The sequence below is a fragment of the Corticium candelabrum genome, chromosome 1 (assembly GCF_963422355.1).
Source record: "Corticium candelabrum chromosome 1, ooCorCand1.1, whole genome shotgun sequence".
Lineage (NCBI taxonomy): Eukaryota > Metazoa > Porifera > Homoscleromorpha > Homosclerophorida > Plakinidae > Corticium > Corticium candelabrum.
This window is the reverse complement of record NC_085085.1, coordinates 12,943,306-13,004,253: the sequence shown is the minus strand read 5'-3', so window position 1 is coordinate 13,004,253 and position 60,948 is coordinate 12,943,306. Positions and strand designations below refer to the sequence as shown.

Here is a 60,948-nt window from a genome sequence, read left to right as displayed (position 1 = left end):
TATCTTGACAAATGATGACTGAGATATTTGTAGAGGCTCAATACTGTTGCAATGATTCAGCGAACCAAGGTCACGAGAATGGATGCTGTCAAAAACAAGTTGGTTAGGGTTGAATCAAATGTGGATGGAATTCAAAATGATTTGAATACTATTACTGTTGTTGGAAATAATGTCAAAACCAAACTAGATAATTTTACTCCAACAATCAATCTAGCAATTCAAAGTACGAATAACAACACTCAATCACTTCTAGTTCTTGGTAACCAGCTAAAAGATATTCGAAAAGACTTGGATGAGTTGCAAAAAGTCGTAAATATCTAACCCTAGTATATAGAGATGATTCCAGCTATCAATTTTAATCACATCGACGACGATCTGTCAGAGAATGACGTCCGTACTATGCTCACCCAGCTGTACTTCACCTACAACCACCTATGTTGGTGTTATAGGAAATTGTTTAGATTCTTCAAACACAAAGACTTGGTGCTCCATATGATCGCGTCTGGGCTGGGGTTGTGGGTGCCGTGGTAGGTGTCTGTGTAAATCCCATTGCACTCGCTGTAAGCGAATTCGGTGTAAGTCTACAAGCACTGACCACGAAGAAACATTATCCCAAGAAAGTAGAGGCCTGTCGATTTGCCTACACAATCTATATGAAAGAGTTGAACACATTGAGGGAATGTCTTCGAGGTAAAGAGTTTAATGAGGATATTCTGCTCTTCGAACTGAATCGATTCGACGACCTTGTCATCGATATATGTCTTCCCATTCCAGATAAACTAAGTAGAAAATATTATAAAAGATTCAAAATCAACTTTCCAGGGCCTTGCTCGGATATGAGGCAAGCTGTCCCACAGTCCTATCACAGTGTTGCCGAAGTCTTGCGTGGACCTCAATATAATACATAGTATACCATGGCCAGTCATGGCTGAGGCATCGGTTTCCATATATGAGGATCTGCACCCGTTGGTTTGGAGACCGGCCCTGTGGGTGATGAAGGGCTATCATCGATCGTCGCAGATGGATATTCCAGATGGTAGTAACGATTTAGAGATGTTTCTAGAGTCGATGTATTTAAAGATACACGATAAACTCGCCAAAGAATTGCTAGAATTGGGGTGATATCATTTCCACTCACCGTCAGACTACAGCTCCGAATGGTTGATGATATGTTGATCCATTTGTCGCTATCTCATAGGCGGATGGTCGTCATGGACGTTTCTGAATTCGAGGAGGTATTAAATACTGCCTTACCTCAACTCCAACACCATCTTATGAAATGGGTGCGTAGAGGCTGGCTCTTCGGGGATATCAAATATCTTTGGCTTGATATTGGTTGACTGGTTAATATATGGGTTCTGTGTGAATGCCATCGGGCAAGACTCGGCGTTTGCCGTAGTAGGCGCTGAGACCAAGTTTGTCTTGCAGGTAAGTCTTTATGCAGCCGTCCACCATTCGGAAGCCTCTGTTTTGAGCACGGTCGGTTCGACCTCGAAGAGTCGAGACATAGCGCCACCAGGTGATGTCGCTGTGCTTCTTGATCATTCCTTGGCGGACGCTTTACTTCTCTGCCCGGCTCCATCGTCTACATAATAGCATTGCTACATAGGGCAATGGCTCGCGATCCTTCGAAGTCGAGTTTGAAGACACTGGGTGTGCGGTGGCTCTATGTGTTCCAGAAAATCCATTCTTGACGATGGGTCTAGAAGTCCTCCATAATCTCTGGACGTACCGCTTCGTCTACGGTCTTTGCGGCCAGAGGCCTGTACATACTGTCGGTGTCCATCTAAAACAACTCGAAGTCCCGACGGTCCACGTTCTTGTCGAGGAAGTCACGATAGGACTCAAGAATTTGTAGTTTAGCCAATTGATAGACTGCCATGCCGACGTAAAAGGCTCTCCTGATGGTGATCCGTGGCTTGCGGAAATGCAACTCATGAGCGTCACCGATCTCATCATATCCATTGGCATCGAAACACGCACTTCGCATGGCTCGGTCGACAAAATTTTTGTCTTTGGTGTAGGTGGCGTTGGTTTGACTCTCCAACGCTTCGATGAGCTTCCCCATAGGTGCTGTTGCCTAGCAGTTTGAATACATTTGCCAATACGGCATTGGCTTTGTCCTTAATCGCATGTGTGTCTTGCGGCTGTCACTTGCTCAACGAACCACTCTAAGATCTTTCGGTCTCGTAGTCAATCGTGCGGTATAAGGCTGTGACCTCCAAACCGTGGTCGATATACCATTGAAGTAGGGGAGCATATAAGAGAATCGTGGTAGCAGATAGGGTACCAAGCACCTTCCTGGTGTTGACGCGTTTTCTGCCGGTGCTTTGTAAGTAGTCCAGCATTCCTTGGGGGACTTTGACCTCGTCCACCTCTCGATTGCTGAATAGTGGGCACATCTCCGCGAACTTATCGCGAAGATTGGGAGGGACACGGATGTTGACCTCTGCATACTCGAACCACCTACCATTGGTTTGACCATTGGTTCGGACAAGGTTTTGGACTAGGGTTTCCGCATTGGCTTGGAGATTGTCGTAGTGCCGAGCAACTCCTGGTCCGCAGGGCATGTGCTTGGCCAATGTCGAAAGATATTGACCGTTGGCGTCGTAGCCCACAACCTTTTGGCAGAGGTGTGCATTGTAGTATTGGTGTGATCGAATGCGTGTAACTCCAGCTTCGTGATACCTTGTGAAGACTAGACTTGGCCCGCGTACGACTGCACCTTTCAACATGTCGTAGGCTTCCTTTTTGGGAGCCACGAGGTTGCGTTCTTTGTGATGTTGGTGGGTGCTTTGAAGTAGGAACTGGAGCGACACATCAGGGAATGAGACTGCGTCTTTCGAAATGTCGACTCCATACCCATGATAGAAGTTTCTCATTTTGTTAAGTGCTTCTAGGAATGGTTCGACGTCGAGGTCGTTGTCGTACAGCAGCCAATAGGCAAAGATGGCCATGCCTCGCTCTCGTAATGTGCGTTTGCATGATTGCCACTCTTTTAAGAAGAGTAAGTATTCACCTTTTACTTGGAATACCAAGCGGAGTAGTCAGGTAGACCAGGGTGTTGTAGTTTGTCGGAATTGTCGAACCACTCGTAGGGAAACCAGCTCTTCTGCAATTTACATCCATAGGCTTTGACCCATTTATCGTAGCTGGTGCCTAGGTCCAGATAGTTCATGACATCCAGAAATCGTAGGTGGGGTGTTAGTAGGAACATGGTCTGAATTGGTTGGCCTTCTTGGCTACCTTGATCTTCTTGGCAGTGTCGGTGATCTTGTTTACAAAGTGCTCTTTGATGAAGTTCAAGTCGTACTTACCCGAATTGAATACCAGCACGGGCACTTGGTCGCACCACTCTTGGATCCGGCTCTTTGCTTCGTGGGGAGAAACTCGAGATCATCCGGAATATATCGTTGACGAACGACTTCTTGTATCTGATCTCCTCGTCTGCGCAGCTCGTCGACAAAGTCTTCAACGAGTTGCTTGGGATTGGCGTTGCATAGATGTGTGGAGGGTTTCAGTGTGTCACCAATGAAGACCGAGATGGGGTGTGCTCGGTCTCAAAAGTGAGGGAGGTTGTGAGAGAGCAGGTCTTCTCTTTTCGAGATAGGCTTCGAAGTCGTACACAATAGTGTGTGGATAGGCTTCGTTTTTGGGTTCTGGGGCGGGGCTTGCCAATATGAGTCGCACTCCCACATGAACACGTGATCGAATCCGGCGTCTCGGATAGTTTGATCTCGCTCTAGGGTTGCTTCGTACAGGCTGTTTGCGTTGGGTTCATGCTTTGGAAACCCTTGCCAGTGACAGCCGTGAAACTGAAATACAGTTTGGCCCGCCATACCGTCGACGGGAGCGCCTTGATCCAACGTTTACCACCGTGTCCGCATTTGGCGTGGTGGATGTGAACGCTACGCTGCTGACTTTCGTATTCTAGCCAGCGAATGGCGACGTTGCTCGCGTTGCGGCTTGGGTAAAATTCCTTCTCGTAGAATGACTGGGGTGCTTCTACGGTGTCTCCCGGACACTTGACTTGGATGACGCCTTGGGTGCACAGGATGGCATGTCGCTGAAGGTGACATGCGTGGGTGAAGGATTGGGAACAATGACCACAGAGGTAGAGGTTGGAGACCTTCTTGATATCTTTGATATAGAAGACGTGCTCCTCAAACATACCAATGGTCATGATATTGGGATACTGGGCGGGTTGTCAAATCAAAGACAGACAGGTCCATTTCTGGCATTGACTCCCTTGACGTATTGCGCCGGCTTTTATACACGGATATCCAGTTTGAATCGTTTCTCGATTTCAGCGAGCTTGTCTAGATTTGACTTGGGTAAGTCCCGAAAGTGGATATCGTAGAATGCCGTGGCTAGCCCTTTTGCTTTCTGGGTGGTACGATCTGCTCGTGTGCCTTGGTGTATGGCAATATGTACCAACGCATACATCTGACTTGCAGGTGTTGAATTTCTGTAGGAATAAACACCGCTACCGGCGCATCATCTGTCGCTACGGGTATAGTCTATTCCTCAATTCTAGCCAGCTACCATGTAAAGATAGTGCAGCACTTCTCATGACTTATTGCACGGTCCGAGTTTCAGGTGCCATCAAGTGATGCTCTGTGCTCCGCTCATCTCTGGGTCACGTGCAAACGATCGAGAAAGCTCTTTGTCGTTCAACAGCAAGCAATTTCAAGATGGTAAATGGTAAATGTACTTGTCGTTAGCTTTCCCTAAATGTGCGAAACTGCCGTGCGATTCGCCTCTCTTTATACTAGGAATAACTGTAAAGACTGTCTAGCATAGAACGTGGTGCCCTAAGATGTTTCCTTGTTCTACTTCGTTATGACACAACTTGAAATCGTGGCACGTTTTCAAGTTTGTTTGGGTGTGCCTGTACTTGCGCGGTGAATCGTGGGCTCCTTTGATACCGCAACAGAAGGCCTGCTATATCATTGGTCACATAACAGGTTTGCAGGAGTACTATGGCACTGTATTTGAGATGTTGACGTCTGTTGGGTAGCACAAGCGCAAGATTCTGTGCATTTAGAAAACGGGTCAACTATATATTTCGCAAGGAACATGCATCAATGTGGTCGCAATTATCTTGCATGCTTCTCAGATTTGTTCCAATCGTTCAAAAAAGAGTCTACGCCGAACGTACTCTATTTGAAAACAGGGAAAGCACGACTACCCAAACAGAGCGAGTTGCATCTTCATATATGGATTTGTATAGCCAGGTCTAAAGTCTCCCAGTGTCAAACCTTTGTTGTGGAAAGGGCATTGGCATTGCTGCGGCGGTTTGATGACGATGTAACGTATCAAACATGCAGGTTAGGCTCTAGATGGGACGCAGTGGAGTTTTTATTATTTTCTGTCTGGAGAAGCTGCAAAATTGCATGACGCCTGAGACGTCATAAAACTGACTAGATGTTTGCGTCTTTTGTGCTTACAGTTTTGTCTTGCCGACGTACATGTTCAACGAGGACAAAACTATACTATTCTATCGTGCATAATTTACTAGACAAATCTCTTGTTCTAAAAATAGAAGTGCAAAATGGCTCGAAAGCCAAAAAGCAGCTCTCTGAAATGATTTGTAGAAAAAACTGCATGAAACGACTCTAGACAGTCTTTGCAAATCAAGGAGTCTATTAATTAAATTGTTTTGAGAAATGGAACAGAGCCAGCGTCTTTGGCACAAAAATTGCAAAACATAAGTTACAAGCAGAAATGGAATTATGCATCTTGTTAGATAGTGCATGCATTGTGCTATTTTGGGTGATATTTAACTTGACATATTATACATATTTTTAGTATGATATCGACCGGTTTTTCAAAGCCACTATTTTGCATGCAAGGTAGCGTTAATTTAATAAACTTTTCTTAATTAGTTAATAATTGTTTTGCTCTTTTGTTTACTTTATTGTAGCGTTTAGCCATTAACTGGTTTGCGGCACGTTTCCAATACGTACATAATTAAACTAAACTAGAGTTGAAGAAGAATACATCTAGAAGCTTTAGAGCTATATCGTTGTTATAATGTCTTTAGAGCTGGAACACACGGATTGTTGTATTGTTGAAAGTCAATACGACTATAACAAAAAATTTAAATTTATTTCTTATCTAGCCGTTGTCTAATTTTGCAGCTGCAGCAATTATAACAAGTCATATCCCTACGGTTATGGTTTTGGAACCAGGAAGAAATGTTACCCTACAATGTATTGGTGTTGGTCCTCCTGCTCCAGATGTATATTGGACAAAGGGATCCGTTCGAATTGAAAGTGAACAGAAAGGGCAGTTACGTCTTCTAAACGTATCTCAGCAAGATACTGGAGTGTACCGCTGCCACGCTGTCAACTACTTGGGACAAGACGTAAGACAAACACGAATAAGTAAGACAGAAGTCTACTTACGTTGTACAGATGTCCGTATAGTTATCATAACTATAATTGTCAATGTTTGATTTATAGTTCTTACAGAGATAAAATTTGTTATTCGTCCTCCTCCTACTGTTGTCGCGTCTGCTTTTGCCACAATAGTAATGAACTGCACTGCTGAGATAGCACCTGGAATACCAATATCTACACGATGGGAATTGATACAAGGACGGTGCAGATCGGGTTCGGTCAAGAGAACCAGTTTATCCAATGGAACGCTAATTATACGAAATGTGACCGAATGGGATAGTGATACTTATGTATGCTACGCCGGTAACGATTGGATTTCAGCGAAAGTACATGTGAGGGTGGCAGGTATTTATGGCTAGAGTTATTCTATATAGCTGCCATACAAATTGCATTCATTGCGTGCTTTTACAGTGGATATGAGTTGGATGCTGACAAGTGACAACTGTCAAGGATTTCGTCAGTCTGCTTACAACAGATCTGTTTATTATGCGGTGTCTTCGTCTACAATATGGAATAGATCTAAATACTATCATTGCCCTGCGGGTTATTATTGGCCATGCACTGAAGAGGGACACAAGATATTCAATAACAACAACTGGTCAGGACCAAAGTCGTACTACAGTCGATGTGGATGGAGTGGTTATAACTACCGCGGAGGATACAGACAGTACTTTAGGTTTCGTGACTCGTCGTCAACATACGCGTACAAAAATGCTGGAGGTGATGATGCAGACGGGATATCTAGCACTAGTTCTACCTCCAACTTTGCTGGCATCATTTGCGTAAAGGAATGATGTTGTATAAGTTGACACAAACTTGCTGCATATAAGCAAGCTATCTGTAGTGTCTTTCAGCGCTTGCAGGCTTGAATAGGACAAGAGTCTAGCTTTTGCATAGCTTTTGTGGGTATTTGTGTGCAGTCTGACTTATCTTAAAAGCTAAGTTTTGTTGCTTGTGTGTCTACTGTGCATTCTTTCTTATATTCGTGCAGTTTGGATTTTCACAAGTCAAGACCTAACTACGCGGCGTATTAAAACTGCATGCATACTTAATTGCAGTAAGCACGTTCGTATCAAATGGTTTAGTTGTAATTAATTAATAGTCTGTTGCCAGTTCATTCGATAAATAGACTTGACGTGAGTCTTAAAACAACATCTAATGTGCTTGCGCACATCTAAACATGGATACCGTGCAAACAAACAAGAATAAAGGTCAACACAATGGTGGTGTGAAAAATTCAAGAGTTACCATTGTTATGCCGTAGATAATTTTACCTAGACGTGGAAGACGACAACGTCACCTCGTTGCAGGGCATACCTTACCCTTTACTTGGATCGGATATTATCAGTGGACATCACAGTCAGACATGCTATATACATTTTATATATATTATATATTATATATATATTATATATATGTATATAATTTTTATTTATTACAAGTCCCAGGAGAGACTAGCCATACCATACTAGAGTTCGTCCCAGTCCTAGAAAAATGGCAACAAGTCCCGCTATGAAAGTCGCAGCAATGTGCTACTAACATCATTTTGAAGCTCTCTTCAGCACCGTTCGCGTCAGATAGAATGGTGGAAACTTCCTGTATACCATTATTTATTGCATCTAGGAACTGACCAATGGACAGTCCGTATATGATTAGAGGTAATAACACCTTGAAAGGTTTAGCTATCTGAGGTGGTAACAACTGTAAAAGTAGCTGGCAATGTTAATGTTATCGATAATAGTCTAATCGGGTCAAGAGCTTTGGGAAACCTTCTTCTACAAAGTAAGAACGCCCATTCTTTGACTTCAGACCATCAGTGTGTTATGTAGTCAATGCTGGTGGTGGTTTCTACTTCCATGTAGTCTGTACAAATGCAGTCATGCTATTGGCACTGTTGGCTGTTACAAAATGTTCTCCCACAAGTTGCTTCCGGGTTGAGTTAGCTGGGACTGATTTTAGTATCAGTCTAGGATTGCTACACCACAGTCTGATAAAAATGACTAACAGATTGGCTAATTGAAACGTTATGTTTAAAAAGAAGCTCTACGTGCTATAATCTTGTACAGTATAGAAATTTAAAACTATACAAAATACAATATAGAATTTTAAAATACTTAAACCTGTTTTGTAACACGCCTACTTTTTATTAAATCTATGAAACCCCTTTTCAAAATCCTGTATCTGCTACTGCTACTTTATGCACGCAAACGACATACTGACATGTTACTGCACATATATGAAAGCAGTTTGTTTGAAGAATCCGTGTCGGATGTGATCTCGATAATGTAGACTTTTGGTTTCTGTTCCCGTACTCAGACACCCGTGATTATCATAGCAACTGCTAACTCCGATTCCTAGAGCATAGTCATCAAGCCTACACATTGACTTGCCAGAGTTGTCTCCAATGCATCCAACACGACAAATAGTGTGACGAGCATCCACGTTGGGATTAGTAGCGTGGTTACATCCGTCTGCTACATTTAGTCCGCACCACTGATGGTTAGCTCTAATGGTGAGAGAGGAAGAAACGTGAAACGCAGATCTAAGCTTTTGAAAATTTTAGTTCTCAGTAACGGTAACGCCAAACTTGCTGGCAAATAGTCGAGAGAGCGGAATTCCAAGATTATGAGTGAACACAGCACAGCTAGTGTGAGGTCCTTTAAAGCACACCTTTACTTTCCGTCCAGGGATGCTAATCCAGCCCTTGTTTTTCATCGAACGTAGTTCTCTAATGTTTTCAGCGGTGTCCGGATTAATGAGGGCGTTGCTATACCAGTTTGTACTTGTAGGAGACCACTCGGTAGTCTCTCCACAAGCTCGACCAACGAGTGTCCAACCTCCGCCACCTGAGCTCATATCACAGTAAGTCTGCGTGAAAAATACCAAGAATTATTGCACAACTTGCCCATTGTTTCTTATTATTCATGACAATTAAGCAAACCTAACAATACTAGAAGGTATACAGATATACGGGTATACAGGCATGCAGGTATACGGGTATACAGGTATGCAGGTATACGGGTATACAGGTATACAGGTATACAGGTATACGGGTACACAGGTATACGTGTATACAGGTATACAATACGGGTATACAGGTATACACGTATACAGGTATACAGGTATACAGTCATACAGGTATACAGGTATACAGGTATACAGGTATATAGGTATACAGGTGTATGAGGCATACAGGTATACAGGTGTACGGGTATACAGGTGTACGGGTATACAGGCAACAGGCAGATGCAACTAAAAATTAGTCAATCACTTTATACTGTGTTCCATTGCTACCTTCTAATGTGTAAGATGTAGAGAACTGACTTCCTTGAAGACCGCCGTCATACAGCTCTTTACAGCTGCCAGGTGCCTTTTTGCTACCGTGCAAGCCTTGTAATACAGTAACTGTTAGAATAGATAAAGTGTTGTTTGAATAGTCAATCTGATTTAATTACTTGATAAATTTCCAGTCTAGTCCATTGCAGACAACGAGATGGCTGTTGCATGTGTTTAGGTATATTTGTCCGCGGTTGTTAGCAGTACAGCTTCTGTCTCCGGAATTTGTCGCTACCTTCGAGATTGTGTATTCCTTTAATTAACAGAAATGCTTCTAAATCAAAATTGTTACAAGAAATCCTCTCTCTCTCTCTCTCTCACACACACACACACACACACACACACACACACACGACACACGCAAACAAATTCCGTGCCAATATATGCATTCTCTTGGAGTTAATCAATTGCTGATATTTCACCTGATTTGCTGATTCTCCTTTCTTCCTTAAATTCATTACTATGCATACAAAAAGCCCGCAGAAAAATAGTGGCACGGCTGCTTGCCTTTCTGGTCCTGTATCCCCATTCTTCCAGTATCTCCCTTTTCACCTTTATCGCCTATAATTTACAAAGCACAACAAATTCTTTGAAATTAATTTCTAGTAGCGGGGAGGAGGGCGTGAATGCATGTGCCCTCACAAATGCTCGTTGCTACAAGTAGTGATACATGCATATATGTTGGCCTATAGTAACTGTTGTTTCTGTGTTACTTGAAGCAGCTCTCAGAAATAGTCTAAGTGCTTGAATAGTCACGTGCTCCTCCCTCAGCTTTCTGTGCCAATAAACTTTGTAACGGTATTAGTAGCAATACATACCTGCTACACCAGGGTTTCTACTTCCTGGAGGTCCAGGTGGTTCAAATGCACCTACATCAACAGATATTATACTTACACACATTGTCAATTGCTTAGATACTAAAGTTAGAGGATGTACCGTCACGCCCATTAAGACCCGGTTGTCCTGTGCGCAAAATGTCAAATCTTATCTACTCTACCACGGCAACAAAAGTACGATTTGTCACTTTCTTACCATCTCGTCCTAGCAGATAGCATACCAGAAATATTTATGATCATGTGACATATTATAGTTTATTGTAGCTCGCATACTTACCTTCCCGTCCTGGCCGCCCAAAACAGACTTCAATAGAAAAGTGGTAACGATCAACATAGAAGGAAATGCACTAAACTCTAAACTATACCTCCATTACAGGAGAACTTCTTGGTAATACCGTTACTTCCTTCCTCAAGCTCAGGAACTATGTTTAAACATGAATTTATTCACGGTATTTCAATTATTGTTTTACTCTGTCAGTTTGCTGTTCTATTTTACTTAGAGTTACAGTGTTTACCAAGTACAACATTTGATTCTGCAGACAGCTGCCAAATTGACGCAGAGACTAGACCGTAGATGAGAAGAAAGCCTAAATAAACAAACAGATCGTCAGTCGGTAAATCTCGTCGCAATAAAAGATAATTTAAACATTTGGTCTGTCTACACGTTGGCTGCCTGCCAGACTTACAGACTGTCAAAATTTAGAACTAATAAAATGAGTGACGTTATAAACATTAATACTATGCCAACATGCTTACTAAACATTCATGCGAAGAACAGAGACTCTTCAGAGCTGCATGATACGCCCATGCACCCATGTGTCAACAGCTTTACCACTTTCTCGCACAATTGACAGACCAATTGTAGAACCCATAACGTAAAGCACATTAATTGAGTGCATTCCACGGTCTTACCAACAGTGGTTGGAGTTGATTTCACAGAAGTAGTGAATTCCATCAGCAGCATTTTTTTATCTAGGTGACGTTACAAAGTTGCTTGTTCAGCTCAGCTAGACGGTGTAGTCAAACGATAAGTCCGCACAGAAGAGACCTACCGACAAAATGAAATAACTTCGAGCTGAGGTGCCGTTTAAATAGTACAGTACACGCGTGTGTCTGGAAACTGATGTTGACTGTCGTGATCTATTATTACACAACATACGTCCTGCTCAAGGGTAACTACAAAGGAAAAATAGAAAATTTCTTTTAAGTAATTAAGTTGCCAACTGATGGTTCTAGATGCATAGTCTAGAGTTTGCGTCTTCGCTGTAAATATTAGCAACTTCCGGTAAAGGGCTTGACAATCAGTACACGTCATACAAGGAATACCTACTTTTCAGCATGCATGCAACATGCAGCATCTTGCCAAAAGGACAGTCCGGGTGATAATATAGAAGGAAGATTATGTGGGAAAAGAATGGTATACGTATTCTTGCAGCAAGTGCTCTCACTAAGCTCAACCCTAGCTGAGCTTCAATGGCTTCGGTTGTTGCAAAAAAGTTATCCATGCAGTTGATGACAAGATCGCCGTCACTACAATCGAAGTTTACCATTCGTACAGTGCGGGACAGCATAAATCCCCCCAATGCGCATGTCATTCGTAAACGCGCACAGTTTAAATTTGGTTTGGTCTACCTATTTCAAATTTGGTCCAGTGGTGTACAAGTTTATTTGCTACAACGAGCCAGCTTAATTTGATAAACGAAAGAGTTTCGTTCTCTCACAGCGAGAATAATGGAGACGCCTCCTCAAGTTCCCGTATTGTCCTACGAAAAATAGGAATATTGCCGTAGATGATTGAGAACTCGATGAAAGATTGTCACCATGATGTGCAACAAAACTGCAGAAATGGATTTTCGAGATTGTTTATTAATTCTGAGTTTAACCGCAAGAGGGGCCCCACTAAGGGTCTCACTTCGCGCCCTATCGTTTTTCATGCACGCGCTATTCGAATTCAGAAGTGTACCAAACGCTATTAGACAAACAGGGTTAAATATCCACAGAAGCACATTTTTTAATTTTTCTCTAGATGCAGTGTGAATGACACTCAAAGATAGGCATGATAATAAAAATATACAATTGGTCACGTGATCTAGTTTACATAATACAAGACGCGACTGAAACATTATTTTAACATGTCTAAAGTTGTTCCGCCAATCTCTGATGGTGCCCTCATTTTTGTGTACTATCTGCGACACAACATCTGCGGCCCTTTTGACGGTCTGCGATGTTTCCCTACGGTGAAACTCGAAAAGCAACAACGACAGCATCTTTAGATCTACGATTCCCAAAGCTCTTACCCATTCATCCAGACAACTCCAAACATCATCATCGCTAAAAGACTGCACCGAATCGCTGTCCCCGTCTAGTGTTTCAGCGTCTGCCTCTGCCGTACATGCTGGTTCCGAAGGGGCCCCCTCCTCTTCAGATGGTCTAAGCTTCAGCCTTTTCTCATTCATAGCTTCAACCCTTTCTAGTTGTTTCTTTCTTTTACTCCAACGCATGGCGTCCATGATGATGGCAGTGAGGGGACTAAGAGAATACGGTATCCATGGCAATAATGTGCCATCAACCAATCGCAATGCAGCCACAGCTGTTAGACAGCCAATCAACACTCGTTAATCTAAATTCGTTATCTTGCAAACTACGTGGTCAAAACCGACGTCATTCTGTAGGGCTTCTCACGGCGATCACGTGCATATGTAAGAACGTCTATAAATACGCAGGGCGAATTTTCTAACGTGCGCTACGTTTGGGGGGATTTATGCTGTCCCGCACTGTACCGTCCACTTTTAGTGATTACTGTAGACATACGGCATGTACATAAACATGCTAATATTACGACATTTAGCGTGAACTCGGTGTCACGCCCCTTACAGGAAGTTAGAGTTGACTTGCTGTTTTGCAGCAAAGACGCCACTGGAAACTCAGAAAATTTTTTTTGATATCAAATTTTAAGCGGCAATGACTAGGAGCAAGTATCTACTCACACAACTAGGTAGCGGGCAAAAGTTTGTTTGCAACTAATCTATTTTTGGAAGCTCCGCACAATGACGACGTCTAATTAGTCTCTAGTGTACAACAGAGACTGCAATATGGAAATGTAAATCGACACTCGACCTATACGTAATTGGCTATTGCAAAATTTTCCGACATTGGTCGTATTTTAGTCAGTCAGAACAATTTGATTACCAAAGTTTGCGCTCTATTATTAGCGTTTGCTTACAAGCAAGATATCAGAAAGCCGGAGTGTCTTATAAAACGGTATTTGAAAGACGGTAATCACAATACATTAACTACTAAAGTGATGTTGCAATATAGTGAAAATTGCGAAAAATTTGCATAACCAATTGATAAGGTGTGTGTGTGTGTATGTGTGTGTGTGTGTGTGTGTGTGTGTGTGTGTGTGTGTGTGTGTGTGTGTGTGTGTGTGTGCATGTGTGTGTGTGTGTGTGTGTGTGTGTGTGTGTGTGTGTGTGTGTGTGTGTGTGTGTGTGTGTGAGTGTTTGGTCAAGGGGTTGATGTGACACCAGTGCAAGTGAAGAGTGGCAACCTGGGTATTGTAGAGCACTTTTCGTATCTTGGTTCTGACATCCCCAGTGATGGAGAAGTCATGTTAGAAATAGATAGTAGGATTGCTAAGGCATATCGAGCCTTTGGATGTTTGCGGACACCCATATTTCAGGATAAGAACCTTACTGTGGCAACAAAACAACAAGTCTATCGAGCAGTGGTATTGTCAGTCCTGCTATATGGGGCAGAGACCTGGACACTGAAGGCCTCACAAGTGAGACGCTTGAACTCCTTCCGTAATCGTTGTGTGAGAACTATTTTAGGCGTGACAAGATGCCAGCAGTGGAAAGAGAGAATATCAACCAGGTGTTTGGCATCTGCTTTTGGCATGCAGAAAACCATATCTCACCTCATTATGGAACAGCCACTCAGGTGGCTTGGACATGTGGGTTGTATGGATGAAGGGAGACTGCCGAAGAGAGTGCTATTTGGAGAGTTGAGAAAAAAGAGGCCATGCCATGGAGCGAAGAAAAGGTGGAAAGATGTTGCTAAATCAAATGTGGAAACTATCGGTGTGGGAGATAAGTGGTATGAACTGTGCCAAGACAGGAAAGACTGGTTCAAGCTGTGTCGTGAAGGTGTGGAAAGAGCGTCAGAGACTAGACAGAAGAATGGATGTCCGGCCAACAAGTCCCAATCAGGTCATTTACATTGTACTTGTGGGAGAAAATTTCACAGACAATGAGACCTTACTAGACATAAACGTTTTAGTGGTCATTCTCCTCAGTGAAGTTGAATCTGAGGAGTTTTTGTCATTGATCCTGGGTGTATACCCAGGTCACCGCTATCATGTTGCTTAGCAACATACGCGGTTTCAAGGTTTCAAGGTGTGTGTGTGTATACATGAGAGAGAGAGAGAGAGAGAGAGAGAGAGAGAGAGAGAGAGAGAGAGAGAGAGAGAGAGAGAGAGAGAGAGAGAGAGAGAGAGAGAGAGAGAGAGAGAGAGAGAGAGAGAGAGAGAGAGAGAGAGAGAGAGAGAGAGAGAGAGAGAGAGAGAGAGAGAGAGAGAGAGAGAGAGAGAGAGAGAGAGAGAGAGAGAGAGAGAGAGAGAGAGAGAGAGAGAGAGAGAGAGAGAGAGAGAGAGAGAGAGAGAGAGAGATAAAGGAGAGGTGTCTGTCTGTCTGTCTGTCTGTTGGTCTGGGTGTCCGTCCGTACGAGCGTTTCTCAAAAACGGCGAGTACGATCTCGGCCGAATTTGACTCGCGCACGCCAAATTCATTCCGGTCAAAAGTGAGACTGTGGTCGTCTTCCTGAGTTCTCCCACGACGACGCCATTTCCGCAGATCGCACTCGCCTTCGCTCGCGCGCGAGTATCTCCGGAACGGCGCGTCGTATCTCCACCGAATTTACACTGCCCGTTCCCGACGTCGGACGGTACGCACCGAGCGTGTCGTTTATTGCGGGCGACGCTGGGAAACGGAAGATATTTTGCTGATATCCGGGTCTTGAAAAATACGTCCACAGTCGTTTGCCAGTCTACAACCGTCGAAGAGCTGCCGTGCTTGATGCACCTGTTCATCGAAACGCCAGCAACGTCTTCGAAGAGACGACATTCAACGGAACTGTCGAAAAGACGAGAGTCGGTACATGAGTCGTGACTTCGTTAGATACGGGGAACGGATTATTCGGGTGAGTACTGCATGTGACTTCCAGTTCTGCTCTGATAGATTCGTCTAACTGCACGTGACTTCGTTTCGAACAGCGCAATAACCGGGAGTGCTATACAATTCGGCTAACTGCACGTGACTTTATTTCATTCAACGGGACAGCGCAATATCCGGGAGTGCTATACGATTGCAAGTGTATACGCGACATTTTTATTCACTGCAATCATTCATGGCCAACATAACCTATGATACCATCAAACGCATTTTTAGATACTTTCTGCTATAATCTCTACCTCTAAAGGCGACCTGTCTCTTCTCCACTTCCGTGTTGTATTGGCTCTATGACAAACATGTATGTCAACTGCGGCGCTATGAAGTGGAAAGGAGAAGCACCTGGCATGTGTTGTCCCCCGGGCGAAGCCGGGCATTGGAGCTTGTACAGTATATTATACAGTATATTATACAGTATATTATACACTATATTATACAGTATATTATACAGTATATTGTACAGTATATTATACAGTATATATACAGTATATTATGCAATATATTATACAACATACATACTATTAAAGTATATACAAATATATAGATACATATGTATGCATGCGTGCATGTATGTATGTATGTCTATACGTATGTATGTGCAATTTCACACAAAATTAGATTTGCCATATATAGTAAAAAATTCGATGCATACATGTACACACTGCATGTCGATGTACAGTTGAATTTAGCTAAGCAATAGTAAAACTGATCGAAAATAATTTAAAAATAAAAGGATTATATTTATTATGAATCACATTACCTGCCGTCCAATTCGATCTGTGTACACGTAGAGAAAGCAGCTGTAGTTAGACGACGTTGAAAACTGTGAGCCTTTTTGAAAAAACTTTCAATTCGCTACACCGTAGTCTTGATAATGTCTGTGGTCGTCACTAATCTTGGTTGAGGCTCATTTTACAGCGATCACCGTCGTGTGGTTCCGATATGGGTCCCATCTCAATGTACTCATCAATCGGTGCCGAATTGTGTGTGTGTATTTGTAAGAAACTGTTGTAACTGTAAGCGATGCGTTCTAAACGTCGCCTTGGTGGGTTTAGTTGTCTTGTGGAACGCCTACCTGCCCACACCCACGCTCACCCTAACTCAGCCAAAAAAATCTCCCCGTACTCTCTAGCCTTCCCAGCGTAAGAATTTGATCTCCTGAGTGTCTTGCAGCACAACTGCACAGGCTTGATGCACCGGATGTAGCAGAGGATTTACGTCATCCATGGTCGAGCTTTGCGGTGATCCTATTCTCCAAACTCGCACAAGAACAGCCCGTGCTTTCCTTTCAGGGCCGCTATGTTGTTACTTGGCTCTGAATAGGACGCATGCAGGTGTTTCTATATCAGTTTGCTAGCGACAATCGCCTGACCTTGCACCATCACGAAGTGCAGCACGTCATCATTGGTACATCGGTGTCAACCAGCTGTACCGAATGTAGGAACTTTATTTACTATTAGAGCAGCTAGAACCTTAAGCCCTGCTTCTCCTAGGTAAAGTTGAATTAGGTTACGTCAAGTCCTTGTCAACGCGCGCTACGCAGCAATCGACTTTCTTTACAAATGGTAAAAGAGCGTTCTAGCACTTCAATCGTGCCCTCTCATTGTCGTGTTCTTTGTTCAACGGCTAGTTCGTTTAGGCGATAGCTTTTACACGTCCTGGGGGCGTGGTTGTATAAGAAAATTCAAATAACTCAGAATTGCCGTCAAGCACTCTAGGCAAGCGTTCTGCGTTCTGCGGCGTTTCAGATAACTGAATTCAATCAACTGCAGCCATTTGAAACCTAGAGCTGTTGCTGAGAAGGTAGGAAAGCAAGAAAGAGAATCCGACGATTGGGGCCGTTACCACGGGCATTTGACTTTAATTAACTCACAGAGATCTTGGCTGACATGCAGGGTAACAACACGATTTGTAGATAAAGAGTTGTTGATTAGCGCTATATAAGTAACTAGGCTGAAGGATGCGTGTGTGCAATTTAAACGCTACTGTCCGGTGAACGATGCGTTTGTCCGATGAACGGGGTATGCAAGGCTCCGCACAGTTTTCAATCTCACTCTAGGCAGAGAAGAGGTACAATGCTCTCGTTTGGTTTGCTCAATTACAACTTGGATACTACATTTATGATGTGGTAGGCATTGCGTTCAAAAACAGATAACTGAGAACTCGCGTCCGGAATATGATGGTGTTTGAAGAACGGGCCGCGCTCTACCAGTCCTGGCTGTCATGTGTGCCTGCAACCTCAATTTTCTGCTACAGCTCGAATGCACCGAGCACTAACGCTGGCAGATCTGCGTGGAAGACCGTCTGTCGTACAAAATAAGCTGCACCTTCTGCTGCAGTCCTTCTCGCTAAGCAAACACAATAACAGCCTGACTGCAGTACGACTAGACATCAAGGAACAACAAACTCGACACTGCCACAAAAACAAGGTTTAAAATCGTCTAGTTGGATCACCTGACCTTGAGTCTAGATCTATGGCTTCATCCACGCACGAAAGCTGTTTCGCTGTCTGTTACGGTTGCGCTCGACATTATTGGCTCGAGATTCTAAACAACGTCGGGTGCGCATGCGTGCACACATTACGTCGATTTCGGGGAAGCCTGACGTGTGCATGGTCATGAGTCTCAAGGTTTTCATTTTTTGTGTAGCAGCGTGCTGCCTTTACGGTGCAGTAGCGGCTCGCACACTAGACCAAGCCAGAGCAGCACCTGGAGGCGAAGGAGAAAAGAACCAGTACAAGCTACCTCTATTTGGTGGGCGTTGCGAAGTGGGAATCGTCGGTGTCGACGTCTCTACCAGAACCAGCACAAAAGCATTCAACTGTTTGAGAAGAAACGGTAAAGAATTTGCGATAGTTCGTGCTTTCCGGAGTAACGGTGAGTCAAGACTACCGCATTGCATCATGCAGTCCGTCAGCCAACGTCCTGTAGGACCTCGCTTTTATTTTCTAGCACGCCGGTCCGCCCGCCCGCATATAGCTCCACATGCTCCGCCATGACGAAATAGGCATTTTATTGCAATACATAAGATTAAGACTCTTCGTCGGTCCCGGAAGACATTTGTTACGTAGTATGGCATACGGGCTCATTGTTCGAACACCTGCGACGTCAACAGCGCGATTTGAGACCCTGTTTGGGAAAAGGAAAGTTGCATGAAACGCCATGCTAAGCCGGAAGTGTCAACTCAACTACGCACTGCAACACCGTTGAGTCGACACACCACTAGACGCCTTTCCCACTAGAAGCTTGTCTACCGTGCTATCATCGTACGGTGTTGTCAGAAAACTAGATTCTTTGAGACGACCGTGTGCTCATATCTACGAATGCCACCTGTTGTAATCACCTTGCATTACTGCTGATGGTAATGCCAGAATCGGCAGTGACTGTAAATGTAAGGCTACTGTACACTGTACAAGTTGTCAAACTACTTGCTAGCGTATTCTACTGTTTAGCTTCTGGCTAATAAAAGTTGATCTGTCTTGAAAAGAATTGTCTGATGTAATACACAACGCATGTCTGTATCACAGCAACAAATTAGACTACTGAACGTGTCTAGTACAGTATATATTGACTGTCCAACAATTAATCAGCTAATCAATTAATTTAATAACTACCTATTGTCGTGCTCAACCAGATCAGTCTGGTTTGTAAAGTCTATTACAAGTGCCGGAAGCAAACCCTGCTTCAGAAGTACTTAGACCATCACGGCTGTCTAGAAAGAAGACATGACTTTATGAAGGATCCGAGTAGATCCCAGAAGCACTGTTTTCTGTAAGTGCTGCAGGTTGTGATGACCTGGAATGATGTCCAGCCACCGTGCAATACCTGCGTGCACTGTGCCCAAAGCTCCCAAGACCACCGGAACCACCAGTCTTTGACAATGCCACACGCGGCTTATCTTCAATTGCAAGTCGCTGTACTTCGCCAATTTCTCAGCATGTTTCTTGCCAATGTTGCCATCAGCAGGACAGCTGATATCAATAAGAAGACAAGTTTTTGTCTTCCTATTTCTGAGACAGGTGTCTGGACGATTGGCTTTGATCTTCCTGGCAGTGGGGATAGTGGTATCCCAAATCATAGTAATGTCATCCGCCTCCACAAGCCTATCAGGCTGATGTCGGTACCATCTGCTCACCACTGGAACCCCAAAATGACGACAAACATCCCAGTGAATGATGGAGGCCACCTGATTGTGTCAATCAGTGTAGTCCGTCGGTTCCAAAGCACTACAGCCTGCCACAATTTTGTCGACTGTTTCCAGGCCTACACTGCACATGCGGCAAGTAGAACTGACAGCACGATGTAGAATCTTGCTCTCATAGTAACGAGACCGAAGAGCTTGGTCTTGAGCGGCAACAACCAGTCCCTCAGTTGCAGCAGGAAGATTCGCTGCCTTTAGCCATCCGTAGGTCTCTTTCACGTCCACAGGCGGTTGCTCAGTGAGACGGCGATACTGCCCGTGCATAGGCTTTCCGCTTCATGATCGCACACGAAGAGAACTGTAGCACGTACGATAATGTCTCGCATCTGTTTCCTTGCTCGAAGCCACCTTCAACCGAGATGGATGCATTCCTGTGTACGTTCTGCGACTTGCCGTTCGAAGCAAGACTCCTCCGCAGCTGTGCAGTAAAGCGACAAGCCATGCACTTGATCGAGTGTAAAGATTTTCCAGAGTCACACTCCCGTATCGTCTGCATAAAAGGATTAGAACTGTCAGCAAGGTAACGGTTCAGCCTCACAATACAAGATTGATATGTCGACTCAATCTGTTGTAACCCCCTACCCCCATCACTGCAAGGAGCGTACAATCGGTCAACGTCTGCAGCAGGATGGTGGACACCGTGCATAGAGAGAGAAGCTTTCTGTTCCGTCGATCGAGCTACTGCAGGTCCGTGCACCCCAATGAATGACGCCAAAACCGTAAGTGAGAACCGGTAGTGCAAACCCATTGATGGCTAGAATCTTGTTCCGACCATACAACTCAGTCCGAAGAACCACCTTCACTCTGCGGAAGTACTCACGACGGAGTCTCTCCCGCATCATGCTGTGCTGAATACCGTTACTCTCATCTACACCCAAGTACTTGTAGACTTGACCCGGTTCCAGACAGTTGATGGTGTCCGTTTTTCCTACCATCACTCAGAGTTGTGTCCAGATAGCCTGCCGTTGACAAAGTGTGCAACAACACATTTGTCCAGACCAAACTTCATCTGGATGTCATCAGAGAAGGTACATCAGAGAAGGTACGTACGTGTCCAACAACCCATCTAACTGATCAGAGTTTCTGCTATACATCTTCAAATCATCCACGTAAAGTAGATGACTGATGATCTGACGTTTGGCAGTCTCACCATGCCCAGTGATCATCCGGTAGCCGTAACCGGTTTTGTTCAGCTCCTTGCTCAGAGGATTGAGAGCCATACAGAAGAGAAGTGGAGAAAGTGAGTCACCTCGGAAAATACCCCTCCTGATCTGCATAAGCCTTGTCTTGATCGTACTGCTCCCGCAAGAAAGCACCATCAATGTCCTCCAACTCTTCATCACACATGACAGGAACCTGCACAAAACTGGACTGATCTTATGCATCGGAAGGCATTGGAGCAACCAACTGTGTGGCACGCTGTCATAGGCTTTCTGGTAGTCCACCCAAGCCATGCTCAAGCTCTTGTGTCTGGTCTTACAGTCTTCGGTAAGCAGCTTGTTGATCAACAGCTGATCCTTTGCACCAAAGGTCCCTGTCGACAACTCTTCTGCTCTGGAGCCATGAGGTTTCTCTGATCCAAATGCCCTGCAATCCTCTGCCTGACGACTGAGGTGAGGGTCTTATAGAAGACAGACAGACACGTGATAGGCCTGTAATTTTTGGCCTGGTCAGTCCTGTCATTCTTAGGAATCAGAGTGGTTATTCCTTGAGACAACCAGTCGGGTACAGAGTCTGGATTCTGAACCAGCAGGTTGTAGTTACGAGTCAGATCAGTGTGAAGACACGCGATACGCTTGAACCAGAGACCATAAACCTTGTCTGGACCAGAAGACTTCCAATTCCCCATCCTTTTGAGACACGATGTAACCTCATTGTCTGAGATAGGTAACCACTGCTGCTCATCTCTCCGGTGAGTCTCGCCATTGGTTTGACGTCTCATCCAGAAGGCAGACTCATTGTGATGTACCTCAGTTTCTAGGATACCACCCCAATACTGCTCGATCTCAGACTCGGATGGCGGGGAAGTGACCTGGATAGTCTGCTTACCCAGCTCTCTGTAAAGCCGTCCATCATCTCGTTGAAACAAACCATTCTGGCGAAGTCGCTTACGATTCTTCTCCAGCGTCCTGGTCCGCTCGACCTTGGACTTAAGTTCCATTTTCAATCGATTGATGGAGACCTCACAACTCTCCGAACAGGAAATGCCCAACCGATGCCGGAGAAGTCGGAGTTCATGTAACATACGAATGCCCGATGAACCCTTTCTAACCTCCAGCAACAGTGAGCTCGCACGTCAAAGTGTGAGAATCTCCATATCCAGCCTTCGTCTCCATGTCGGTGTTTGAGAATTGGTTGACTTCGTCATCTTTAAGCCCCGCCTTTTGGACACTAGCGAAGCAGCAGAGTATACCAGGTAACTGATTTTACTCATATCTGGTTCATTCTTCAACGAACTGGTGATTGTGTTAAGATCACCAATAAGATTCAGGGTTCCACTGTTTACAGAGATCCTTGGAAGGCGTTGTCTCTCACAGATAGGAATTTGCCTGACTTTCTGCAACTCCTCAAGAAACTCGCGACGAAGTACAGGGTCCACAGCAGCATCACTATCAAGCGAAAGATCATCCTCCGTTTGACAGCAGTCTGGACTGAGTTGAGATGTGGGAGTTTCCATCCTTTCTAGCCGAGAAGCTATAATAGGATGTGTAGTCATCGTATCAGAGCTCCTAGAGTCACAGAGGGATGGTGATTCCCTGATAGTACTACACTGAACTGAATCCAAAGTGTCATCTACGGATAGGATATCACCACTATCTCTTGCAGATGAGCAGTCCTTAGAGAGAACAGTGACTGACTGAACAAGGGAGCCATCTTCCAAGTAATTAGCAAACTCATGATCCTCTTGCATTATTGACACGACAGGTTTCCCACCACGTGCAGCAGGCGCCATCCTGACTGAAGCCATGCAAAGTGACACATTGTCAAGCAAAGGCGTGACAACTGAACTATCAGCTGATAGAGCAGAAACCACATATCCGACGCCGACATCTGCACGCCAGGACAAACATCAGTCGTAACAGATAACAAACCTGACACGGGCTTTCCATCCTGTGCGGCCTCGTGTTTAATCTCCTCCAACTCTGATTCAGTCAGACTTCCAGAAGTTAGGAGATATTGCTTCTGGTCTGCCAAACGCTGTTCAGAGACGTCAGTCAGAGAAGGATTTCGCTCACACCACAGCTGATGCATGAGTTTTCTGAATGCAGAACTTGCATGACAACAGCACGTAGTAATAATTAACAAAGCATCACTTTCCTATTCATTTGTCGCGTCCATTTCCGTCGCCTTGTTGCATTGCAGTTCCTGTTAGCCGAAACACAAGATTCGCTAGGAACGGTGGGTATCACAGTAGTCTCGTCAGCGGGATTTGAAGCCAAATTCAAATCAGACGCCGCACGAGAGATGGTTCGACCAGTCGCCCTACACCCAGAACTATTCCTGGTCTTCCGAACAGCTTCAGTGATTCCAGATGCCGACATTTCGAGCCCTGTCTTGGTTTCTCGACAAGAAACGCGCTCCTCAGCCAACTCTGAGACAAGCGATATAGCTAGACGTCCAAGTTTCATCAATTATATATTATTACTATATTATTATGTGTCGTTATGCCCCTCCATAATGGGCAAGTGGGGTCTTTACCCCCGTCTGGGCGCCCACCAACCCGGCAGGTGAGCCCAGCGGGGTACATGTTTCCGTGTAGTCCATACGGCGATCAATGACTAGCCAATTCAATATAGATTGCAGGCATTACGGTGACCGCGTACTCGATACAGCACGCCTAGTGGATATCAACGACCACCAGGAAAGCACTGGACGTCATCGTCAACGGACCGTTCGCCAGACCACAGAAACTCCCCAACGACTGAAACGAGTCATAGTCTCATGGATAAAGCTAGAGAAACATGAGAAAGAAAGACAGACAAGTTTCACAATTTACTGTCGTCACTGGGGTTTGAACCCCCAAACCATGGAGTGGTAGCCATTGTCGCTAATCACTAATAATAAACTGCAGTTACATGCCTTTATTATTATTGGAAAATTGATCTCATTTGCCTAGACTTGTAGTACACTTACTCACTATTCCTCTAGTAAGAGACTCTCTTATGAATTTATGGTCGTATGATAGTGATATTTTGATAATAATTAATACTATGAGTAAATCTTGTTCATATTTGTGACACAAGCAAGACTTTGGGTTGATTTGATTTCTAGAGCAGCCACTACCCACTGCTTCAACTCTTCTTTCAATTTTCTGGATCTCTGCAGTGGTGCCACATCTACCACAAGACTGGCAATCTTTTCCAGGATGAACAGTTTCTCCACTTTTTCTCTTCCCCGTATTAGATGCATACGTAGAGTAGGTATTAAAATGCATGAACAAACAGTTCAGCCTCTACACCTCTTCAACATCGATCCCCTTGGTTATTTATGACTCCTGAAAACACTTGCAACTATCAGCAAACTCGAAAATCAATTTGATAGAGTTACAGAAGAACAGAACAAGAGAACACTAGGAACTCATATTACAAAGAAGTAAAGGAATACCGTAACTCGTTGAAAACAGCACTCAGCGCAAAGAAATCTCAACAGAGTAGCGATATCCCACCTTATAAGACTGCTGAGGCGCAGAACCGTGGTTTCTACTTGATGATTCTTACTCTCATTACTGCACAGTGCGTCACGTTTGGGGTCAGAAACCTCCCGTGTTTGTACATGCACACCAGATTTTAGAATGCAGTAAAACGCGATCACATGCCCTCTTTACAATTTACTAGTTTATTTGGTGAAAAAACGCCAAGAGACGGCAGTGTGCTCAAAAACTAGCGAGACGCTACCACGTGATTAGTCGCAAATACGCCAGTCTATCGTCGGTTTTATTGGATAAGACTTAGCCAATATGTTGTCCTTTACGTGTACATCTTCTACAGACAGTGACCTTCGTCCTGGTGTCCTTCTTTCCAGTAGATTTCCAAACGCAACCACTCTAGAAAGGCGGAAAGCTCCCGGATATAAAAAATTCTAGCCTCGCCCACGCAAAACCAAGCCTTGGCTGCGGACTGCACGCAGATATGCTATCAGTTAATTGGTGGTCGGCAGGTATCACTGACGTCAACGCACCTTCGACGATTGCAAGTGCTTGGGCTGGTGGCTTCAGTCGCGTTGACATCTACATATTTCCGTGCTTCAATTGCGGTAATCCTAGTTCCCAAGTGACAAGAACAGGTCAGCTGTCATTGTGAACGATGCGCATGCTCTGCATGTGTACTACTGCACACACACAAATGGAGCTCAACAAAACTTACAGTTACAGTAACGTTTGAAAATTTTAGTTAAATTGTTAGAAAACAGCCGATACAGAATGATCTGGATTGACGTGGAGCAACAGGTACCAGTATTATATTATTAATAAATTATTAATTAATTATTTAAGTAAAGCCAAATCTATAGTAAGTAAAAAACAACATCACGCTTCAAAATTATTTTTTAAATTATTGTAGGCATACTGGTCTAATGACAAAGCAGCCAATCGAAGGTTCTTTACAGAAATGTTACAAACAGCACAGGTGATCACATAATTACACAATAAATGTACTGACTCTAGAGAGATGTCTTTGGAAATGTTTATCGTTTTATCAAAATAGAGATACAAGCCAACAGGAGTCTACACTTCAATGTATTACTGGCCTGAAATCATGGGCTATGATTTCACTGGCGCAGCACACGTGCCTCTCTGGTAATAAAGAATACTAGTAACAGAGACTATACCGTAGATTGCAGCATGTGGTATTTATAAGTCACACTCCCGTGTATAGCGCTTGCTGCACAAACGTGTGTAGGTTGGATTTGGTGCAAATCCAATCAGAAGACTTCAAGTTGGAGAGAAACGAAAGCGCTAGAAGAGTAGGTTCAATCGGCAAGAAATATTCAATTGCTCGGAAGTTTCGCGAAGAACGACGACGCTTACAGTTTGCACAAGACTGGTGTGGGCGTGTGTTCGAATGAACTGAAATGTGTAGCGTTTGCGTTATCGAGAAATTTTATGCGTGGGTCGACCCCTTGAGAAGGGACGTGTACATAATTTTTTAATTTTTTACGCAAACCTTACCCTTTGTGTTCCGAGTGTGTGTGCCGCGAACGGACAAAAGACATGGCCGCGTATCGCGAACACACACACACACACACACACACACACACACACACACACACACACACACACACACACACACACACACACACACACACACACACACACACACACACACACACACACACACACACACACACACACACACACACACACACACACACACACACACACACAAACAAACAAACAATTTGAGCTCTAAGGCGCGTTCGATTCGGCTCTTCCAGCCTCTTTCAAGAATTTGGAAGACACGCCCCTTTTCCAACCTCTACCAGCGCAGGAGCTAGTAGAGGTTGGAAGAGGGGCGTACTCTTCCAACGAGCAGCAGAGTTGGTAGAGTTGGGTCTTTCGACTATAGCGGCAGAACTGTAGAAGTTGGAAGAGGGGCATGCACACGGAGCCTCTTCTGGAAGAGGATAGAAGAGCCCAATCGAACGCCTTCCTAGATAAGCAAGCTATAGCAATGAATATGTTGCTACGCATTTATACACAGCGCGTTGATCGCGGGTGTATGACCTTTCATCGTGCACTGTATATGCGTTTATACTCGAGGGAAACACTCTATTTACTAGTGTACAGTAAAATAATTTGTTTGTACAGGTACCCGCGTTTCGATACTGACCCGTCTTTTAGTGATTTTACATCGTTTGGAGGATGGGCAAGACCAAATATCAAACAATTCGACGCCGATAAGGAAATGTGTGGTACGTGGTTTACGTAACAGTTTAATTAATTACAATGACTAATTTTTACGATTACGTAAAGGAGCTGTCGTCGATCTGAATTGGCAGCCTGGAAACAACGTACAAAGTGAAAGAAGTGTTGTTCACTGATCGAGACCGTGAAATGCTTTCTGTTGGTGCAATATAGAGCTGCATGGTAGATGAAGTAGAAGCTTGTTTGTACGACAATCAGGAGGATATTGTATCCTAGTAGAGCTAACATTGCACAATTCTAAAAATTTAATGTCTCTGGCTTATCTTTACTTTTACTTTCGCTATTTATTCATGCGTGGTTACTGGTTTTCGTTGCATGTTGCAATTTCATCTGCATGGAGATCGACAACGGCTGTATTATTGTGTCTTAGATGATCAACTGAATTACTATTTAATTCTCAAATTGACAGAATTATTCTTTTCTAGATTATCTCTAATTCGTATCAAAGATTATCTTTGAACGCAGCTTTTATAGAAACTGCATGTCACCTCTCTTTTTAGTCATCTGTAGAAATGAGAATCAGGTTTGCTTAGATGCATTGCAATTTTTAGAAATTACAACGCCGTTGTTCTTGTTTTCGACTTGGCTGCATGTAAAATGCAGAACGTGGAACAGAACGGAACACAGAATGGAACGTTTAATTAATAAGGTGCCTGTTGCCCAACTTTTAAAATAAAATCATTATAATTCATGAGATAACTGTTAGATCTAAACTATCAGTGAAAACGTTCCAAAAAGTTATCACTTATTAATGCTAGTAGAGTTTTAACGGTCTAACGGATCGCGAAACAGTCTGATGAGATTAGAATCATTTTCTGCATTCAAGGTCGAGTTTCGCTATATCGGGGTGTCTAAATTTTGTTTGGAAAGGACGTCAAATACGCTCGTCAGCGTAACAGAGGTAAAAAATCAACCCATCTGATTGTTGCACCTCGCGTAACGAATCGTCGTGCCAAGTTTTGGGGTTCTACGCTTTAGTTTTGCCAACTTAATTAATAGAAGAAGATAGCTCGTAATTGCGTTCATGCATTACTGTCTTCGCGCAACGGTCGACTGCGCCGGAAGTTCTCGGCAAGTTGCAAGGTTGGTTGGAAACATGCAAGTGAGCTAGACGTAAGCTACAGACACAGTTTCTACACTTTAAGAGACGAATGGAGCTAGTCACGTTGTACCGTCTGACGTCGCTTCTGACTAGGAGGAAGGTTTACCGGAAGTGCAGGGTTACTCAAGAATGCGCGTCGATTTGAAGCTGAAGCTAGAAGTTTTGAATATTGACATTCTGCAGACGTAGCAATTGATGATGAAATGAAAGTATAAAGGAAGAGTTAATAAAAAATACTTTTTGCATGAAATCGGCCTGTGCAGGGAGTCAAGCTCTTTTTAATTAATTAATTAGTTAATTAATTAAGTCACCAAACCCATGCATCTCTAATAACAAGCGCAAGCGTGGAAGACTCGCGGTTCAGCTTGTCCATTAATGTGATTCAGTGTCCAATTTCGTGTTCTATTTCATTTTACGTTTTTCGTTTTACGTACTACATGCCTTTCAATGGTTACAAGTATTATCAATATTACAACTAAATTAAGCACAAATTGTTTTTGGCCTTGAAGAATCTAAGTTGTGCTGCTGTACATTTACAACTAACACATAATATTAATTAACTGCTACATTAAAAAATTTTGTCCTCAACGCACAAGCACAGTTTCTTATGTAAGCCTTACACAGCAATCATGCACGGTCAGAACAACTCACACACACACACACACACACACACACACACACACACACACACACACACACACACACACAAACACACACACACGCACACACACACACACACACACACACACACACACACACACACACACACACAAGCACCACGTCTGCCAGACTGGCCATGCATGGTACACCATAGCAACAACGAAATAATTTATTCAAATGTCGACAAGTTACTTGACATTGCATGGGCGTTTACATCTGAAGGATTTACTAAATGAATGAACTCTGTTGTATGACACTGTCCTATATATATATATATATATATATATATATATATATATATATATATATATATATATATATAGTATAACGATTTGTGAATATCAACCTAACAATTACAAATCACAAATGTGAGCAAGGATATTGGTGCTAGATTTCACACGCTATACAGCTGGGTTGGCAGACAACGTATAATTCAGTTATCCATCTACGAGTGTGATGGCTGGCAAGAACAAAGACTCCTCTCGTTCTTCCGTTAGAGATCGTGTAGTTCTCTACACTACTCCTACCGTTACATCTGTCTTGATGGCAATCGTGTTCTGGCGTCTCTCTCTCTACTAGACTCAAGTGCGTGAGCTGCAACAGCACGTCAAACTTTCAGACGCGACGGCCGATCTGAAGCGCCCCGAAAACAGCAAGTACATTGATTCGCCTGTCGAAAAATTGCTTTTGCGATACGCAAGGGCAACGGGGAATGACAAGGGTACGGATAGCGTGCAAGCGCTCAACGACTACTTTCTTAGAATTGCAGAGCAGCAGGTAACCACATTCTATAGGAACTTTTTATCCGATTGTTTACTAATGTATGTTTTTTTCATTGCCTATGCAGTTAAAAGAATCGCTGAAGGCACGTTGCGTTGACAGTGAAGGTTTGTGTGTGCAAGGTGAGTGCGACTCTGCATGTCATTCAGAGTCGCAGGTTGTCTCGCGGTCCGGTAGCACAGAAAACGGTTGTTGAAACTTTCTTTAACGATATATCCTTTTTGTAGGACCTAAAGGAAGCTTGGGTTCGAGGGGATTAGTTGGATTACCGGGTTCTCCAGGTATCTAGACTACTTCATTGTGCTTTTTTTAGTTACATTTGACAGTTTACGTTACATGCAGGCAGTAAAGGAGACAAAGGAGACCAGGGAGTCGTTGGCGCTCGAGGTTTAAGAGGTACAAAGGGCTCTAAAGGCGAACTTGGCGCAAGAGGAGCTAGCGTTGGTAAGTTCAATGGAACGATGTGATTGTTGACGCGTCACGTATAAGGTGCTGTTACATGCAGACCCTCCCGTTATCACCAAACTACCAAGCGTCGTTGTATCTCTGGAGTCTAAAAATGCCTAATTTCATTGCGCAGCTGATGGTTTTCCAAAGCCTAAAATACGATGGCTAAAGCTTGACTCTACCCTGCCGCGATCTCGAGCCACAATATCTCTAAATGACACACTAAGGATTACAAATATGCAGCGTCATGACGCGGGAACATACGTCTGTTTAGCTGAGAATGTGTTTGGTGTTGCGAGAAGCTACGCAACTCTATTTATTTAAGGTTAGTAGCGTTCTTAGATTTTGAAGATTGATCAGCTGTAAATAGTGCTATTTTTCTGTATAATAGTTCCTGTCAAGTTTGTTGTCGTACCGTCATCAGTAGTGACCGTACAACAGGGACAAAGAGTTAAACTGCAGTGTCTAGCTACAGGTTATCCTTCTCCAACTATCACTTGGTCGCGAGTTGATGGAGTTTTGAAGTCTGGCAAAGTGGGCGCCAACGGCAGTCTTCTTTTTGAAAATGTAAAGGAAGGCGACAGCGGCCAATATATGTGTACTGCAAGGAATGCTGTAGGAAAAAAGAGTTATTCATTTTCATTAGATATTCAATTAGAAGAGAAAGGTAATATTATTCTAAGAAACACATTAATTAATTAATGATTGAATTCTAAAGTAAACACAAACACCATGCAATTGTTTATAAGACAGTGAATTCTACAAGTATATACAACGATGTATACGTAGAGTAAGACGTTAAAATTATATATTTCATAGCATCTATACTTCTAGAAAACGTATCTGTGATGTCTGCCTGTTAGTAGTTCCACCTAACTATATATTCATTGCATTTATTGTTAGATACAATTTGTCGCCTTGTCTGTTCGAATAAAATTACCATGCAGTCTAGGTCAAAATTAAAGTTGTTATACCTAGCAGATTGCCCGCAGTTTTACGTTACTAAATTATTCTGTGCTGAAAATTGCTTTACGTGCCGCTCGATGCAACTACTGAAAATCTGTACCTGAATCTGTCCATTAGCACAGCACTTTTACGTACTGCACGCAATTACACTTAATTAATCCTTGTATTAATTAAGATTGTTTTCCATTAAAGTTAAGAACGTGTTTGACAAAGAAACATGCAAATATGTTATGCAATTTTACAAAATCAAGTCGTTACTTATTCAATCATTTTGTGCTCTCGTCTAGATTTGCCGGCAGAACCGTCCGCAAGAGTTGAAGTTGAGAATGGTGATGATGTAAGTATTAAGTGTGCCCTTTGTGTTATCCCAGGATTCTCTATTACATGGAAGAAACTGCGGGAAGAGATTGCAACAGATAGAGTGGAGGTAACGAAGTGTTCTCTTACAATTAGAAACGTCACTCTAGATGACGCGGGAAATTACTCTTGCATTGCAAAATCAGACAGCAGATTATTCTCGACTCCTGTTCTGAAACAAGATGTGCCACTTGTTGTAAAAAGTAAGCAGTTTGCTGTAATTTACAGGCAACAACTATATACTGTACAATAGCAATATACCACACAATCATAACAAAGTTTACAACTTAGAGTTGTTTGAATTCGCCTTATAGCTGACTACTTGAAAGGCCAAAGACCTTAGTTACTAATGTATTACACAATGAACCGTTAGCAGTTTAATTCGTTAGTAGAGCTTTGCTAGTGTACAAAATATTATGTTTTACTTTGTTAATTAAACAGTGCATATACATAATTTCAGTCATGCATGCGCTCTAGGAAACGGGACTTATAACCTAGGTGGATGGCTGATTGACATGTTTGTTACGGTTTGTAATCTGCCACGCTCTTGGTGCGGTCCAATCACAGAGCGCTAGTTGCATTTGGTCGCACGCAACCACCAAAGACAATGAACAATATTGAATTAGATCCGTCAAAAGTTAGAAAAGTTTGTACCATGCAGAACTGACGTCGAAACAGACAGCAGAACTTACGGTAATACCTGTTTGCAACTGCTAAGGCCGCTAGTAACGAAAAAATTAAATCAATCGCTTCTTGGGCTACGACATTTATACGAGACCTAACAATGCGTAACAAAGAGCGAAATTTATGTCCCGTATATAAACATTTTCTTTACTTGATGATTACAAACTTTTAAACGGCACTATCTATGGACTTTTTAGTTACCGCCATATGTCGAGTATAATTATAAGGCGTGCTTATTTCTGTATAAGCCGAATTGAAATTCAGTTCTAAGACAGTCAATCCTAATTAGATTCAAGACAGCTAGGCTCATAGCTATACCAGTTGAGTATACGTTAAGATATAGACATGACAAGTATTGATCCACTTGAAGATTCGTTAGGATACCAAGTTCCTGAGGTGTATAGCGTACTGTACACCTAGCAACCGTATACCATTTGGAAAAGCAGATTGCCTAAGATCTAGAGATATGACGACCACGAGAGGCCAAGATTCAGCTTATTCTGAGCAGTGTCGGTGTCATTGAACGTTACAAACGCACATGCTGACACATGCGCACATGCACTTGACCGCGCGCGCACACACTACACGAGTTTCGAGCGTCTTGAACAAAAGATCGGCTTTTAAGGGGGCCGGTCGGCTTGTAGGCCTTCGATTTCAAAGATCGGCTTTTATTTGAGGTCGGCTTTTATACACGACAGTACGGTACGTGAAATGACGTGACAATCGTTTTGTACAACGTTAGATAGATTTTACAAGTAGTGCACTTATAAAATACAAAGACAATAGCGTGTAAATTCGTAGTTAATTAATTAAACAACATTTCTTTCGTGGATTTCAAAAGGCTCACAGCTGTGGAAGCGAAGTTGTAAACACAGCATCAGCTAGGAGTATATTTTAAAACAACTCGTCCTAAAGGACGCACTTTTGTTAGACTGTCAAATAGTAATAGTAATTAGCGAGTAGTAAATTTTGCAATACGATTTTTAGCACTCTAATCGATTTAGATAGTTGTTAGTTGTTCAGCGGTTACTCAATTATTAGTAGATTAAAGGTGTCCGCTCACGATTTACCGCGCACGCGCAGACACGCCCACGCAAACTCAAAAATCCTGTCTTTAAGCACACATTTATCCATTTACCAGTTTTAGATAACTTGCTGTTGAACGACAAAGCTATTTCTCAATCCTTGTTGCACGTGACCCAAAATGGGTGGAGCACAGAGCGCGCACTAGTAGTAGAGTGGAGAGTTCTCAAATACCGGTTTTAAAAATACCTTTTTGTATTGCAGAGATCTAGAAAACACCTTTTCTCTCGCTTGGAATTGCGTGCAAACAATGATAGTCAAATATTTTGTGGTCTCTAGTATCTTCCTCCCGTCTCGGGGCTGCACCTCCCTAGACCCCGAAACAAGTTGAAGATATTGTGGAGAACACATAAAGATTTGGTCTTGCACCAGTAACACTATTATTATTATTATAAACTTTTTCTTTTTGGATCCTTTTTTGGGTTTACATTATCTCTCGCGCCAGCAAGATTTTCATACCATATATTATACAGTCGTGTTTCTTTAATAGTGCGTCTTATTAGACAAGGTTCTATACCTTATCCCTATATTGATCTTTGCATGTATACCGACCTGGTGGTGGACAAATCTCATCCAACCCAACAGATGGTTTATACATATCAGGGCCGGATCCAGAAAGGGGGTTCATGGGGTTTCAACCCCCTCTTTTCCAATAGACGTGGTTCAATAATTTCATATAATTTTACTAGAAAAGAGAAAATTAGTAATGCTATAAATAACTACTAACGGTGAATCCCCTCTTTAAAAAATTTCTGGATCCGGCGCTGCATATCATGCAGGGTCCTACGTAAATTATCCGAGGATTGGATCGTATGCACAGTTTTCCAGAGTTTCTCTATCTTTTGTCTACTATCTCGTAGGAAATCTCGTTTGCGTTCTATTGTTTTATAGTGCACCTCCATAACTTTCCAAGGTACGTATCCTACTATACGATCATCCTTGGTCAAACAGGTATCTAGGGTCTTCTCGAGCGATCCTGTGTTACCTCTTTTTCCATCTGCAAACCAACGCTACAGATACTTAACTCGACGAGTATCTCTAGCGAAAGCTTCCATAATTGCATATAGCACATCATTGGGTGCAGCGCCAAAGTCTATAGGTCTGATCACAGGTGAGGGTGAGGAGGCCCCATCGTCGGTTCCCTTATCATTATCCTCTAGTACAACTATACAACCGCAAGCTATAGCGGAGAGCCAACCATGGTTTGGATCTTTTTGGTAGGATTTATTGTAGTTTGGTGTAGGTCCTAGTTGTTTTAAGTTACAGAGACGATATACAACCTCTACATACAGACCGAAACTAAAAATGAGAGATAGATCCAGTTTCATTCATACTTGGGGTAAATAGTATCTAGGTATACGACCTCTTGGGTATCTTCGATACGGAGCCTTATACTCGAGTAATACAAATATCTCTGAAGATCTTGGATGGGATTTTTTAAACCCTTGGGTAGACTCTTGGCCATACCATAGGTCAAACTATCTTCTCGTGTAGTGTGAATGTGCCTCCTATTTTTAGCATACTGTGTAGACGATACGAAACAGTATCCGTCTGACTATAGCCTAAATTTCCAGCTCGAATATATATATATATATATATATATATATATATATATATATATATATATATATATATATATATATATGTCCACCCACACAAGTGGTCCCACAATCTATCTCGATCAATCGTTTAGAAATGGGTTCGAATACCGTCCCCCACCAACAGGAAATGCCCACAGGGGATCTCGACTGGACACCACTCTTATCCCGAGCAATTGTCGAAGGGAACAATAAGGGTTCCAACCCAATAGAGCAGCTATTTCGGACACTCCAACCACATGCCGTCGTAATCGATACCATTCTCCAGTACGTTGTACCATGTGCGCGGGTGAACACGTATGCAAGAGCTGCGGTCTTCTCCACCAAGTAGAACTACCGCAAGCTGGGCCGCACGCTCACTATATCCCAAAATCCAAATACAACATGAAATACCACATCAGGAAACAACTGCAACGATTCGATCTCACCGAGGATCAGAAGAGGCTGGTCGTGATGAGAACTCAACAGGTAGAGAGAATATGGTATAATCTCCACCAAAGAAAACTCATCAAATTGGATTTTATCCTATCCAAGATATTCACACCTATAGGGCTTCCAGAGCATGCCCAACGATGTACGTCCATCAAACAGGAAACTGTAGTCGAATACAAGCAATTATGGGAGACCATCGTAGATCTCATCCGAGGGTGGTGAGGTTGTCTACCCAACTGTTGAATGTGTTGGGATAGCCTTTCCATTTGATAAACGCTCGTTGCCTCTTTCTCCGTATCAACTTCTTGATGCGAAACACGTCTTGGGTCGTCTTATGTAGCTCTGGCTCGTACAAGGATCCGTCGACGGGCTCACCATTCAAATTTTTGACATTATAAGTCACCGGGTTGCTGATCTGCATGTCATCGATCTCGCAAACTTCTTCGGTCCAGTTGGGTGAGTATCCTTTTTCAAAGGTGGTCTTTTCTTGGATATCCGAACACGATCAACGACTTTGCTCGTTGTTAAAAGCAACGAGTTTGTGGAGTTTGACTGTGTCACCATACAGATTATTCGAAACGAGCAATTCTTTTCGTTTGTCGCTGGCTTTGGTGAGGCTCATTGGTATAGACCTGTGACATGAAGTATTGTATTTCGTAACGTCTATGTACCTATAGGTGTTGTTGGCCGACATGTATTTCCACATTCTCGTTTTTAGGGATTGATCAAATCTTTCCACCACCACCGCTTTACCCTCGTTGTACGTGGAATATCTCTCGATGCCGTTGTCTTCTAGCCAGCGGGTCCATGGTACAATTGTAAAATTCACCACCTCGATCCACCCACAACCTAATGGGTTTCCTTTTTGGTATCGTGTCGAAAGCACGAGCTATATTTTACCCGTCTGGTCTACCAACGGAATAGACCACCCGTACTTGCTGAACATATCGATGATGTTGAGTAGATACTTGATTCAGTCGCTATATTTTGAAAAAGACTGCATTTCGACAAGATCCGCGGACTACGTGTCGTCCACACCTCCCACCCTGACGCGTCTCGTCGAAACCCACCGTTTCACGGGTTTATGGAGTTCTTCGGCTGGTTGGTCCGTCTACGATTTCTTTTACCCCCACCCACCGTGCCGGGTAGATGCAACTCCTTTCTAGCTTCACTACCAAATATCCCTTTGAGTAGCGGCCCGATAAGTGGTATACTAGTTATAATTCCACCCAATCCAGCACCCTCGATTTATTTCCTCGACATAAATCTGGTTTATGTGGTTTCAGACACCGGGCACGTCGATCTCATCACCATCCTATTGTTCTTTGTGCGCAAAGAAGACGGATTCACTTACGGAGTCTCTATTTTACACTTCACACAGTATGACACCATGGTTCTATATATACGCCTCCATAAAAAGTGTTTACATAAAACCACTCACACGGCGTTCGTTTCTCAATGACGGCACTTGGGTAAAATCGAAAAGAATATCTTGCATGGAGCGCCCTTGCCAACGATGAATGATAAAGTATAGGCAATAGTAACCACACAGGACGCCATTTATATCTTGTAGCACGCTCAAATTGTACACGATGCCTTTTCCCGTCTTTTGCATATACCGATAGACATCCTCCAGAGGTCGCATCCCGAAACTATCAAAGTATTCTACATCTTGTGTCTTGGGATCGTTATAGGTTCCATCACCATCAAAGTAATCTTCTAGGTTGATGAATAGAGACTCATTGGCTTTGTATTTGTTGGGTAGGGTGTCTTTACTGTAGGTACTTCTATAGTTGTCTACCCCACGATTCTCGAGTGCCTCGTCAATCTGTAAATTGGTTAGAGGCCTCCACGTCTTCGTCTCTCTTTTTTTTCATAGCCAACGGAGCCGGGTAATATCAATCCTTTGCCCACGCTGACGGCTCTACTACCGATACCCAACGTATTTAATATGAGTCGTGTTGCTAAGCCGGCCAACAACGCGCCCAGAAATCCACCCTACTTGGTACCGGCTTTATCGCATCACGGCGAACCGCACCACGGCGAACCGTGACACCACTGGTAGCTTTCTTGGTGGCTTCAGAGATAGCATCCGATGCTGCGGCAAAACCTAGAGTGCCGAGCACCGCGGGGGCAAGTTTGAGGATTTTAGGTGCAAATTTAGCTGTTATTGAGCCGATCGAGCAACGTTTTTAGCGATTTGGAGAGTTTCAAATCAATGTTCCGCTCCTGGGTCTTTGCCTATGTGATCTTGTTGTATTGAGTCCGGGTTATATTCAAGACATTACCTCCCGATAACTGAGAGTGAGATAATCGTAGGGTGTAGCGCTTGTGTTTGAGAAGGGCACTTCGTAACGCTTTCTTCTGAGTATCCGTCAGAGTGAACCCAAACTTGACGTAACTCATGGCTATATCTATAGATTACATTAACTTAAACGATCACGTTCATCCTACCGCTCACTCCCTCAAACGTAATGTATCGATTACTCATACCACGCAGTAGACGTGATACGACGATCCCTCGTCGTTTCCGAGGTTTCTAAAGTTGCTCGCCAACTGCCATCGTATCTCGATGTGGGCCGTGCCCATATTCAGTCTTTCTCTGTGCTTGGAGACGTCGACATGTATGATCGGGTAGAGTGACGCAAAGTCTTCGACAGACACTTGGTTTCCAGAATCCATGTCTGAATATTTCTTGACCGCTTCCTGGAATATCATGTACGCTCTCGAGTAATTTCTAGAGGTTTTGATAAAGTTTGTCTCGATCTCCCTGTCTGGGTACTGTCTACTATTGACGCGTACACTCAACCGTGTCATCTTGGCGTTGTCGAAGACTTGGTTCTTCTGTTTCTAACCCTGAATCCCATCCCGTTCGATGGACACAAATGCAACAAAGACGTGTCGAGGTAATTGGTCGCTGGCAACACTGGTGACTCTCCAAGTGGGGCTTAATTCGGCAGCTCCAAACTGATTTCTGTACTCTCTGACTTGCTCAAAGTAGAGACTACGCTGGGCGCCTGCCACCAACAAAGCCTCCAATTGCGTTTGCACTTAGAGTGACGGTCGAACCTTGGGCATTCATACGAACAAATGCTGAATGTTGAATTTACCCACAGCCGCAACGGAAGCTCCATGGATATAGCTGTTAGGCGAACTTCTTTCTATGATGTAGGTGTGCTTCAGTCCCAACATAACCGTGTCGATATCGTAATGGGAGCCCAACACAGCACTCAAGGGTAGGAACATGGTGACCGTTTTGTCGCCCGTCGTGATGAACTGTCGTTCGCAGAATCTCATGTTGTAATCGGGAATTTTAAGATGCTTGTTAAAATCCATAGTTTTAAACTTTTCTCCAGTTACATTGGCATCGCCGATCACGAAGTCGAGGACACTCTTAGTGCGAGCGGCGGCTGATAACAGAGTTGTTGCAGTCGCAAACTCGTTGGGATCGGGAGATCCCGTGCCCGTATCGCGATACCAAAACATGTTGGTCGCCGTACTTTTACCATAGTCGTCCGAGAATTGGACCAAATTCATGATCGTGCTGGCTTGAGGTAGGTACTGATTGACATCCTCGACTAGGTGGCCGTCGATTTGGTATTGGATAGATCGAAACTGCGACCATCCGTTGTTGGCGAGTGTGATGACATCGGTAGCGGCGTAATTGGGATTGTCGGTCGCTTTGATCAGTTTGTCTCTAACCTCCAACATCGCTGTATGAGGAAGTAGGTATTTGTCCAGATCTCGAGTGTCTATTTTATGCTCTCCGAGTTTGTTTATGTTACTGAAGTTGTTGGAAAGATATTCGATGTATTCGAACTCGGTAATCGAGTCGTTTTCTATGGGATCCTCGAACACTTGAGAGTAAAGTAATAGAATCTTTGACGTTTCCATCGCACTACACTAGGGTTTACGGGGACATACATGGTACCTCTAGTCAATAGTTATAAAAATCTACCAAAAATGCAAGGAAATCTTTTACTGACCTGAAACTTGGTCTGTAGTTTAGTTAGTCGATCATTGCCATGATGAATGGTCAAACTTCATTTTTCTGCAACCACCACGTCTCCTTGGCAACGAAAACGAGGAAATTCAAAATAAAAATGACCATTCTGCATTGACAACCAGAGTTTGGGGAATTTGTAGAAACGCAAAAGACTGATAAAAAGTCAGTCGGATATCTTTTCAGAGTACACACCAACGGTAGAAATGCAAAAAAACTTGGCGAAAACGGCCCAAATCGTAGAAAAGGGGTCCTTTCTGACATCTGTTTGATTATACGGGAATTCTGCTTCGACAGTTGAATTCAACTACCGGAAATAAGCGCAAACGCTAAGTTTCTTGCTTGTGCGGCGTTCCATCGTCACGAATTTGAGTTTAGAAGAAACGGCGTTGACGACAACGGCCATATTGAGAACAAGGGAAGTGAAGGTTTCCTACGGAGTCAGAGCTCTCTCGTTGCTGAAAGAAAGGAAATCGTAATTTTTTCGTACATGGAAACCATCAGAGAAACGTGTCAGAACGTCTCCCACGGTTGACGGCAACTTTTATAATACGTATTGATAACTTGACGGCGATAGTGAAGGTCAGCCATCAGAAAGTTTGTTCTCATACGCAGTCATTCTGAGTGTTTTACTCGTTGTAATGTAGCTGACTGTTGAAGATGACATCTACCCTGCTACAGAAGTCATGCCGAAGACAATAACCTATGAATCTGGGCTTAGAAAGGAAGGGCCCCATCAGAGGGGCCGACCTTGCCGTGAACCTTCATTAGCGTTAGAATCGTGAGAGATTATGTGTAACTACTGTTGCGTGTACGAACAAATTATGTGTACAAGTTATGTGTACAATACAATACTAATGTGCATTCTGTTAGCCGAAATCGTTCAAGAGTATAAAATGGCAAACTTTGGATTCCAGATTAGGTGCGGTTTTTTTGACGTTTCAATTTTTGAAACTTGGCATGCTTTAAGTTCAAAGATGAAACTATTTTTTGAAGTTAAAAAGAATTTTCAAAAAATTGACCGTTACAGCCCTATAGGTACTGTTAAGGTCCCCTTACATAAAAATTCATCACAATCGTTTGACACCACTACCTGCGATTACATTACTCAAGGTAGCACGAGATTGACTATCGATGACTTCGTTGCTACGCTCTTGCAGGACTTTCTGGACCTGTGGATTAGATGTCAGTGTTTTGATCTTGTCTAAGATGACCGTTGGGTCTATCCTACTGGCGATCCGTTCGACCTTGGAGGACACAAAGTTCGAATTTTGGGCAAAGTTTTCTGTGTGGCTGACATTTTCTTGGCGAGCGCTTTTTGTGTCAGATCCTGAGGCTTTTTGACAGCCAAGTCTTTACCCTCAGTCACCAGATCTTTCGCCTTGGATATAGCCAAGTCTTTACCTTTAGTCACTAGAGTTTTTCCCGCAGTCAAAGCCTTTTTGGTCCCTAATTTGAGTAAATACTTGCCTTTTCAGAAGCATTTTGGATCCCGATTTCACAACACCTTTGGCAACATCTCACAGGTTTTTCAGGAGAGATCCCAATGATTTTCTTACGATACAAAAGATTGCGCTTGTACAACACGGCTGTCACTATACCTATAGGTTACATAGTTTGATGTGTAGAAAGAACGTTGTTCTCTCTCCATTGAAATCGATGGGTCTACCATCCTGGTCGGTCACACGTAGGGTGATGTTGGAGATTGCTTACCTATTACCAATTGGAGATTGGTACCTAAACAGATTGTTTTTGCCGTGATATTGTACCACGAATACCATATATCACTAGAGAACAAAGCCAATTTATAATCGACACCCTTGTCGAGGAGAAGATCTGGGTGTAGTTCTACGGTAAAATCAGAACTAGAACCTCTTGCTTGAGCACTATCTAATACTAGAACCGTCTCACCCATTACACTCTGTATAGAATTAGATATAATCATTGTGAATCTTTTAGTTTTCTTTTTGAAGATAATACCATCCACCGATAACCTATCTATGATCTCGACGATCTCATTGTCCAGCGGGACACTCTCGTTAGCGGCTTCTTTGCTGGCGATGAGGACTTCCAAGCGACGACAGAGTTCGTTCAGGGACTTGTAATATTCTATTTCGGAGGCTTGCGGCCGGTACTTCTTGTATCGTTTGTTGACGGGAAGGTCAGACAGTACAACCAGTTTGTTCCAGGACTTAAAGGCTCCACCGCTGTACGTCTTGTAGTTTTGAATCGTTTGGTCAACAGCTCCAACAGGTCTGTATCTATCTTTCTCGACATGACCTTCTTACCATCTTAGTAGGCTTCAAGTCTCATGTTTGCCAATTGCATAGGATCGATGTACAGGTTACCAAAGGTGCATGGAGTCGGATGCGAGTTTGTAGGGTTGTTTTGGTGTGTGACCTTTACCATTCTTGACTGTCTTGGTGGTTGGTTCAGTGGATAATACCGGATTATACACCCATTCCTCACTGTAAGTGGTATATATGTTTTTGTATTTTTATAATATTACTAGACCCTTGTAACACACTCATATCTCTTGTAATAGATTCTTTTTCTTTTTGTGATTTACCTTACTTACTACCCGAGAGGGAATGTATCATTAAATCAACATTTGGTTGTATTTTACCAATGTCTAGGTTACCTTGAATGATCTCGGATGGTAAAGGAAAGAATGCTTATTTAAGATATTTAGATCTAGCTAGATCTTACTCTATACCGAAATGTGTAGTGGTTGGCCCTCTTCTTGATATAGGGGTTGCCTCCAGTGGAGGTATAGCGGTTTCCCCCAGTTTAAGTATAGCGGTTGCCTCCGGTTTAGCTATAGCGGGTGCCTCCAGTTTAGGTATAGCGGTTGCCTCCAGTTTAGGTATAACGATAGTCTCCAGTTTAGGTAATGCAGGCGTTGGTGGGGCTCTCGGAATAGCTGCAAATTGGGGTGGTAGATTTGCGATAGCATTGACGATGCCTGTCTGTGTTGTTACTAATGCATCTTGCCCCTCTTGTAATTTTTCTATTAATTTGTCTTGCTGTCTGTCCAACTCTGCTTTGATGGGTTGTTGCAAGGGTTGAGCCACATCTTCCTGGAAACGCTGCTTGCCTATTTTCTCGTCGATGATGAGCTTTTTGAGAATCTCCCTGTTCTTGAGAAATTTATCGATCAACGCTTTACGATCTTGCATGGTCTTTACTTGTGAAAATGGCATACAATACAATAGGGTTACAAAAAATGTTGTGACAGTAACTAGTTATGGTAACGAAGTTACCGTGACAGTACAAGGTATCGTGGTAGATAGAATTTATCAAATCCACAACGATACATCTCGGGAGGTGATTGCTCGTCTTGTCGAGAAGCATGAATGAGTAGGGTTTGCATGATGCCTTCCTATAGATATTGGCAAACTCTTCATTGCTTATGGCGTTGCTGTGATCGTCTGCTATCTGTCGAGTAACTTTGTTGTGTAGACCACGAAAGAGACAGAAGGCTTTGGTATTTCGACGAATGTATTTAGGAACGTCGTAGTAACTCTGATTGAGGTAGATACAATTGCAGTTGTGATTTCTGGACAGTGAAAAGTACTCCTTGCAGGCGCGTAGCCCAAGGGTCAGTTGGGGGGTGGGGGTTCACAGGGTTTACAATCGTAATTGAGTGAACGTATTATTTGTTAATTTTATTACCAATAAATGTTCTTCTGCAGCTCTATAGAGATTATGTAATGTCGTGAAGATTCCGTGAACGGTCTTGACTATACTGCACTTAGATTACTTGTATAAAGAACGTTAATTAACGAACTGAATCAAACGCACTATTCTAACTCAACTGTTGAACATGAACAAAACACTTCAGTCAACTGTGGATCTAGAAGCATAGACCGGCTGATACATATTATGACATAAAGTCAACTGCAACCATTCTACGAGGATGTTTGCGTTGAAAACGACCAATAACAGCATTTATATCAATTTCTAAGTTATAGTGTGTATGCAAAAGAGCAAGAGCAGTCAGACGAGTAGCGCCCATAGTACTACGTAGGTATGTCTTCAAGCGCATCAAGCAACTCACAGACCGTTCACACTCTACTGCTGAGAATGGAATTGTGCACACAAGAGCCAGAAGACATTGTATATTTGGAAATATATTTCCCATGGTACACACCAGTGTCGCAGAGGCAGTGTGAGGAACCACTTCAGTGGCAGGTCTGCTTCTCCAGTGAACTTCCCACAAGTCTAACTCAGCTGGTAGGCCAAGAACGGAAGGGTCAGGAAGGTCTTCTCGATACTCTTCTGCAAATTTGTAAACAGCATCTCGGGACCTAGCAGGATCTTCAAGGAAGGTCGAAGGAATGAGGTATAGACCCTTGGCAGCAAGCTGCTGCATGTTCGAGAATCTATCTCTCATTTGGTTGCACACATCATCGACCACCGGAATGGAGATTGTTCGCTTGAAGTATTCTTCAGGGGTTGCTGCTGGTGTATTTTGACGGTTGGTCTGTCTGATACGTACGCCTACGTCACATATATTTAATTTAGTCTACGGCGCAGCCAGAAGGATACGAGGAGGTTTGGCGCCCGGGCAATGGGGGGGGGGTTCACGTGCAACCGTAAACCCCTATAGGCTACGCGCCTGCCTTGATAGGTTCCATATGCCTGCTGTCTATTTTGATATCATCAAAGACGATCAGCTTGCTAGTATCACCGTCTAGTTCTTCGATGGGGCATTGGCATTGCTGCGGCGGTTTGATGGCGATGTTGCGTATCAAATATGCAGGTGACTGGCAAGAGGCTCTAGATGTATAGGTATATATAAGTGCATTAGAGTTTTTATTCTTTCCTGTCTGGAGAAGCTGCCAAATTTGCATGACGCCTGAGACGTCATAAAACTGACTAGAGGTTTGCGTCTTTTGTGCTTATAGTTTTGTCTTGCCGACGTACGTGTTCAACGCAGACAAAACTGTACTATGCTATCGTGCATAGTTTACTAGACAAATCTCTTGTTCTGAAAAGAGAAGTGCAATATGGCACGAAGACCAAAAAACAGCTTTCTGAAATGCTTTGTAGAAGAAAACTGCATGAAACCATTATATATAGTCTTTGCAAATCAAGGAGTCTATTTAATTAAATTGTTTTGAGACATGGAGCAGAGCCAGCGTTTTTGGTACAAAAATTGCAAAACGTAAGTGACAAGCAGAAATGGAATTATGCATCTTATTAGATAGTGCATGCATTGTGCTATTTTGCGTGATATTTAACTTGACAACAGCAAGCTACAAGTTTTGAATTTAAACAACATTCCATTTTACTGTTAGATTAAAATATTTAAAATGCACACTATAAATTATAAAAATTAATTTGTATTTAATATTTAAAAATTATACTGTTTTTTGGTTTTATTACATTGTGTCTGCCACTAACTACATATTTCTAGTATGACATCAACATGTTTTTTCAAATCCACTATTTTTCATGCAAGGTAGTGTTATTTTAATAAACTTTTCTTAATTAGTTAATAATTGTTTTGCTCTTTTGTTTAGTTTATTGTAGCGTTTATCTATTAACTGATTTGCGGCACGTTTCAATAGGTACATACTTAATTAAACTAGAGTTGAAGAAGAATACTTGTAGAAGCTTTAGAGCTATATCGTTGTTATAATGTCTTTAGAACAGGAACACACGGTATTGTTGTATTGTTGAAAGTCAATACGACTCTAACGAAAAATTTTAATTTATTTTTATCTAGTCGTTGTCTGATTTTGCAGCTGCAGCACTTATAACAAGTCATATCCCTACGGTTATGGTTTTGGAACCAGGAAGAAATGTTACCCTACAATGTAGTGGTGTTGGTCCTCCTGCTCCAGATGTCTATTGGACAAAGGGATCCGTTCGAATTGAAAGTGAACAGAAAGGGCAGTTACGTCTGCCAAACGTATCTCAGCAAGATACTGGAGTGTACCGCTGCCACGCTGTCAACTACTTGGGACAAGACGTAAGACAAACACGAATAAGTAAGACAGAAGTCTACCTACGTTGTACAGATGTCCGTATAGTTATCATAACTATAATTGTCAATGTTTGATTTATAGTTCTTACAGAGGTAAAATTTGTTATTCGTCCTCCTCCTACTGTTGTCGCGTCTGCTTTTGCCACAATAGTAATGAACTGCACTGCTGAGATAGCGCCTGGAATACCAATATCTACACGATGGGAATTTATACAAGGACGGTGCAGATCGGGTTCGGCCAAGAGAACCAGTTTATCCAATGGGACGCTAATTATACGAAATGTGACCGAATGGGATAGTGATACTTATGTATGCTACGCCGGTACCGATTGGATTTCAGCAAAGGTACAAGTGAGGGTGACAGGTATTTATGGCTAGAGTTATTCTATATAGCTGCCATACAAATTGCATTCATTGCGTGCTTTTACAGTGGATATGAGTTGGATGCTGACAAGTGACTACTGTCAAGGATTTCGTCAGTCTGCTTACAACAGATCTGTTTATTATGCGGTGTCTTCGTCTACAATATGGAATAGATCTAAATACTATCATTGTCCTGTGGGTTATTATTGGCCATGCACTGAAGAGGGACACAAGATATTCAATAACAAAAACTGGTCAGGACCAAAATCGTACTATAGTCAATGTGGATGGAGTGGTTATAACTACCGCGGAGGATATAGACAGTTCTTTAGGTTTCGTGACTCGTCGTCAACATACGCGTACAAAGATGCTGGAAATGATGATTCAGACGGGCTATCTAGCACTAGTTCTACCTCCAACTTTGCTGGCATCATTTGCGTAAAGAAATGATGTTGTATAAGTTGACACAAACTACTTGCTGCATATAAGCAAGCTATCTGTAGTGTCTTTCAGCGCTTGCAGGCTTGAATAGAACAAGAGTATAGCTTTTGCATAGCTATTGTGGGTATCTGTGTGCAGTCTGACTTATCTTTATAGCTAAGTTTGTTGCTTGTTTGTCTACAGTGCATTCTTTCTCATATTCATGCAGTTTGGATTTTCACAAGTCAAGACCTAACTACGCGGCGTATAAAACTGCATGTATGCTTAATTACAGTAAGCACGTTCGTATCAAATGGTTTAGTTGTAATTAATTAATAGGCTGTTGCCAGTTCATTCGATAAATAGACTTGACGTGAGTCTTAAAACAACATATAATGTACTTGCACATATCTAAACATGGATACCGTGCAAACAAACAAGAATAAAGGTCAACACAATGGTGGTGTGAAAAAATTCAAGAGTTACCATTGTTATGCCGTAGATAATTTTATTTAGACGTGAAGACGACAACGTCACCTCGTTGCAGGGCGTACCTAGCCCTTTCCTTGGGTCGGTTCTTATTAGTGGACATCACACTCAGACATGCTATATATATTTTATATATATTATATATATATATATATTATATGTATATAATTGTTATTTATTACAAGTCCCAGGAGGGACTAGCCGTACCATACTAAAGTCCGTCCCAGCCCTATAAAAATAGCAATAAGTCCCGTTAGGAAAGTCTCAGCAACGTGCTACTAACATCATTTTGAAGCTCTCTTCAGTACCGTTCGTGACAGATAGATATGGTGAAAATTTCCTGTATACCATTAATTATTGCATCTAGGAGCTGACCAATGGACAGTCCGTATATGATTAGAGGTAATACCACCTTGAAAGGTTTAGCTATCTGAGGGGGTAACAACTGTAAAGTAGCTGGTAATGTTAATGCTATTGATAATAGTCTAATCGGGTCAAAAGCTTTGGGAAACCTTATACAGAGTAAGAACCCCCCAATTCTTTGACTTCAGACCATCAGTGTGTTATGTAGTCAATGCTGGTGGTGGTTTCTACTTCCATGAAGTCTGTAGAAATGCAGTCATGCTATTGGCACTGTTTGTTGTTACAAAATGCCCTCCCACAAGTTGCTTCCGGGGTTGAGTTAGCTGGGACGGACTTTTGAAACCATACACACATTGCAAATCTTTTGTGCCGGGTAACATTTGTTATCGTATTGATCTACTCTACTATACATCTGAACGTGCATGGTCCTGAAATCACGTTTGCATGCAGAGGTTAGTATAGCTGCACATTTGAACCCAATCGCTATCAAATCAAACTGACCGAGAAGCTCGTCTTTAAATGGAAAGACTATTCTATTTTAGTCTTTAATTACGTAGCCACTAATTATAATAATAAAATACCGGATGTTTAGCACATGCTTCCGGACGTATACGTATGCACTGTCTGCATGCACGACGTTCTGTCTAGAATGAGAAAGTGTTTGTCGAAATCTCTTGCCCATCTAGAAACAGCGTAGAATTAAGTTCAATTATGATTATTTGCTTTTTTTCAGGCAGATCGACGTATGTGATACGAGCTCAAGTGGTGAAGGTTGGACACTGGTTGGTCGAGCGTAGGAATCAACTAGACAGATATAACAACGCCCTTACTAATCCGAACACGAACACGTTACAGTGCTGCAAGCACTAGATAAAAAACAAAGGCTGGATTGCTGTGCGCTCTGAGGCTCTCTCGACTACTAAATTAGCCAGCAAGTTTGGTGATAGTACTCTACTACGAATTCACTCTAGACAATATTTTTTGAAAGCTCGAATCAGCGCTTCACATTCCTCCATTTCTCATCTCCATCTATGCAATTGCATCAGTGGTGCGGACTGAGTGTAGCAGACGGATGTAACCACGTGTACGCCACCAATTCCTGCATGCGGATGTTTGCCACACACACTATTTGCATTGGAGATTGGAGACTACTCTGGCAAGTAGGCTTGATGGCTCTAGGCTTTAGGAATCGGAGTCGATCGGCAGCTGTTACGACCTTGTATCTCATGACTTAGATAACTAAATACCGTCTAGTCATCTTTGCTAGTAGCCTCGAACTTCCAGACCAGAGTGCGCCAAAGGTCTAGCAATTTAGTGCTTCTTCATTTTTACTCTTGAGTCGAGAGAGGCAAATGTGTTTTTGCCTGCACGTGACTTGAACTGCAATACGGACAGGTCCCGGATTTACTCTCTAAACTAATGGAGCTCTCTAGCGTCGTGCACGCACATGCACACACATACGGACGGGTGGACGAACTCATGAACATGGTTATGCATGCACAAACGAAGCACGCACGCACACATGTGACTCATCCATGATTGTTTGCAGTTGTACATGTGGCCTACGCCTACGTGTTTAGTAGCAGGGTCTGACAGGGCCGGATCCAGGGGGTTGCAACCTCCTCTTTTAATAGGCATGGTTCAATAATTTTATATAATTTCATTAGAAAAGAAAAAATTAGTAATGCTATAAATAACTGCTAACGATGAACCCCCTCTTTCAAAATTTCTGGATCCGGCGCTGCCTGCGGTGCATTTATTGTCATGTTAAGGGTTCTATTACCTTAGAGTCTACGTCTCTAAATGATTTCTTACAATTTTTTATGTTAGCTAACATTGTCAATCGTCGTTGTTTTTCGGCGATTTCACAATGTGAAACTAATGACGTCTCGGTGTGAGATGACGAGTTCCGCCCACTTTCTTCCCCAATCACAAACTAGCTGAAACCGAAGCGGAAATTACATAATTTCACATTCTGTTAGCTTGCACTTTGGAAACTTGCAGACTGACGTGTGCATGGTCATGAATCTCAGCGTTTTTATTTTTTGTGCAGCAGCGTACTGCCTTTGCGGTACAGTAACGGCTCGCACACTAGACCAAGCCAGAGCAGCACCTGGAGGCGAAGGAGAAAAGAACCAGTACAAACTGCCTCTATTTGTGCGTTTCCAAACGGGAATCTTCGGCGTCGACGTCTCTACCAAAACCAGCACAGAAGCATTCAGCTGTTTGAGAAGAGACGGTAAAGAATTTGCGATCGTTCGTGCTTTCCGGAGCATCGGTGAGTCACATGCTTCTAGACAAGACTGTTGTCGTAGACGATTGTATTGCAGCAGACATGTTTTTAATTGGTCCTGGATTGGCAGGTAAAACTGACGTCAACGCACCTTCGACGATTGCAAGTGCTTGGGCTGGTGGCTTTGGTCGCGTTGACGTTTACATATTTCCATGCTTTAGTTGCGGTAATCCGAGTTCCCAAGTGACGAGAACAGGTCAGCTGTCTCTGTGAACTATGCGCATGCTTTGTGTTAACCTACTCTCATACAACTGGAGCTCAACAAACAGTTAGAGTCACGTTTGCTTTGATCAAAAATTTAGTTGATTGGCTAAGAAACAGCCGATACGGGATGATCTGGATTGACGTGGAGCAAAAGGTACACCAGTACTATATGTAAAGTTAAAGCTAAAACTTGTTTTATAAATAAACATTTGTAATTATTACTAGTAATTTTATTTCACATATTTATAGTAAGTAAAACAGCAACAGCACGTTTCAAAATTATTTGTTAAATTATTGTAGAAGTACTGGTCAGATAACCAAGCAGCCAATCGGAAGTTCTTCACAGAAATGTTACAAACAGCACAGGTGATAACATAATTACATAATAGATGTATTGACTTAAAGGAAATGTCTTTGGAAATGTTTATCGTTTGATTAAATAGAGATACAAGCCAACAGGAGTCTACACTTCAATGAATTACTGGACCCAAATCATGGGCTTTGATTTCACTGGTGCAGCACACGTGCCTCTCTGGTAACAAAGAAATAACCGAAGATATCGATTGCAGCATGTGGTATTTATACGTTACTAGATAAATGCCTCGTCCTTTGTACAAGCAAGATACTGTAGGGTTCTGACGGAAGACGAGAAGCACTGTGAACGTGTGGATACGCCACGTGCAATGTTTGTTGCGAGGTCCCGGATGTGCTGAATGTCCAATTCGAATCTTGCTCTTCTCGCTTTTTTCGATAGAAATCGACATACTCCCCGTAGCGCTTGCTGAAGAAAACGTGTAGGTTGGATTCGGTGCAAATTCAATCAGAAGATGGAGAGAAACGAAAGCACTAAAAAAGTAGGTTCAATCGGCAAGAAATATTCGATTGCTCGAGGCTTTGCCAAGGACGACGACACGTAAAGTCTACACAGGACTGGTATAGACGTGTGTTCGAATGAACTGGAATGTGTAACGTTTGCGTCATCGAGAAATTTTACGCGGGGGCGACCCTTCGAGAGGAAACCGTGTTCCTAATTATTTTTTTATTTTTTTACGCAAACCTACCCCTTCGTGTACCGAGTGTGCGTACCAATTTTGGTTGCGAACAAACATAAGGCGTGGCCGCGTATCACGAACACACACACACACACACAATTTGAGCTCTAGGTATATACAACGAGTTGATCGCGGGTGTATGAACTTTCATCGTGCACTGTATACGTATAGACTCAAGCAAAACATCCTATTTATTATTATACAGTCAGAGCAAATTGTTTGTGCAGGTACCCGCATTTCGAGACAGCCCCATCGTTTAGTGATTTTACATCGTTTGGAGGATGGGCAAGACCAAACATCAAACAATTCGATGCAGATAACAATGTGTGTGGTACGTGGTTTTACTTAATTAATAACAATTTAATTACAATGACTAATCTTGACGATTACTTAGGAGCTGTCGTAGATGTGAATTGGCACCCTTAATCGAGACAGCACACAATAGTGAAAGAAGTGTACTGAGACCGTGAAATGCTTTCTGTTGATGCAATATATAGCTGGTAGATGAAATAGAAGCTTGTGTGTTTGTCCAACAATCAGGATGACATTGCACCCTAATAGAGTTAACATTGCACAATAATCTAATGTCTTGGGTCTGTATACTTTTACTATTTGTTCATGCGGTGTCTAGTTTTCGCTGCATGCTGCAATTTCATTTGGCGATCGACTAACACAACAGCTGTAAGTAATTAGTGTGTCTTACATAATCGGCTGAATTACTTAATTTATCAAATTGACAGAATTATTCTTTCCTAGTTTATTCCTAATTTGTGTCAAAGGTTATCTTTAGAAAAATTTGAATGCAGTTTCTATGGAAACCGCAAGTCATCTCTTAGTCATCTGTTTGCATGTACAAATGAGAATCAAGTTTGCTTAAATGCAATTTTCAGAAATTAGAACGTCGTTGTGAGTTGCTCTTGTTTTTAACTTGGCAGCACGTAAAATGCAGAACGTGGAATAGAACGAAACACGAAATGGAATGTCTAAGTTAAGTCACCCAAGCCATGCATCTCCAGTAGCAAGCACAAACGCGGAAAACTCGCAGTTCAGCTCAAATTTCTCATCTCTTAATATATTCAGTGTTCAATTTCGTGTTCTATTTTATTTCTTTGTTGTACGTACTGATTTCCAACGTTTCTAAATTATTTTCTCTTTCTTAATTTTTAGTGCTAACAAGTCAACTATCTAACAAAATGTCAGCAATGTTATCACTTTATTAAGTATTAGCAGAAATGCAACATATCAAAGCTTTAATTATTGTAAATGGTCTGCTAACTTAAACGAAAACTAGCTTATTACTTAATAAGCATAAACTATTTTAGACTGTGAAGAATCTGATGCATGTAGTTGTTATATTAGACATCATGAAATTGAAACTATAATTGTTCTGCATGCACAAGCATTCAGGAACAGTTGTACTTACACACAATTGCCTAGCTAAATGTAAGCGTTACAAAGCAATCATGGTCAACACACACACACACACACACACACACACACACACACACACACACACACACACACACACACACACACACACACACACACACACACACACACACACACACACACACACACACACACACACACACACACACACCAGCACATAAGTCGACTGGTATCATAGCAGAAACAGAATCTATTCTGCCATAGAAAAGCAAGTGAAATAAGAGAAAGCACTACAATGCTAAACCCTAGACGCCGAGAAGGTGAATTTTTCCAGTGCCAGTCAGGATTTTAAAAGTACACTCGAAAGTAATGATCAGTAATCAAGATAGGAACCTCCCATGATTAACGCTGACCGCAAGGGGCGGTACCGAACCAGACCCAGTCGTGATGGCAGCGCATCGGGGGCTGCAATCCGCACTGCGTCTGGGGCGAGGCTAGTCGCTATAACTTTGAATGTACACTTGAAAGACATGATCAGTAATCAAAATTGTAACGTCACGAGTGACTCTGCCTAGACTAGCGGCCAACCTCCAAGAACGCTATGTCGAGATTACACGCGTACACGAGCGATAACAGTGAACGCACGCTACAGATTTCAAAGTTGCTTACAAGGTAGTTTCCGTTCCGTCGAGTCGGTATTTCTGTCGAGTTGGTCGTTGAGTAGGTATTTCCGTCAAATCGGTCGCTACTTCCGTCAAATCGGTTGCTACTTCCGTCAAATCGGTTGCTACTTCCGTCAAATCGGTCGCTACTTCCGTCAAATCGGTTGCTACTTCCAGTGAGACGACCACTATAGCCCTCGCTATGCCTATAGGGTTAATTATTTGAGGTTGGGCTAATAGGTTAGCAAGAATTAAAGATGAACAGTACTGTACGTGTTACACTGTCCTAGATATCATGAGTATCACAATTTTTAAATATCAAACTACCAAAACAAGACAAATGTGAGCAAAAATATTGGTGCTAGATTTTACACGTTGTACTTACTACAGTCGGGTTGCAAAGCCACATAACTCAATTAGCTACAAGTGTGATGGCTGGAAAGAACAAAGACGTTTCTTGTTCTTCCATTCGAGATCGTGTAGTTCTCTACACTACTCCTACCGTTACATCTGTCTTGATGGCGATCGTTTTCTGGCAACTTTCGCTCTACCAGGCGCAAGTGCGTGAGCTGCAACGACACGTCAAGCTTTCAGACGCGACGACCGATTCGAAGCGTTTTGCAAACAAAGAGAAGATTGACTCGTCTGTCGAAGAATTGCTTTCGCGATACACGAGAGCAACAGGAAACGACAAAGGTACAGATGGTGCGCAAACGCTCGACGACTACTTCGTCAGAATTGCAGAGCAGCAGGTGATCGAGTGAAGTGTATACTATACTATGCACTTCTCTTTGTTTTTATTAATGCGTGGTTCTTTTGATTATGAAGTTGCGAGAATCGTTGAAAGCACGTTGTGTTGACAATGAACGTTTGTGTTTACAAGGTGAGTGTGATAGTTACGCGTTTGCACGCCTTCAGTGTGAGACTGCATGGAAAGAACGATTGTTGACACTGTCTTCTGCAATAAAATGGTACCGTTTCTCGTAGGGCCTAAAGGAAACTCGGGCCCAAGGGGAATTGCTGGATTACCTGGTTCTTCAGGCAAATCATGCTTCGACTAATTCATTGCGATATTTACAGTTGACAGTTTGTATTTGATTGCAGGCAGTAAAGGTGACAAGGGAGACCGGGGAGTCGTCGGTACTCGAGGTTTGAGAGGCACAAAAGGCTCTAAAGGAGAACCTGGCGCAAGGGGAGCGAGTATTGGTAAGTTGAGTAGATCGACGCGATTGTTGACACGTCACGTGTAAGGTGTTGGTTTTGGTGTTGTACATGCAGACCCTCCCGTTTTCACCCATAAACCGCACGACGTCGTATCGCCGGAGTCGGGAAGAGTCGAGTTTCATTGTGCAGCCGATGGATTTCCAACGCCTAAAATACGATGGCTAAAGCTTGACTCTACACTGCCGCGGTCTCGAGCGAGCATATCTATAAACGACACACTAACGATCAGAAATGTTCACCGTCACGACGTAGGAATATATGTCTGTATGGCTGAGAATATATTTGGTGTTGCGAGAAGCTACGCAAATTTAATTGTTCAAGGTCAGTGTAGCGCTTCTAAAGATATTGACTAGCAGTAAATATAGTCTATATATTATGTAATAGTTCCTGTTGAGTTTTCCTTGGTCCCGCCGTCCGTAGTGACTGTACAACCAGGAAAGAATGTAAAATTGCAGTGTCTTGCTACTGGCCATCCTTCTCCGACTATCACTTGGTCACGTGTTGATGGAGTTCTGGAGTCTGGCAAAGTGAACGCCAACGGCAGTCTGATGTTAGAAAGCATAAAGAAGAGCGACATCGGTCAATACATGTGCACTGTAAGAAACGCTCTAGGAAAGAAAACGTATTCATTTGCATTGAATTTGGAATCGACAGAAGAAGGTAAGATCATTCCAAGCAACACAGCATCGATCGCTTTGTAGAATAAACACAAACATTTACTCGTGCTTGCATGCATTCTCTGCTAAATAAAGACTTACAACATAACAGTTTAAATAACATATTACGTGAAATGTATAACCATAGGAAATGTGATTGGAAACCGTGAGACTCATTTATGCTGCACCATGCATAGCTATAATATACGTTACTGTATTCATTGTTGTTATTGTTACCTAAAGTAAGAACAAGGGTTGCACAATCACGAAACGCTATATTACACTTATTTGGAAAACAATTAAGTAAAAATTACTGGACTTTCACAACACAAGTGAATTTGTGGTAAATGCAATCATCGAAACAAAGAGTTCACTAGATGGACAATATAGACAGCTTGATCGCAGATATAGGCGACATTATAAAAGCCAGAACTCCGAGGTAAACAAATTCAAACATGAATTCTTCAAAATTTATACACAAGTTTAAGAGATTTTAGTGTCAGCTAAAACGTCTTTGTCAGTGGAAATCTACAGTTGAAATAAGTACAAACAGGCTCGTAGTTCACAGACCGCAGGATTTTAGTAGCAACCTCAGTATACGCCATTATCGACGTCTGCGCATGTTGTAGTCTCGCGCAGCCAGCCCCTCCTTCTTTTGACTTTTTAGCCAACGGAAGTAAAAGGGGGATGGCTGGCTGCGAAGGACTGCGCATGCCGATGGATGACAGTTACGTTGAAGGCGGAATACAAACTGCCGTAGAGTGGCACCAACTGCATAAACATTTAGGTTGCTATATACATTCGTGCACGATGTAAGACAGTATTGCATTGGCAATGTATTCATGCCTATACCTAATGGCGTGGCTACAGGGAGGCCTGGTAGCAGCACTTCCTTTCCAATTTTAGCTTTTGACTTTAGTGTATTAGCTTTATAATGTGCAATATCTTTCGAATTCTTGTTTTTGGTAACTTAAAAAGCATAAACTTCTGTTTCTTACTATCTAATAGTTTCAGACTACCAATCTCATTTTAATTATTATTATACGTCGTTTGTTATCTGACCCAACAAAACAGAAGTGGCATGCATGTGTAACGGGGACATGCAACTATACAGTATGACGATATCACATTGCAATCAATTTTTATGTTATATATATTAGCCTTTTTCACTGTTAGCTAACTAATTAAGCAAGCCACGCTCAGTTGGCGAGTTGTGCGCTTTTCTTATGTTAAATTTCTCAATCTGTCACTGCATGCTGTTTCCCTGCTAATTTTAGGTATTATCACGGATATACCTGCGGTCATACTTGCATGTCACATTGTGTGCTCAATTAAGAACTCTTGCGTGCCTAATTTGACAACTGTATTATGTCTGAATATGTACAATTTCAATATTGCTCTTTTCCTAGTTGTTTGTAAGTATAGATATTAATATGATTCGCACTTTGCAAATTGAGAAATTGAGCTTCAAACATGGGGGCGTAACCTTATGGCAGTCGCCATTTTGAAATGATGACGTAACAATATCTTACTCGCGTATGTTGCTCTGTGTAGCGAGGATATATCGAGGGTCAGTCAGAATTTGAAAGGATGTAGCATCTAATAACACAGTATCTTGGATGCTCACTAAGAACGTCCTTGGGTGTGAGCCGTCTATGATGATGCGTGGTAAAGCGCTCGGGGATTCCGTCCCCTGTGTCCGAATCAATTTCATGAGAGTTTCCCGAACTCGAACTGCTCTCAGCGTCATCACATTCGGGCTCAAAACTGTACGGAAGCTACGCCATATACTCTGATGACAACACATGCGCAATCGGTAAGATATTCGTACGTCATCATCTCAAAATGGCGACTACCATAGGGTTACGCCCCCACGTTGGAAGCTCAATTTCTCCGTTCAGAAAGAGTTCTATTAAGAAAGAAAGGTACCAATAGAATCAGGCCACTTATTACTATCATGAGAACGTTACTTCTATTTTCATGGGAGTTCCCCTTTAACCTAATTGCAACAAAATATAAATTACTGTTGCACAAAGTTACCACAAAAGTTGACGAGTTACTTGAAAATTATATATTTGGTATAATTGAGTCTACCATGCATCTGAGAAACAAAACACACTATCCATTAATTATGGATTACACAATTCAAAAAACTTTTTAAGAATATGTTACAATGGTCAGTTGTGAAATCGTCTCACAAGGTTTAACTTGCTAAAGTAACTTTAAGAAAGATTAATTAAATATAATTAGTACGAAATAACACTGCTCTTGTTATTAAATGCCACTGCTATGCTCAGTGTCTCATAATAGTTTTAATTAATGGGCGCAACAGTTTGGGTTAATTACGTAATAATGATAACAGTTACAACAGAAGATGTATAGCTTATACAGCTCCAAACAGTTTTATAGCTGTTTTCTATTTGTACAGCTGCAGCTCGAGTAACAAGTCATCTTCCTGCTGTTCTTGGTATTCAGCCGAGAGGAAGTGTAAAACTGCAGTGTTCTGGTGTTGGTCCTCCAGCTCCTGAAGTCTATTGGACAAAGGAATCTGTTCGAATAAAAAGCGAACAAAAGGGGCAACTACATTTAAAAAACGTATCTCAACAAGATGCTGGAATATATCGTTGTCACGTTGTCAACTACTTAGGACGAGACGTAAAAGAAATAAGTATAGGTAAGAATAAATTTACAAATATAGTATTTTTATAATTTATATTGCTAATTGTAGTTATTCCTGAGATAAAATTTGTTCAACGTCCACCAACTTCTGTATCCGTTTCCGCTTCTTCCACTATAGTAATCAACTGCACTGCTCAGTTGATGCATGGCATACCAGAATCTACACAATGGGAATTTCCAGTGCAACAATGCAGAGCGGGGTCGGCCAAAAAAACCGTTTTATCCAATGGAACATTAGTTATACAAGACGCTACTGAATGGGATAGTGGTACTTACTTATGCCACGCCGGTAACAAAGAGATTTCAGCAAAAGTAGAAGTGAGAGTAGCAGGTACTCGCCGGTTTTGTGTTTTTGTAGTTGTTGCATGTACTTGTGTTGCAATGATTGCACGTGTTCAGAGGACATGAATTGGATGTTGACAAGTGACTCCTGTAAAGGATTTCGTCAGTCTATCTACAACAGATCTGTTTATTATGCGGTGTCTTCGTCTACAACGTGGAACAAGTCTAAATACTATCATTGTCCTGTAGGATATTATTGGCCATGCACTGAAGAGGGACGAAAGATATTCAATGATAACAGCTGGTCAGGGCCAAACTCGTACTTCGGTCGATGTGGATGGAGTAGTTATACCTACGGTGGAGGAACTAGATATTACTTCAGGTTTCGTGATTCGTCATCAACGAGTGCGTACAAGCATGCTGGAAATGCTGATGCATACCAAGTCCAGACCACCAGCTCTACCTCCAACTTTGCCGGCATCATTTGCGTAAAAGAATAAAGAATAATGTTTCTTGCAAGTTGCCACAACACTAACGCATAAGCAAGCTAAATTGTCTTTCTACGCTTGCAAACTTAAATGGAACAATTATTTCACATAATCTAGACTTGTAGCTAATGTGGATGCATGTGTATAACTTTCATGTGGAGTCAAACTTATCTGTCTTATAAGTTTACTTGTCGAATTATGCCACAGCATGCAGCTTTATGGTGCAAACGATTTGGTGCAAACGGTTATCACTTTTAAAGCAGTTTTCTTCGTGCCTGTAATTGTATTTGTTGTTTTGTGCCAATTAGATTATACGATAGACAACTAGACAAACAAATTCTGCGCCTGCTAAATATTCTGCTTCTATATAACATGCAATTCGACCAAACCAAAATGAAAAGAATTAACATACACGTCAATGCGATAACAGTTAAACAAGTCCAGGAGTTGCAGCTGCTATGCGACAAAAATATAGGTCACTATAAATTGCATGGATGGTTAACGTGCTCGCGGCATCAGCTGGGACGTTGAATAGGCTAGTCTGTAGTAAAGTTATATGTCTGTATATGAAAACAGCAAAATATGATAAGGTGAAAGCAAACAAACGACAAACCGGTAACATTTGTTTAGCTATCTTGCATGCATGATTGCATACTATGATAGTAAAAATACTGATGGATATATATATATATATATATATATATATATATATATATATATATATATATAAACTGTCTGTCATGAAACAAACAACACGAATTGAATAGAGAGACTCACTGTAAAAAGCTTAGGTTAATGCAATAAAGCAATCGCGTGTTTAGACAAAAATCAGAATATCAACGTCTCTGTCACTGTTGTGTTGTCCTTGCCATTAGCATCCTGCATGTACCATTACTTTCACCGCTTTATGCTGGTATTTGTTTTGGTTGTTGCAATTTCAGTCGCATGCAGATCAACAGGCGCTCGTAACTCATGCCATAAATCACCAGCTGAACTCATCTGTCAAAGCTCCCACCTTTTACGATCCTGCATCTCCCTTAAAATCTAAGAAGAAACTACATTTGACAAGTGAGGATCAAGTTTTGCTCATGGCTTTGTCTTGGTTTATGCTCCTCATACAAAGGAGTGCTATGTCTACGTATAAACTTCAAAGGCAGATTTAGGGGAGGTGTTCAGGGGTCTGGCCCAACCTTCAGAGATCAACTATTATCAACGCATCTGCAATACACCTTGTATTGCGCCTACTAACAGCAGCATAAGTATGATTACTAAACAGTTGTCACTATGCGAACATATAATATGTATACTTGTGCAGCCAGTTAGCTGTTTATGGCGTGCCATTTGTGTCAAAAGTAGACAATGAGATGAGGCGATGAGATAATGCGATGAGACAATGAGAAGAGGCGATGAGATAATAGGATGAGACGATGCGATGAGACTATGCTATGAGACCATGCGATGAGACCATGCAATGAGATTATGCGATGACACCATGCGATGAGACGAGATCATGCAATGAGACGAGACAATGCGATGAGACCACACGATGAGCCCATGCGATGAAACCATGTGCTGAGACGAGACCATGCGATAAGACCATGCAATGAGAAGATGCGATAAGACAATGCGATGAGACCATGCGGTGAAACCATGCAATGAGACCATGCGATGAGACCATGCGATGAGACCATGAGATGAGACGAGACCATGCGATGAGACCATGCGATGAGACAAGACCACGCGATGAGACTATGCAATGAGGCCATGCAATGAGACCATGCGGTGAAACCATGCAATGAGACCATGCAATGAGACCATGCGGTGAAACGATGCGATGAGACCTTGCAATGAGACCATGCGATAAGACCATGCGATGAGACCATGCGATGAGACCATACGATGAGACCATGTAATGAGACGACATCATGCGATGAGACCATGCGATGAGACCATGCGATGAGACCATGCGATGAGACAAGACCACGCGATGAGACTATGCGATGAAACCATGCGATGAGACGAGACCATGCGATGAGACCATGCAACGAGACCACCTGATGAGGCCACATGATGAGACCAAGCAATGAGACCATGCGATCAGACCATGCAGTAAAACGATGCGATGAGACCATGCAATAAGACCATGCAATAAGACCATGCGATAAGACCATGGGATTAGACCATGCGATGAGACCATGCGGTGAAACGATGCAATGAGACCATGCGATCAGACCATGAGGTAAAAAGATGCGATGAGACCATGCGATGAGACCATGCGATGAGACCATGCAATGAGACCATGCGATAAGACCATGCGATGAGACGAGACCATGCGACGAGACCATGTAATGAGACCATGCGATGAGACCATGCGATGAGACCATGCGATGAGACGAGACCATGCGATGAGACCACGCGATGAGATCATGCGACCAGACCATGCGGTAAAACGATGTGAGGAGAGCATGCGATAAGACCACGTCATGAGACGAGACCATGCGATGAGACCATGCGATGAGACTATGCGATGAGATCATGCGATGAGACCATGCGATGAGACCATGCGATGAGACCATGCGATGAGACCATGCAGTCAGACCATGAGGTAAAAAGATGCGATGAGACCATGCGATGAGACCATGCAATGAGACCATGCGATAAGACCATGCAATGAGACGAGACCATGCGACGAGACCATGTAATGAGACCATGCGATGAGACCATGCGATGAGACCATGCGATGAGACCATGCGGTGAAACCATGCGATAAGCCCATGCGATAAGACCATGTGATGAGACGAGACCATGCGATGGGACCATGCGATGAGACCATGCGATGAGACGAGACCATGCGATGCGACCATGCGATGAGACCAAGCGATGAGACCATGCGATCTGGCCATGCGGTAAAACGATGCGATGAGACCATACGATGAGACCATGCGATGAGACCATGCGATAAGACCATGCGATGAGACGAGACCATGCGATGAGACCATGCGATGAGACCACGCGAGGAGACCAAGCGAGGAGACCATGCGATGAGACCATGCGGTGAAACAATGAGATGAGACCATGCGATGAGACCATGCGATGAGACCATGCGATGAGACCATGCGATGAGACCATGCGGTGAAACGATGCGATGAGACCATGCGATGAGACCACGCGAGGAGACCAAGCGAGGAGACCATGCGATGAGACCATGCGGTGAAACAATGAGATGAGACCATGCGATGAGACCATGCGATGAGACCATGCGGTGAAACGATGCGATGAGACCATGCGATGAGACGATGCGAAGACACCATGCGATGAGACCGTGCGATGAGATGAGACCATGCGATGAGA

The 60,948-nt window shown here is 42.7% G+C and overlaps 7 protein-coding genes across 10 annotated transcripts; 5 read left to right on the top strand and 2 right to left on the bottom strand.

Moving 5' to 3' along the window:
* The first annotated feature begins 6,178 nt into the window (after positions 1-6,178).
* On the top strand, positions 6,179-7,391 carry LOC134176183 (neural cell adhesion molecule L1.1-like). Its single transcript, XM_062642870.1, has 3 exons — positions 6,179-6,389; positions 6,468-6,749; positions 6,816-7,391. Exons 1-3 carry the CDS (start codon positions 6,179-6,181, stop codon positions 7,196-7,198), a joined length of 876 nt encoding a protein of 291 aa, XP_062498854.1. The 3' UTR covers positions 7,199-7,391.
* Positions 7,392-12,330: 4,939 nt separating this feature from the next.
* On the bottom strand, positions 12,331-13,148 carry LOC134194700 (uncharacterized). The gene has a single exon (XM_062663645.1). The coding sequence runs from the start codon at positions 13,084-13,086 to the stop codon at positions 12,340-12,342; it is 747 nt and encodes a 248-aa protein (XP_062519629.1). The 5' UTR covers positions 13,087-13,148; the 3' UTR covers positions 12,331-12,339.
* A 5,234-nt stretch (positions 13,149-18,382) lies between these two features.
* On the top strand, positions 18,383-27,170 carry LOC134184076 (probable GH family 25 lysozyme 2). Of its 2 annotated transcripts, none has more exons than XM_062651693.1 (7): positions 18,383-18,680; positions 25,162-25,287; positions 25,407-25,450; positions 25,563-25,628; positions 25,707-25,798; positions 26,810-26,913; positions 26,975-27,170. In XM_062651693.1, the coding sequence occupies exons 1-7, from the start codon at positions 18,416-18,418 to the stop codon at positions 27,040-27,042; spliced, it is 765 nt and encodes a 254-aa protein (XP_062507677.1). In that variant the 5' UTR covers positions 18,383-18,415; the 3' UTR covers positions 27,043-27,170. The 2 variants fall into 2 exon arrangements, with proteins under 2 accessions (XP_062507677.1, XP_062507669.1); XM_062651685.1 differs by having other exon boundaries at positions 25,395-25,450.
* Positions 27,171-42,921: 15,751 nt separating this feature from the next.
* Positions 42,922-43,413, bottom strand: LOC134176172 (52 kDa repressor of the inhibitor of the protein kinase-like). The gene has a single exon (XM_062642862.1). The coding sequence runs from the start codon at positions 43,411-43,413 to the stop codon at positions 42,922-42,924; it is 492 nt and encodes a 163-aa protein (XP_062498846.1).
* A 1,413-nt stretch (positions 43,414-44,826) lies between these two features.
* On the top strand, positions 44,827-46,025 carry LOC134176164 (neural cell adhesion molecule L1.1-like). Its single transcript, XM_062642851.1, has 3 exons — positions 44,827-45,037; positions 45,116-45,397; positions 45,464-46,025. The coding sequence occupies exons 1-3, from the start codon at positions 44,827-44,829 to the stop codon at positions 45,844-45,846; spliced, it is 876 nt and encodes a 291-aa protein (XP_062498835.1). The 3' UTR covers positions 45,847-46,025.
* Positions 46,026-48,649: 2,624 nt separating this feature from the next.
* LOC134189202 (probable GH family 25 lysozyme 2) lies at positions 48,650-50,890 on the top strand. 3 transcript variants are annotated; one of them, XR_009971457.1, is made up of 8 exons: positions 48,650-48,946; positions 49,032-49,157; positions 49,264-49,319; positions 49,466-49,531; positions 49,609-49,740; positions 49,797-50,019; positions 50,445-50,548; positions 50,612-50,649. XR_009971457.1 is itself a non-coding variant. In XM_062657446.1 (7 exons), the coding sequence occupies exons 1-7, from the start codon at positions 48,685-48,687 to the stop codon at positions 50,641-50,643; spliced, it is 738 nt and encodes a 245-aa protein (XP_062513430.1). In that variant the 5' UTR covers positions 48,650-48,684; the 3' UTR covers positions 50,644-50,890. The 3 variants fall into 3 exon arrangements, 1 of the variants encoding a protein (XP_062513430.1); XR_009971456.1 differs by having other exon boundaries at positions 49,797-50,098; positions 50,612-50,648; XM_062657446.1 differs by lacking the exon at positions 49,797-50,019 and having other exon boundaries at positions 49,609-49,700; positions 50,612-50,890.
* A 1,809-nt stretch (positions 50,891-52,699) lies between these two features.
* Positions 52,700-57,934, top strand: LOC134182744 (basement membrane-specific heparan sulfate proteoglycan core protein-like). The gene is made up of 9 exons (XM_062650187.1): positions 52,700-53,020; positions 53,097-53,151; positions 53,256-53,309; positions 53,373-53,474; positions 53,547-53,813; positions 53,877-54,152; positions 56,577-56,822; positions 56,877-57,158; positions 57,227-57,934. The coding sequence occupies exons 1-9, from the start codon at positions 52,700-52,702 to the stop codon at positions 57,607-57,609; spliced, it is 1,986 nt and encodes a 661-aa protein (XP_062506171.1). The 3' UTR covers positions 57,610-57,934.
* Positions 57,935-60,948: the final 3,014 nt, after the last annotated feature.

Bases quoted from the DNA above. Each gene is read 5' to 3' on its own strand.
- LOC134176183 (XM_062642870.1), top strand. From the start codon at position 6,179: ATGGTTTTGGAACCAGGAAGAAATGTTACCCTACAATGTATTGGTGTT. The intron at 6,390-6,467 runs GTAAGACAGAAG...TTTGATTTATAG, and splicing joins CGTAAGACAAACACGAATAA to TTCTTACAGAGATAAAATTT. The intron at 6,750-6,815 runs GTATTTATGGCT...GTGCTTTTACAG, and splicing joins AGTACATGTGAGGGTGGCAG to TGGATATGAGTTGGATGCTG.
- LOC134194700 (XM_062663645.1), bottom strand. From the start codon at position 13,086: ATGGACGCCATGCGTTGGAGTAAAAGAAAGAAACAACTAGAAAGGGTT.
- LOC134184076 (XM_062651685.1), top strand. From the start codon at position 18,416: ATGGTCATGAGTCTCAAGGTTTTCATTTTTTGTGTAGCAGCGTGCTGC. The intron at 18,681-25,161 runs GTGAGTCAAGAC...GGTGGTCGGCAG, and splicing joins TCGTGCTTTCCGGAGTAACG to GTATCACTGACGTCAACGCA. The intron at 25,288-25,394 runs GTCAGCTGTCAT...TGAAAATTTTAG, and splicing joins TTCCCAAGTGACAAGAACAG to TTAAATTGTTAGAAAACAGC.
- LOC134176172 (XM_062642862.1), bottom strand. From the start codon at position 43,413: ATGCAGCAGCTTGCTGCCAAGGGTCTATACCTCATTCCTTCGACCTTC.
- LOC134176164 (XM_062642851.1), top strand. From the start codon at position 44,827: ATGGTTTTGGAACCAGGAAGAAATGTTACCCTACAATGTAGTGGTGTT. The intron at 45,038-45,115 runs GTAAGACAGAAG...TTTGATTTATAG, and splicing joins CGTAAGACAAACACGAATAA to TTCTTACAGAGGTAAAATTT. The intron at 45,398-45,463 runs GTATTTATGGCT...GTGCTTTTACAG, and splicing joins GGTACAAGTGAGGGTGACAG to TGGATATGAGTTGGATGCTG.
- LOC134189202 (XM_062657446.1), top strand. From the start codon at position 48,685: ATGGTCATGAATCTCAGCGTTTTTATTTTTTGTGCAGCAGCGTACTGC. The intron at 48,947-49,031 runs GTGAGTCACATG...CTGGATTGGCAG, and splicing joins TCGTGCTTTCCGGAGCATCG to GTAAAACTGACGTCAACGCA. The intron at 50,549-50,611 runs GTACGTGGTTTT...ACGATTACTTAG, and splicing joins TGCAGATAACAATGTGTGTG to GAGCTGTCGTAGATGTGAAT.
- LOC134182744 (XM_062650187.1), top strand. From the start codon at position 52,700: ATGGCTGGAAAGAACAAAGACGTTTCTTGTTCTTCCATTCGAGATCGT. The intron at 53,152-53,255 runs GTGAGTGTGATA...CGTTTCTCGTAG, and splicing joins TGAACGTTTGTGTTTACAAG to GGCCTAAAGGAAACTCGGGC. The intron at 53,310-53,372 runs GCAAATCATGCT...ATTTGATTGCAG, and splicing joins TGGATTACCTGGTTCTTCAG to GCAGTAAAGGTGACAAGGGA.